The 72,089-nt window shown below is 35.4% G+C and overlaps 1 long non-coding RNA gene across 1 annotated transcript; it reads left to right on the top strand.

Annotated features, from left to right (window-relative positions):
- LOC110392610 lies at positions 36,627 to 41,459 on the top strand. Its single transcript, XR_002434508.1, has 3 exons — positions 36,627 to 36,788; positions 37,297 to 37,442; positions 39,511 to 41,459. It is a non-coding gene; the product is annotated as an uncharacterized LOC110392610 (long non-coding RNA).

Below are 72,089 nucleotides of genomic sequence, written 5' to 3'. Positions count from 1 at the left end.
ATTTCCATTCATATCTAGTAATTGGCCTCACTGCACCCTTTGGTGTGTGTCATACACATTTTATTTTTCTAGCTGCTTTTGCAATTCTTTATTTAGTGCATTCCTTGTATTCTCATTTCATTTTTTATTTATTTTACCAGACACATTGGATTAGACCAATTCTCCTGTCTCTGTGGAAGTATGAAAAATATCTATTAATCTAAAAAGTCCTCTTCTAGCTCTCTCCTCCCAAAACCTGACTCTAAGAAATGTGTTTAATTTATTTCTTACATTTTACAGTATCTATTTTCCCAATTTGATGCAATTCAATAAAAATAATCAATGTCATAATGTGCTTAAAGACCAATGTAAGCAGTGCTTTTGTGGACATCAAATTCTGAAAAGATGCCAATTTTTTTAAATAGCAGAAATTCCATGTAAATAAAAGTAAATAAATTTGACATGAAGATCAAAAATTAGAAGAACTCCAAAATATAACTCAAAGTTGATTCAATTTTACTGTATTCACAATAACTAGCCCTTAAGTCTAAGAACAGAATTTAAATTGTTGAATTTCTGTAAGTCCTTCTTTGACAGAGCCATGTAATCTCTGAATTTTTCCAGAGGGATTGGTAGATGATGAGTGCTTCATAAATTCAGTCAATTAAGAAAGTCATATTGTGACCCTCTGGAAGTTAGGATCACTTCTACCCTTTTAAAGAGTTAATCTGCAAGCTAGACATACACAGCTTAAGAGTACAAAGCAACTATGTTTTGGTGCTGAACACCAAAAAACCTGGGACTAATGAGTTACTATGCTAAGGATTAACATGTTCATTCTCAATAAGAAATTTAATGAATCTCTGCTGGCCTGGCACGCATTGGTTGTATGAAAAAGTGTCAGCATCCAGCGTCACTGACCACAGGCAGACCCTCTGTACTGCTGAGTTATCTTTCAATTCCTTTTAATTTAGGGCTTCAAGCTATTCATGAGTTTTTTTTGTTTGTTTGTTTTATCTTTTTTATTTTTTCATTCATCAGCTAAATACCACATTCTTGGTGATATTATTGTTGTCTGAACTTTTATACATCTCAGCCTGCCAGGCTTTATCTCATGTATGTCCAGGTCATGTAGGTCTCAGGCAACTTTTTTCAAACAGATGTTGCTATGGATGAGGTGGATCATGATTACACAGGGATTTAAAATCTGATATCCACGCTAACAGCTACATTGTATTTTAGCTAATAATTTCATTTTAAATATTCTGAATTACCCAATATTTTGCCTTATTCGAAAACTGCAAATCCAGCAAAGAGGTGGTTGTTAGTGGGCCCAGGCTAGAACTCCTGTGAACAGATGCAACCATTTCCCAGAAGAGATGCCCACCTTCTAGAACAATTCTATGTACCTGAGCACTGCTCATGGATTTAATAGCTAATCAACATGAATTATGACTTTGTGATGGAAAGGTCTTGATTTTAGTTACTTCAATTAAAAGTAACTAAAATCTTGCAAGAGTTTAAGATTCAACAGCGGAAAAACCATAATCAGATAAAATTTTATTTTCATTTATAATACAATCTATTGTTGAATACTTATTATATTCTTTGCTTATGTGAACAATTATATAGTAAAAGTCTGAAAATAAAAAAAGGGAATCCTGGTCAAAGTCAGCCTGATTTTTCATAGTATATGGAAAACAATAGTAAATATACCCCTCTTCATTAGGTCCCAGATCTAAATCATGAAACATTATTATTAAATCTTTTTAATTCTTTTCATACATGTTCCCTCCAAAATAATTAACAAGTAGTATGCTCATTTAATTTGGAGTGAATATTGTAGTATTTACATGCACTTTATATACGTAAAACCTTAACTACACCGTGCTTTGGTGAGCTTGAGTGTCATTTGACTGTGGGGTAACTGTTTAGCAAGTCTGCGTCTACTAAGAGGTGTAAAGAGCATGGAGATAAATTCCTTGAACAGCGTTCACTTCCTTTGAGATTACTCCAGACAAAAACAATGCCACTAAGCCCATTGTATCTTAGGAAACTTTCCTCTATATTCTTCTTTTCCAAGGAAGGATTGTGCTAATCTGTGAAGAGGGAATCCTTTTCCTTTAAAGGAAAAAATCCTCTACATTCTAATAAACCTTCCCAGTCCTGACTTCAATATTCTCAAAGAAAAATACTGTGTATTTTATATTCAAAATACATAATTTTTTAAAGAGTCTTGTTTCTGATACTTAGGATTAGGTAGAAGAGAGAGATATGAACTTGATTCCCACAGACTTGTGTCTCAAATATGAAAAATCTAAAAAGGGGGATTAAGTCTGCATTTTTTTTTAACAGAAAATCGTTATTTTACAGTATAACAATTTGTGCGAAACAATACAATAGATTATTACTAGCTTGCCTGTACTTTTTCTAATTTTTTATCTCCCTTTGGACATCATTACTCAAATGGCCTGGGAAGCAGTCTTGAAGTCACAATAATGACTTAACCCCTTTTTTGTCAGATACTGAATCTTTGCAAATGAGTATCAAAAAGACAACCGGAGCTTTTTGAATGTCTTTTGGGCTCTAATTGTAATTTAGTGTGCTTTTTCAGTCTCGTCAGATTCGTTTAAAATATTGTTCTTGTTGGAAATTGAATCTTCAACAGATGAAATCTCCCACTGAAAGTAACTGGGTAACATGTATGACCGAAGAAATAAGGAGTAACTTTTGCTGTATTTCTACTATAGGTCATAGAATCATAGAATCATAAAACGGCTTGGTTTGTAAGGGACCTCAAGGATCATCAAGTTCCAATACCCCTGCCACAGCGGTTGCCAGCCGCTAGATCAAGTACTAGATCAGATTGTCCAGGGCCCCATCCAACCTGGCCTTAAACATCGCCAAAGACAGGGCAGCCACAACCTTTTTGGGCAACATGTTCCAGTACCTTCATACATCATTTTTCCAAGAAATGAAATAAGATGAAGGAAAAGCTTCCTTTGTGCTATTACTGTGCTTAGAAATGACTGTGCAGGTGCTGCAGAGAAATAAATGAGAAGCAAATAGATAACTCATGTTTTCAGGTTTTTTTTTTAATTGCTTTTATTTATTATTTTTTTTAAATTCAGTATGTAATGGATCTTCTACCTAATCACTTTTATATGCACCAACCATACTTTTTCATTGCAGGCAGCTGTTTGTGCACAAGACTGGGAACAAAACAGCCACTCAACTCTGGTCATAGAATCATAGAATCGTAGAATCATCGAGGTTGGAAAAGACATCCAAGATCATCCAGTCCAACCGTCCCCCTACCACCAATAGTTCCAACTAATCCATGTCCCTCCGTACAACATCTAAATGTTTACTGAACACCTCCAGGGATGGTGACTCCACCACCTCCTTGGGCAGCCTGTTCGAGCACCTGGACTCTCTTGGAAAATAAGTATTTCCTAATGTCCAACCTGAATCCCCCGCTTGTGCAACTTGAGGCCATTCCCTCTAGTCCTATCACTAGCTTCATGGGAGAGAGGCTGACTCCCACCTCACCACAACCTTCTTTCAGGTGGTTGTAGAGAGCAATGTCTGAAAGCTCCTGAGAGCTTTCTCCTCTCGAGACTAAATAATCCTAATTCCCTCAGCTGCTCTTCATATGGCCTGTGCTCCAGATCCCTCACCAAATTTGTAGCCCTTCTCTGAATGCAGTCTGCAAATCTTTTCTTCTGCTGCTTTTGGGTTATCTAGGATCTGGTTCTGTGTGAAAACAGTGTAGTGATTCCTGATTATTTCAGCATTAAAAAGGAATTTGCTATATAAGTTATAGAATCTCTGTTCACACAGATATCAAATCCTATGTTTTCTAATGCAGATGACTGCCTTTCTTTAAGGGAGAGTGAGAGAGCTCACCAGGGACTCTTTGCAATAGGCACCTAGGGTTACGTTCTATGCCAGCCCCACTTTTACACCTCCTGCTGCTGGAGGTATAATTCCAATCATGCAGAAATGCATCCTAACAGTATTTTCTCTCTGATCACTTTCTTTCTTTTTGTACACTTTTGAAATCTCATTTAGAAAGAGCAAAGAGTTGGAGAAAGAGAGCTCCCTGACCCACATTTACTCTGCCTCAAATCTCCTCCTTTTTTTTGTCTTTTAGGGTAATACTACTGTCATCTGTAGCAGAAGAGAGAAAGGGAATTGAATGATAGAACACCATCTGGTCCAGTGGGTCACTGAAGATCTTTAAAAAAAACCCTGCTGTTATTTTGTGCATATGTTGGTTCAGCGCTGTCTAACATGACACATAAGGCACTAATTAACTGGTTTTGTCTCACTTTCCCAAACTGTCCTTAAATTAGTTTCATGCTATTGTGACAAGTATGAAAAAAGACTACATATATCATGAATGTAAGAGATTCTTATTCACTTACAGAGGAAATGATAGTGAAATGTGAATATTCCTCTGCCTGAAATATCCTTTCTTTTACATGCAAACTCTATAATGAACCATCCCATATGTCTTATCAACCATGTGACAACTAAAAAAATCTGTGTGCAGCTAGCATATCCTGCTGTTATTAGGAGACTTCTTTGTGTATCTCCATCAGCCTAGCAATTCCTATCTGAATGCAAATTTTCTTTAGTATGTACTGTCATTTTGCCTCCTACTTACACAGTATTACAGAAACAAGAAAATGAGCAGTGGAATGAACATTCTGCATTGAAATAGGATTCCCCACTCTCGCGCCCAGCAATAGCCTGCTGGATCCCAGGCAGGCGGTTTCGCCTGAGGAGATATTAGCAAGTGTTTGTGAGTTTGTGGATCTGTGATACCAGAGTAGGCTCTTCCTGTCTTTCCTTCTAGGAAGTGAGTAGGGAAGGAAGCTAGAGAAATACTGAAAGTTAAAATAATGTGTGTATTTTGCAATTTATATGTTTGATTTTTTGTTTAACCTGGGCCTGTTTCCCAAGCAAGTCTGTCATGCTCCAGTAAGCAGTTGAGCTAGCACAACTGAATGCCCTCTCTGAGATTGTTTCTTCTGAATTACAGCCTGTACCCTGCTGAGACCAACTGGGAAGAGACTTGGTAGTGAATCCTAGCTGATTCTCTGCCTAGGTTCAGCCACAATCATTAGCCAAAATCGAAGGGAGGCTAGTGGGGTGCAGACTGTCCTTAGTGGAACAGGCTCTTATGCACTTCTACAGAAAAAAAGTGACATTATATAAGGGGCCTTCACTCGTTTATCCATGACTATTATCTGGTCATTTGTTGCAGACTCTGAAGGAAAGTTTTGTGCATCTTAGGCACTGTACTGATAGCCAGAAAGCTAAAGTGTAAGCTATCAGATCTATCAGATCAAAAACTTTCAGAAGTGGAAAGTGACTCAGCAGAAAGTAAATATTTAAGAGATTCAGTATTTCACTAAATGTAAAAGAACTATTTATTTTGACCAATTCTCATTGTTGTTATCTAGGTTTAGAGTTACAGAATTGGAAGCATAGTGAAAAGTGTAGTAGAGAAAGAAGCAAACAAACCTAAATGGAAAACTTCTATATTCAGTATGCTCTGCTAAGCAAAACCAGGCTTTACTGATGGGCAACTGTCTTAGGTGTGACACTAATAAAGGCAAGGGAGCTGACAAATTTTGGAGAAGGTGAAAGGAAATGAAATTCTGTGAGTTAAACCAGCTGGTGGTCCATTCTTGATGTGATGGTGTGGTACTGGCCTTCAACAGAGTCCTCTGAGAACAAAGAGTACTGGTAAAAACTAGCATGAAAATACCTCCCAAGCTAACATGAAATATATAATTCTGAAAGAAAATTTAGGAAATCCTGATTAGTTAAAAGAAAAAAAAAAAAGCAAAACCTAAGCTCTGCAATCTTACATTAATAAATCTAATGGGTCCCATATTTCATATATTAGCAACGCATTTGACAATACTTCTCGTATTGTAGCAGGATGACACATAAACTTGGAGAACTGTACTAACAACTGTATCTTTTACATCAGTGTATTTGTTCAAATAAGTAGACAACTTACTGGAGGAAATGAGTCTTGTCTAGACTTCTTATGTACTTATCTGCTAGAACCATAATATTTTGCATTGAAGAAACAGTGTCTGTATTCTGAGGGGCTTAGATTGATTGCAAATCTTGTATTACTATCAGGTTGTAAAGTGTACTCAGATGTGTCTTGCTTCTCCCACTCAGAATGCAGATGCCAAGAAAATATGATGGTCATTTTCACCTTAAACAAGGATAAAAAGAGCCATAGCCACGAGATATTTAGAACACAGTATATCTGTTATTTGAAGCTCAAGTTATAAGCTCTATATATCAATCTTTGCTACTAGTTTTTATATGAAGCAAAGCTCAACTTTGTTTAAATAATTAGAAGAGTCTCTATCTGTTTAACGGAGAAGACCATTCACAGGCAGTCCTTTTGTAACTTTTAAATTATTTACCTGTTGGGCATCAAAAGAAAATATGTTTAAGGAAAGTCTTTTCCAGTTGTCATAAATTTGACAATTTAAGTCAAATTATAGAAAAGTATTTATTAATTCGAGTAAGCAAAAACACAAGCAAAGAACAGCGCTGGGCACCCTGGGAGTCGCAGAGTCACGACTCCTCAAGAAGGCGCAACCTGCCACCAGCCGCTCCTTATCTTTATAGTCTCTCAGTTCTGGTTGTTGAGGCTTCCGGGGTGCTTGTTTGGCGTCTGCAGTTGTACTTTCCCGTTGCTAGATGTCATCGCAATCTTTCTCTTACTGGGTTGGTTTGCTTTATTTAGGATGGAGAGGCGAAGTGGCGAGACAGAATGTTCGAGTTATCACAAGGACAGTTACTAGACCTAGATGTTTATATTCCCTCCAGGGGGTTCAGGATGTGTATATTTCCCCCCTTCGTCAGGCTAGCAGTACTTTCCTTCACAATGGACAAACAGTCTCACATTCACACTTTATCACAATTACTACAATGAACAAACATAAACATTCCCACATTTTTATCACACAGTGACAGGACTCCTAAAGTAGTATAAAAAGCCATGTAAACTTTCAACAGCTAGTATTCCACTGATTACTAGAATGAGAAGTAAGTCAGGGAAAGAAGAAAGAACAAAATCTTGAAACTTTTTAAAAGAGGTGTAAATTGACTCAGTCTCCAGCAGAAATTACTGTTGATTCACAGCTTCATAGTGACTTTGTCTTTTGTTATTCCTAGAATTCGAAACTCTTATGTCATACTGTTTTATATGACAAAATGTAAACACACACCTTTGTATCTGTGCGATTTAGACAACACTGAGATAATCATGTTTATGTGCCTTATAGGGTTCTTAATATAAACAGAAAATAATTCAGTCTTTTTCTCAGAGACGTGACCACAGAAATGTATGACTATTTGATAATTTTACCTGTAGAATAGGTGAGATGAGCTGTTAGTACCTTTCAGATTAATGCAGAGTAATTATCTAAAGGTATCTACACTGTTGTTTTTAATAACTTGCCCGGAATAGATGACAAGATTTCATGAAAAGACTTGATAATAACAAACTGAAAAAAAAAAAAAATGTTCCTAGCTGCTTTACTAACACAGTAACTATTTAAATTAAAATGTTGTGAAAGAGAGCTGATGAATTGTTTGTAAAAGGTACATCAGCTCTTCTGTAAGAGAAAGATAAAATTGCTACTTCTTAGAATAGAAATTGAATTGAAATATATATATATTTTTAATGTCTTGCTCTGCTGTACTCTGATGATTAAACTTCCTAAAATTGTATGTTCTGTTTCCCATTTACCCATTTACTTTGTAGATTTTGTTATTCATTGTAATTTTCAACGTAATTCATAAAGAACAAAGAGGTTTAAGATTAAAAAGTCTATCATGAAATCACGTTATCAGCTGATAGGGAATTCAGTACTCACTTGATTCCAGAGATGATCTAACCTATGCTGAAGCCTATGGAATTGCTACCTCTGGCTTCAGGAATGTTTTGGATGACATTCTGAATTTAAAATGCGGAGATACTCCCATCCTAATGACTGCCATATGTGGGAAGAATTAGAAAGAAAAGCAAAGTGGGATTTCTACATCAAAAAACAAACAAACAAACAGAATCTCCTCTTAAAATCTGTTTTAGATTGCTGAATTGCAAAGAAATATTATATCTAATAAGTTTATATCGGTACAGCTCATTTTGGGAATGTTAGCATTCAGCCATTGGTTTCATTCAGAAGGGTATTTCTCAGAGTTTTTAATGGTTTTTAATCTTGAAAATATAGTCAATTTTATTTTAATTTAAAATTTATTTGAATTTAATGTTTCAGGGAAAATATCAGATGGAAAATATACAGTGTCCTAAAGCTTGCCCTGTCTTAGAAATTGTCTATTTAGCAATGCAATGTTAGGCATAAGATTTGTAGCTCCATGGTGAATGTTAAGAAAATTCATCTGCTGTGCAGGTTTGAGATTGTTTCCTGTTTTAGAGAAAAAAAACCAACAAAGTAACTAAAAGTATTTCTGCTATTCATATGAAAGAAAGTGAGTACCAAACTATGAGAGCTGAAATATTCCTCTCACTGCATTTAAAGACTTCCTGAATATTCCCATGACAAATTCCTTATTGTACTTGGGTGATGTAAAGAGCAAGAGAACTGCTGGACAGTTCTGTTTTCAGCTTGTCAATCAAGCTAATAAATCAGTAATTGTGACTTTATATAGAACCTTTTAAAACATTTGGCTGATGCACATTGTTAAAAGATTATACAATCATCTATGAAAACATGGCATATGCGTGGAGATAACATCAATTCAAAGTCCAACCAACTTGTCTCAGAAGGACCTGGACAATCCTCCAATTATGCTACATGTTCAGCTGCAGCAATTTCTTCTCTAATAAAGCCTCCCTTCCATTAGCGAGGTTCAGAGAAACTAGTATGTGTCAGTTGTACCAGTGTATTCTTTAGTGTACTCTCTATGGATACTGCCAGCCATTTATTTAGGAATCTTCTTTTTCATTCTTTGTTTTTTTTTTTTGTTTGTTTTTTTTTGTTTTTTTTTTTTTTTAATGAGTGGAAAGCATTGTGTTTGGCTTGCTGAAAGGGAATTTGGCACATTAAAAATATTTATTAAGATCATCACTTAGAAATACATTGCAGAAATTTGCAATTCGCAGAGTCTATAGCAAGTGCTAGAGTAAAACAGGCAAACATTTATAGATTCCAATTCAAAGAAATAGATGAAACTAATGGAAGGAAATAAATGCAAAATATTCATTTGATTTCACCTTCATAGTAATAATCAATCATACAGCATTTGTAATTCATAGAGCTTTAAAGTGCTTTACAAAGAAAGAATTCACTGTTAACTTTACAAGAGAGTAGAACAGGGAGATTAATTGTCAGAAATTTGCTCTAAATTACACATGCAGTTGAAAGCAAAGCTATGAACAGAGCTAAGATGTCCTGAGCAGCAATCCTCTGGCCAAGCTAATATTAACACACTATATTATCTACCTGAAGGCATCAGCTGATAAATCTTTACAATGGCGGAATAGTAAGTGGGAGCCCGGATGGGAGTAGTCTTTATCACTTTTATCACTTTTATTGCTTTTATCACTTTTATCACTTTAAGGCTGTTTTCCTCTAGGGTGAGACTCATCAAAATACAAAGTCTTGGATAAATCCTGAGAAATCTGAGAAAAACAGAGGCACTAAAGTACCACCACTACAACAATTTGCAGTTGTGATAGAAGCACTTCCAATGCTAACAGTATTGTAAGACTGGCATTATTTATTATTATTAATTATTATTACGAAATTATTATTATTCTTTTTACAGGTTTCATATTCAGGAACTTCTATTACTTTTACATATTTCCTTCAGTTTGCTAATCTCTTGCATGTCAGCTGACCACAATCCTGTTAAAAAAAAAAAAAAGGAAAACAAGGGAAGAGAGTGAAGATAGACTACAGTGATAGAAGCAACTATGGGAAAAGGTTGGGACAGCTGCAATAAGACAAATTGCTCACTTTTAAAATTATATAAGGTTTTATAAAGCCTCAAGTAGCACATAAAGCCTCTCATGCAAAAAATGACATATTTGGTGCAAAACACTGTTCTTATTTCTTTCCATTTTCAAACTTTTAAAATTTTAAGACTTTAATTATGTTAATCATAGAATCAATGAATTTCTTGGGTTGGAAGTGACCCTTAAGGGTCATCTAGTCCAATTCCCCTGCAATGAACAGGAACACCAGATCATATTGCTAGATCATATTGCTCAGAGCCTGGTCCAGCCTGACCTTGAATGTTTCCAGGAAGGGGGCATCCACCATGTCTCTGGGCAACCTGTCTGCCATCTTCTTTCTCATAGAACCCTTTTAGATACTGAAAGGCTGTGCTCAGGTCTCCCTGGAGCCTTCTCTTCTCCAGGCTGAACAGCCCCAGCTCTCTCAGCCTGTCCTAGCAGGGGAGGTGTTCCATCCCTTGAATCATTTTTGTGGCCCTCCTCTGGATGCACTCTAACAGGTCCATGTCTGTCCTATACTGAGGACTCCACATCTGTACGCTACTCCAGATAAGGTCTTACCAGTACAGAGTATTAGTGGGACAGGATCACCTATTGGCTATTGGCACACTGCTGGCTCATGTTCAGCTTACCATGGTACCCCCAGGGCTATGCTCTGTCCATACATCACCCAGCCTGTACTGATAGTGGGGGTTGCAACGACTCACGTGTAAGACCTTGAACTTGGATTTGTTGAACCTTCAGTATCTGAAGGGGCCCCACAGGAAAGTTGGAGAGGGACTTTTTATAAGGGCATGTAGCAACAGGATGAGGGGAAATGGCTTTAAACTGGAAGAGGGTAGATTTAGGCTAGATATTAGGAAAAAATTCTTTACTGTGAGGGTGGTGGGACACTGCAACAGGTTGCCCAGGGAGGTGATCAAGGCCAGGGGGGCTTTGAGCAATTTGTTCCAGTGGGAGGTGTCCCTCCCATATTGGGGAGTTGGAATAGATGATCCTAAAGGTCCCTTCCAACTCAAACCATTATATGATTCTGTGATTCATGAGGTTCTTCAGGACCCATTGCTTGAGCCTCTCTAGATCTCTCTGGATGGCATCCTGTCCCTTGGGCATGTTAACCTCACCACACAGCTTGGTGTCATCTGCAAACTTACTGTGGGTCCACTTGATTCTACTGTGAATATGGGTATGATCTTGCAACCAGTTCCTCATCCATCCCCATCCCTGTGGGGGACTGTGTCAAAGGCCTTACTGAAGTCACAGTAGACAGCATCTGTCTCTCTTCCCTTGTCCATTGACACAGGCCATCACAGAAAGCCACTAGGTTGGTTAGGTAGGACTTGCCCTTGTTGAAAAGATTCTGGTTGTTCCATATCACTTCCTCTTCCATATGTCTTTGCACAGCTTCCAGGAGGATCTGCTCCATGGTCTTCCCCAGCATAGAGGTGATGGAGAAATATAATTAAAACATACACTTCTGATTCTGTGATGCAAGATCTTGCATATTCATTTGGGGCTATGTTTTAGTTTTGAATTTAGTTTCTTATTCTCAGAAATGGTAGGTATCAGGAACAGAAAATGTCTTGGTGAAATGAATATGCCTTGTGGGCAAGGAATAAACTTCAAATATGCATTTATATTCTTGAAGGAAGGTACTAGGATGTCTATTTCTCTACTGCTATTAAACACCGTATTTGTTACATTTTCTACCACATTAAAAGAAGTTTTAACCTCTCCAACTGCTACTGCATATATATATATATATATATATAGGTATAGGGCAGATATAATAACTGGAGTTTATTGAACAAAACATAAAATCAAAAATAGAGACTTCTTCCTATTCTGAGTTAAAATAGAAATTGATAACAATGGTATAAAACATAATGATCCAAAACGAAAAAAAAAAAATGGTCTCATTTAAAACTACATTACAATAAATGTCCATACTTAGCTTGCTGCTCATCTAATAAAGCAAAACCATTAAACCACGGGTGTCCAACCTTTTGGCTTGCCTGGGACACATTGAGTGAAGAGGAATTGTCTTGGGCTACATATAAAGTACATAGGTCACTCCAAAAGTAATGTATCCTATTTATTTCCATGGAAACTACAACAGACACAAAGAGCACAATAGCATTATTTGATAGAACAAATTCTCAGCTACAGAACACTATTTTTCAACATAGTCACCACCATTAGTGATGCATTTTTGCCAGCAAAGAAGGAGAGTTTGCATGATGTGCTTGTAAATATCTGCACCAGAGGAAGTGACCCATTGTTACTGTTGCCACTGCTGAAATGCACCGCCCACTGCCTCACTCTTTGGTCTCCACAAATATTCAACACGCATCAATGAATGCCAATGGGTGCCATTTTTTTCTGCATGGAGTAAATCAGTGACACAGCTTTGCTTCTTAGACACTTCCATGTCAGACACCATTTTGTCAGACTGTCCCTCTGCTGCCATCTGTCACATGGCAACAAGATGTGTGCCAGTCACACACACGCGTTTGTCTGTTGTGAGTGTCTGGGGCTGAGCAGCCAAGCTGCCTGGCAAGGCAGAGCCGCTGCCATGATGGCGCGGTGTAGTGGGTGGCTGCAGGACTTGCTGTATGAGGTTGGACATGCCTGCACAAACAGAAGACATCTGTAAAACAAACAAACAAACAAACAAATGTTCAGTTGGCTTTTTTAGCTTCCCTTAAAGGGATAAAACAGCACTTTAAATTAAGCACAGGAACAGAAAACTCAACTGAACATTTAATAAACATCAATTCAGTCATTTGAATCAGATATACACTTGTCTTGATGGTTAAAATCAGACTTTTTTCTTTCTCCAAACTTTTGAGTAAACAGAGTAAAAAAATCTAAACTTTTTCTTCCAATGACTGCCTCTCTTAGTGCTTGCTAATAATGAAAGAATTGCAAAATTCAAAATCTGTTTGTGAAACATTTCTCATAAAACATGAGTTAAAAGGAATGAGTAACAATCACTGAATTATTTAGATTCCTCTATATGATTAAGCTGAACTAATAGTTCTGTGGATCTGCATCTGAATTCATAGTATCAGAAATGTTCCTTTGGCTGCTAAATAATCTATAACTTCTCAAAATTCTCTTAGAACACCTTTCAAGACTAAGATTCAGATCTCACTGTTTGCTTTCAAAGGAGTCTATTAGGAAACAGTGGAAATTACTCTTACAGGAGCATTTTAGCTAAGAATCCTTTTGGTTGTTTCTTTTTGCTTTGCTTCTGCTCTTTTTCTTTTTACCCCTTAATTTCCTTCTGTAAGTTGTAACCTAATGAGCGCAAAACCAAATGAGCCTTGGATCATGTTGTTCCATCTTACAACAATCATATTAAACCTATTTTGTAGCTTGAAGTAAACAGAAAGTTCAATGTGCAGTTATTGAAAAGATTAAGTCTAAGACAATTAAAGCAGAACCCCGCAGATTCAGCATTTCCCATTGGGCACATTAAATACCACTTTGTTAATGCATAAATTGTTTCCCTAGCTGCTGGCATAATTAAATTCTTCCCCGTTGTCCCTTATAACTCATAAAAGTTCACTGGGAATGAGCACACACGAAAATGTACACTCTAAATGGAAATATGAGACACCTGCATTTTAAGCCAGCTCATGTGCAATCCAAGACAATTGCAGACTGAGTTACTGGCAGCAGCTAAACATGAAGCATAAGCGTGCTTTTGTATATCTGTGTGTGAGAGAAATAAATTATGTTTAACTATTATTTTAAAAGAGCACATCCATGGAGCCCAAGGCTTACAGAAAGTAGCAGTAGAGTATTTTCTTTAAGCTACTCTGTTTTCCTGAAGATATTCAGGAGTAAGCAGCTGGTAGTCACTTAACCGAGGATTAACAGTGAATTTTCAAAGACCTGTAATTTATTTATTTGTTTCTAGAACAGAGTAGGTATGGAATACAGCTTGTTTACAAACTCAATATTTTCATTGCTGTGTTGAAGAAAAGGTAGTAGTGTTTACCTTCAAGGATTTTTTTTTTCAAACTGATTCCTTATTATTATCTTTTATTTTAAATTCAGCAGTCTTCTGGCAATGCTCTGAAAAATGTCCTAACTTAGGTTTAGGAGATAGAGTGTGGGTGAAATTCCCACAGTGATACACAGGGGTAGTCAGTGGCTTGGGTGTATCTTCTTATTATTTGCATTCAAAGGAAGTAATGTAATAAGATAAGATTCAGTTTCATTTATCTAACTAGCACTCATTTACCTGTCAGCTTTCAGGAAAACACAGGTATTTGGCAGTTTAACAAAAATCTTGCAGTTTTGTTGCTCCATCTAGTAAACTGATGATAGCAGCTGATAAGATAGGGTCTCTTGCCTCTATAAATTGCCAAGATCTGGAGTATACCTCCTGAGCTTGAAGACAGGAAGTCTTAAAAAATCATGTTAATAATATTATTAGCTCATTGGAGGACCTGAACACTTTCTCAGATCTTTACTAAGTTACAAGGATATAATATAGTCTATGTAGTTGCCTAAAATTCCATTTAATTTGTAGTTCCAGAAATAATAATGATGTGGGAAAGACAACAACTGAAAGGAAGATATAAAGTTAAAGAATACAGAAGCTGAAGGTAAAAGGACACAGATGAGGATATGCATAGGTACATCACTCTTGTGTTCACATGTTGAAAAGCATGGCTGGGTCTCAGTCCTATCATTTCTTCAGATTTTCTGAGAGATATTACGATCACTTTTTAGTTTTATGTTCTCCTTTTCACTACAGGGATACTGGCAGATTATTAGAAACTAATTGAAGCACACAGGCAAACTATATTTGAATAAAACTGTTAGAAAAGTATGGGAGAAAAGTACACATGGGAGAATAGATGTCTATATATGAAAGGACAGAAGGACATTTTAGAGAAAATACAACTGGTTACATGGCTTAAGTATAATAGTTGAGAAATGAGAAGCAATAGAAGACATAGCTACTGAAATAGCTAATTATTTATGCAAGAAATCAATCAATCAGTGATTAAGGAAAGAATCAATAGAACAATGGATGAAGTAAAAAATGAGGAAATCAAAGACTAAGATATACAATGAAACTGAAGATTCACAGTATGTAAATCACAAACTACATTAGGTAATGAATTAGTCACATAGTAGATTAATTAGGTGAAGAATCAATAGATTAATCTATTCATTAAGCAATTAGCCAGCTACAGCTATGCAATTAAATAAACAGTAAATGTTGAGTGTCAAAAAAAGATATGTAAAGGAGTTCAGACAGTTAGAAGCAGACTAAAGAGTGAGTTAAAATGGCAAACATTGTCAAAACCAGTGAGGAAAGGAAGGTCAGTGTAAAAGATGTGTGGCAATGGTGGGAAGCATGGATAGGATGTCAGCTTTAGTGAACATGCACATGAATTCTTTTCTCTTGGAAAGAGTTGATGCTCAGATTGCTGACATTAACAGGCTATGTTTAGAAATAGGAAGTCACATCTTTATTTCTAGGACATTTGTCTGTATTTAAAGAAATTTCCAAGTTTCCAAGTTCTTTTTTCCAGAGAGCCAGTTACCTGGGAGGGAGTTTACTTAATAACACATGGTATTGCCAAGAGTAAGAACATGACATCATCAAAAGGACCTTGCCATGATGTGACAAGAAATAATTTGACTACTGCAATATAAACGTTCTGTATTATTGCACTGTTAATGTGGAATAAATTTCCAAAGTTGTCTTCAAACTCTACGTATCTCTAAAAAGTTCAATGTTCTGCTTTGTATTACAAGAAAGTATAGAAAACCTGATGAGATTTGCCCTTTCCTGGACTCTTTGTGCTCCACTGTGCTGAAGAGAGCCAAAATTCTTTTTTTTTTCTTTTTCTTTTTTGATACTTTAATAGCACTGAGAAACAAAAGGTCTAGTAAGCAGATTGATAATCTCTGTATGGATAGTAATAGTTTTAGAAGGCAAAGTAGAATAATTCTTGTCTGTCTTTCAGGCTCGCTGAGTTAATTCTTAATGTCAAGTAAAGTTGTGTGTTTAAAAAAATAAAGAATCTGTCACTTTCTTCAGAAAAGCCTCAGTAGCAAATTATCAGAACTTTCTCAGCTAAAGACATTTGTATTGTGTCATAGTAAATTTGACAGTACTGGTAGGTCTCCTAAGAGCAGTGAAAGTTCCTCAGTGTTCTTAAGGACTAAATGTTAATAAGGATCTCACTAAACTGTTAATAGGATTCCTATGAAGTTCTTCATAGGAGTTAATGAGTTAATGGCACAATCCCATGGATCTTCTCAGCTTTGAGTAAATCTGAAACAGAACTTCTCACATAATATTAGTCTACTCATTTCCTTCTCGAAGAGGAATGTTGTAATCCATAGCTAGCTAAGTTGTGCAGATGAGGGTATTTGTACATAATCTCTGTACCTTTTTTTTCTAGGATGTCAAGATCTCTTACCCAAACCTTGTTTTTTGAAGTGGGATGTAGGAAGTAGCATAAGGATTTTTTTGGAAACAGTAAGAAAATAAGTAGATGTTAAATTATGTAGCCACCAAAATTTAAATATAAAATTTCATGTGATTATCTAGACAGTTCTATTATCTGGTTTAATTGTTTAAAAGATAAAATAGTAATCAACACAATCTCAGTTGAAAGAATGCTTTGTACACTAGAGTTCTAGAAAGATGACTGTAAGATATTTCAACTTTATATTAATTAAAGCATAGCTACATAAGATATACAAATAAATGCTTTATATACTAGCAGTGACTACATTTGGCAATAAGTAATCTAATTATCTGCTTCACAAGTAACAAATTAAATGTTTGGTAGTTTTTTGTCCATGTTGCTTTTGACTGAATAAAAGCAATATATTCCTTTGAATGAGCTAAAAAAGTGCATTTCCTCCCAACCCTTCCCTTTTTGTTGTTGTGCACTTATCTGAAAGTGAGGATGAATGCCATTTCCCTATTTATAAGATAAAAACATTTTATAAATTAGCTCACAGACGAAGAACTTATTGGGAAAAGATACTGAGAATTTTCATAGGTAACAGTAAAAATACTAATTGGTAAAATCACTTTACCACTTTACCATTAGTAAAATCACTATTGATATTATTATCCAATGTCAGCTTCTTATAAACTGAACTGTGGTAGGTGGGGTACTGTTAAGGGCAAGAAGTGGTAACAGCTCTGGTGACTCATCACATATCACTCTAGAGCCTAGGTTACCCAAAAGAGATTTAATTTAAGAGAAAGCAATATCAAAAACTAGACATTCAGTCAGTGAAACTATATTCAGTTCTGATCTTTGAGTACAGAGGGGAGTTATGAATAATTAGTATTTTCCCCATTACTCATAAAAATTTAACTATTTTTTTGTTGGCAGATAAGGTGTCAACATTGCATAAAAGAGTAGTTATAGAGTTTAGTAAAAAAAAAAAAAAAGAAATATTACTTTGCAAAGACAATCTCTACTTCTATCATCACTTTCACCTTTCTTCTGGAGGAAGATTTCTGAAAAATTTAAGGATAGGCATCTGGAGAGTCCTTTCATTTTGCTTTAGATCTAGGTATGAGATAAAAATTAATTTGCTCTTGCTGATTGAAGATTTTTCATTATATAGTAGGATGCCAGATAACAATGCTGATTCTCTTACATCTCTCAACAGCTTTTTAGAGTTCATTAACCAAGAGCTTTTGTTGAGACAGCTTTCATCGTTGAAAGGAGTGAACTGATGCTAGCTTGCATGTCTTTGCTTTTTCTTCTCTGTGGAGATGAAGTTGGCAATGACATTGAATTCCTCTTTCACACTCGAGAATTTCATAGCTCCTTTTTTTTTTTTTTTCTTTGGTGCCTGCTATGGGTGAAAGGAAGGACAAGCATTTGTCCCAGTTTCAGCTGGGACAGAGTCGATTTTTCCCATGGTGTTTGGTAAGATGCTATGTTTTGGCCTTAAGAGAAAAACAATGTTGATAACACACTGATATTTTAGTTTTTGCTGAGCAGTGCTGTGCAGAGACAAAGACATTTCAGCTGTAGCCATCTTACTGAGAAGTGCTAAGGGAAATGTTGAAAGTGAAAACAACTTCCAGGTGATCCATGTTAGAGTCATCCTGTTTAGTCCTTGCATCTTCATGCATTTTCAAAGGCAGCATTTATTTCTGTTCTTTGTTTGTAATCTTTATCACCTCAACTCGTTTTATCTTGTACAACTGTTGGGAGATCTTGACTATAGGATTCCAAACTTGTCTTTGGTTTTATAAAACTCATTTTGTCTCTAACCACTTTTCAAAGCCAGTTTGAAATGCTCTTTTTCTATATTGTGCAGATGCTGATCATTTTGCAGACTTTCTAATATGGGCAGGAATCAGATCTGCATTCTGTAAATTGCCCTGACTTCCTTGTAAGTTGCCCTGAACTAGGGGCATGATCTCTGGTATGGTCTTTGATTATCGTTGTTTTACACATTTAGTTTCCAGCTGCCATGCAGATGTCTTAGCATTCTCTCTAGAGAATTCTTGCTGAGGACAGTTTACCCTGGAACTTGCATATTTTATCTCAGTCATTTCCTACTTTATACCTGTCTTCAGTTGACCCAACTGTAATGAAAGTATACAGGACTAGTGATTCAGGAAAGAAAAAAGAAAAAAATGCTCAGATCCCTAGGACTTCAGACATAGACTTCTTTGGGTTTAGCTCTGGTTTGCACTTTTGGTTTTGGTTTCTTTGTTTTGTTTGTGGTTTTGTTTTTTTTTTCCTTCTCCACTGCTGTGATCTGGGGATATTGTTTGATTGACAGTCTGAATTGCAGCTGGGTTTTCATTTTCACACTAGGAAAGGATAAAAAAAAAAAAGGAAAAAGTAAGCAAATATGGTTCTGTCACCCTAAAATCTTAGTGCATGTCATCTGAGCTTGAAATTCCAAAGATTATTTTACTAAATAACTTTGGGAAAGAAGAGTGTATTCCAGATACAAACACTGAAAAAAGCAATTTCTCTGTTATCTTAAAGGTAAAAAGAAGAGAGGACTGTTGAGAGCAGCTTATAAATATAGTTAGTTTGTTGTGATAGGAGTATACTAGATAAAGAGAAAAGGCAGCAGAAGATACCATGTCAAATCAGTATGTCAGGAAATGAGATAGCATGAGAACATCTTTGCAGAAACCTGAACACAGCCTCAAATGGAACACTATCTGAGGGTCGTATGTCAGCCCTAATTTCTCATGGCATTCACAGAAATCAGTGGGAGATTACATATATTCCATCACTGAAGCAGAAATGGGATATGCATCATTCAGTGTTTTCTCTGCCTTCTAGTACAGAAAAGATTGAACTGTGAGACTGTTAACTATTTAACCTCCAGCACTCCACTGAGTTAAATGAACAGAATTTAGCTGAAATCTCATGTTTGTTAGAATCTGGTCATGATATAAAATGGAATCCGTTATAATTTCATTAATGTTAGTGGTATTCTCTTAGGCCTATTATTGAATTTTTTTAATCTTTCTGTTATGAAAACAAAAGGTAAGTTTGTCAATTCATTCACTATTCCATCCTTTTTTGTCTGCGTGAGCATGGCAGGAGGACAAAGTTTTGATTATGCATATGTTTGGTACCAGAAGTAATGCACAATAATTTTATCCTATTACATTTCTAAAGTATATTTCTAATTGTTCAAACATTGTCAGTCTTTTTCTTCTATTTTTTTAAGAAATACATTGATGAATCTTGAAATAATTTTATGCTAGAACACAGCATCAAATCACAAATATGTTCAGTCACAAATAGATTCCAAGTGAACTTGAATAATTAACTAACATTGCTATAAATCTGTATGAATTGGTTTTAGCCATAGAGTTTTAAAAGCTATCTGTACATGTAGGTTCTTTGGGAATATGACCACATACTTATTTGTAACATGTGAACATATTTCCATAGTTACTTCTTTGCCTTTATTTCTATATTCAGTGAAAGATGATGAATTCTAAGAGACCATTTTTTAAACTAAGTCTTTGAAAATTGTTAAGAATCACAGACTGCTCCATAAAGTGAGTTAGCCTTGGTTAGTATCAACAAGAGCTGGGAGATGCAGTATGTAAACTAGCTTATGAAAGTATTTGAGTTTGTTGCAGGGCTCTCCCTTGGCAATACTTTTTTTTTTTTTTTTTTTCATTAAGAGCATTCCACTGGAAGAGATACTAGGTGTTGATGCAATATTGCCTGCTTCTCCCATTCCAATGCATATTGAGGGAATGCAAAGACCAAACGCAGAATGTTTCACATACTCTTTTTCCTCCTGTCAAATCTATTTTTCCTCTAAACCTAGTAAATACAAAGGAAAACAATGCAGAAATTTAATGTGAAATGTTGCAGAAAACTTTACACGTTCACAAAGTGAGAGGAATGCAGGGAGCCTATTTTCAGGGTTATTATCAGGTAAATGCCCTGTCACTATAAAATTCCATTTTCCATGGAAAAATGGTTTTCCAAAAATGATGTTTACTAGGCAGTTTTGTTTCAAAGATTGCATGGTCTGAAGAAGTTGTTCCTTTCTGGAATCAGCCAAGCAGAGGGCAGCAGCAAACATTCATTTTACATTTCTGAAGCTAGTTTTCATGGTTATTTTCTAGTCAGCTCAGCTCCTTGTGGGAAAAAAACAAAACAAAAAAAAAAAAAACACCTATCTCATGCATGTACTCATCATTTGCAGTCAACGACATACATCTACATAGCATTTGTGTTACATAAATTACTGTCATTCAAGAATCTATCCCCATTTAACAGCCCTGTGGCGTGGAAGTCTATTTTGATGAGTTTTCTGTCCATTTTCTAGTAAAGAAAACATATGTCTTCAATCATTTCACATCAAATGGTCAAGGAACAAATTCAAACTCAGTGAATTCAGTATCATCTTATGTAGTGCAGAGAGAATTTCAGAAAGTTGTAAGAAAATAAAGTGTTTTGAAGAACTGCATTGTTACATCATTGCAGATTTCGTTAATTTTGTTTGTTTGTATTCTTGTATGGGAAACACATAAATTTTAGAATAGAAATGAAACTTATATCATTGTAAGAGGGCATCCCTGCTTACATCATTCCTATTTAAAGGATATTAAAATCAAATAGGAAAATGTTTGAAGATATAAATATTTCTTATCCTTTGCAGTATTCATATTTCCGTTAAAGGTAGGAACGTGTTACAAGTGCTATAATATAAAGTTGTGGTTAGTTCCCATTTGAAATACCATAAATGTTTTTGTTATTTACCACAGCAAAAATAAATTGAAAATGAAATACTAGAGGTCCTTTTGTTTCAAAAAACAAGTTTAGAATGATTGGCAGGAATGGAGAGGAGTCAAAACTAGCTGATCTACTTTTTTTAACAGCAACAACAAAAAGGCTAAATGGGATATCACTGATCTATATGAATATGTAATTATGGTAAATGTTTGAACTGAAGAAAGTGTGTAGACACTACAACAAATAAGCATAAATTTGCAGAGAAATTTAATCTGGAAATTAAAAGATGTTTCTAGTCACCATTGAAATGAGGGAAATTCAAAGAAGCTGCAGGAATGAAAAACCTAGTTGATTTTAAGATGGAGCTCCGTATATTTTGCAGGTGATTATATGATTTATTCATATATTATAAGTGGAGTGCTCAGTTGAGAGACCCAAGATATTTCTTATTCATATGAGGGTTATTAATGACGCAATAGCTAGACAATTGTTTTTCGAAAAAATCCTACAAATGCATTACCTGAGTCCACTCAATATTGAGGTGAGCAAGAATGGTGTGAAACTGAAATGAAACAGTGACACTGGATAAAAATATTAATGAATTTTATAGCAAGTGTTATCTTTAATGTGTTTCATTTTGAAGCAGTTCTTCCAGCTTTTTAGAATATGTAAAAGTTTAAGTTAGAGAGACACTTTCAAAATCTATTTAGGCTTGCTTATTAATTTGCATTTCAAATCTGCTTCATTTTTTTCCCATGCATAACACTTTTAGGTTCAGGGGTTCAAAAAAATTCTGAATATTACACAGTTTTATTCTACAATATGGCAAAGTAACCATTTTCCAAAACTTATTTCCTATAACCTGTTATGTAGTAACATTGAGATTGATTTAATCTGCTTTTATAAGCTGAACTACAGAGACAAGCTAATTACAAGGAAATTTACAGATATCTTTGACCTGAAATGTAATGCATCATTAATAATAACCCTTTTTCCCTAAAAAAAAAAAAAAAAAAAAAAAAAAAAAAAAAAAAAAAAAAAAGTAAAATGAGCATATTGCATACAATTTAACATTCCTTTTCAGGGCCAATAGTATACCTTGCATCTTTGATTCAAGCTTCCTTGTTTTCTTTTAAACTCATTGACCAGGAAAAAAAAAAAAAAGAATGAAGAAGCTAAAAAGATAATTTTCTTTAAATTTGAAAACAAGTTAACTAAGTGCTCTTAGCAGGGAGCTTCATAACCAAAACTTTCATTACTGAAGAAGGATCTTACATATTCATGATATTAGGGTAAGTAAATAAGCCAACGCTATAAAAAGTACTTTAGAGTGGTGGTTTATGGTCAATAATATGCATTCCAGGAATTATTTACTGCTGTAAACATCTATCATACACAATTTCTTCCCCCCCCCCCCCTTTTTTTTTTTTTTTATTATTTTCACATACTCTGTATCAAAAGGAAAATTCACTTATCAGGAATGACTTAACACTAGAACGTCAATTTTATGTTTATCTGATTCTCTGTAGAAAAATAGATTTCAGGATGAAAAATGAATACTTCATTTTAAATGTTTTTTCCACATTTTAAAACTCTGAAATCACTTTGCTAGAGATTTGGAGATGTTATACTGAAGCTGTAATACACATGCCCCTGTTACAGAAAAACTAGAAATGCCAATAATGTTATGAAAATGTCAGTAATGGGAGGGCTGAATATACATCAATATTCTGTATTAACGTTAAGCAATTAATTTAATGACCTGAAAAATATTGTATAAAAACGTAACTGGACAAAGGGATATTCCATACCATATGACACCAAGAGGAAGGAGTTTTGAATGGGGTGGGAGTTCATCTCTCTCTTGTGCTGCTCAGGGGGCTAGCTGGGCATTGAGCACGGGGTGGTGAATGACTGCTTGTGCATCACTTGTTATAAACATTCATTTATATATATATATGTTATTATTATTCTCATTTTCTCTTAGTAGATACTTTTATCTCAACCCACGAGTTCTACTTCTTTTTTTTTTCCTTTTGATTCTTTCCCGCATCCCACTGGGAAAGGGGGAGTGAGTGAACAACTGTGTGGTGCTCAGCCACCTGCTGAGTTAAACCACAACAGAATCCCCTCTCTGTCAGTCAAAGTAGTGCGTGTAATTTAAGCCAAATCTTTGAACACTTAAAATTTAAAGAGCTGGGCTACTGACTCATCTGACAGAACTCATGGGATGTGATATTCAGGCTCCGTCTGAAGCCCTCTCAATTCTGTATCATCAGCTTTTTTTTCCTACTGGTTGCTGACTTCAGATTAGGGAGAAGGTATATATATGTCATGTCAACAAGTCTGTGACTGTATGTGGGAGGCATGTAGAAATACTTTGTAGACCTAAATGTGTTTGTGAAATTACATATATATCCTCTAGGCTTCACTTTCTTCTGAACATAGTTCAAATAGTAAACATTTAGGTAGTACTAACTATGCTTTATAGCATCTAAACACTGAAAAAAACTCTGTCTCAGTAATCACATTGATTAAGCATGGTTTAATTTGTTGCTATAGACTTTCCATTTTCTTGAATTTTTCTGAAATCTTAAATATATCATTTTTTTTTGTCTAAAAGGATTAATTGGCTAGGGAGATGTGGTTTATGTAACCCTCACATTTATAAGTACTTATGATATTATTATGATATTTTATGCTTGCTCATTTTTGGCAAAAAAAAAAAAAAAATATCTCTGAAAATAGTCACTGTGTTTTCAAAACTAAGATATTCCTTTATATACTCTTCATGCTTTAATTCCTTCCATTGCTTTGTCAGTGCAATTTTGGTCCTAAAGATAGTTTTCACTCTCAAAATATCTGCAAAGCTCACTTTATCTCAGAGATTGCTGAACTCCATAGGCAGTAGTTAATTTGCAGTTTCCAAATTTCAGTTTTCTAATGTCTTTTGTTAAAGAAGTGTATGTTTTCAATGATATGCATACAGCCAGATAAGGTCTTCTGTTGGTTTGAGTGTGCCTTTTTTCAGTGCTTCTGACGTCTCTTCTGCCTATTTGAACTTGCACATTCCTTCTTCTTTTCCTGAAGACTTGTCTGTAACTTGTCAAAATGTCAAATTTCAGTTCAATTTCTTGAAGATATTGAAGTAAAGATGTAGTAGTGTTTATGGTCCCATTTAACCATCCTTTCTACTTCACATAATCTGAGGAGTGTCTAGAGGAATTATATAAACTTGTAGTCTTTATGAAACAGGCCTCTTCGTCTACTACAAGGGCTGCTCTAAAAGTAATGCCTCCTATTTTATTACGTTGACCCCCAACATCAGATGTGGATGTTGGTGGTATGGCAGTAGAGGTTGAACCTTCCTGCCACTATTCCACTATATTTTGTTGCTGTGCAAGAGATGGCAGCAGAGGGGAAGTCTGACAAAATGGCATCTGACATGGAAGTGCAGATGAAGCGAAAGTGTTGAATTACCCATGCAAAAAAAATGACACCCACTGATATTCATCGATGTTTCCTGAATGTTTATGGAGATCAAAAAATGTGTTAGCACAGTGATGTAGTGGGTGGTGTGTTTCAGCAGTGGTGACAGCAACTGCAGGTCTCCTCTGCTGGTGCAGATTTTTATGAGCATGGCACACAGGCTCTTCTTTGCTGATGAAAATGCATAGCTAATGGTCATGACTATGCTGAAAAATAGTCTTTTGTACCTGAGAATTTTCTCTATCACACAGTATTATTGTGCTCTTTGTATCTGTTGTAGTTTCCATCAAAGTAAATAGGAGGTTTTGCTTTTGGAGCAATGCATGCATTTTTCTGAAAAAACTCTGAAGGAATGAAGATTTTATTTTCTGAAAGGGCTCTGTTGAAATTCTATAAATGGCAGATATTCCTTACATATATCTAATATTTTCATTGTGTATCTAAGTCAAGAACCATTTTGAGTCATGTTGAACCAGCTTAGCTAATTATAATTTGATCTTCTTTTAAATATTCAGGCAAAATTTTGAGTAAGATTGGCTTTACACATCAGAACGTTTGGTAGTATTTTCATTAAAGGAAGTTAAGGCAGATAATATTTCAGATCAAAGTGTCTTCAAAGCTTTGGGGCAATGTGCTATTACATCACAGGACTTTGATTTGAAAACTCAAGCCTACATCACTTTTTTTTAGCATTGCAGAAAAATGCATTTTATTCACTTTAAATAAATGTTTCAGGCTACTAAACCTGAAGTACTTTCACTTGGAATCACCATTCTACCTTGTTAATCCAATGGTAAAGCAGTATGTTTAGAGGGCTTTACATCCATGCTCTTTTGTTACTTTCAGTAAGGTCCAGTATCATACATTGATTCTGTTTTCATTTTCTAAATTGGTCAATTTTATTGCCATATCATCCACTCTAATAAAAAATAGCAAAACCTTCCACCGCGAAGTTTTCTGATTTGTGTCTCTCTAGTGATTTACTAACTTCAGCCATCTTAGAGATCAGGCTTTGTCAGTCAAGTTAATACTTATGAAGTGGAGCTTTTTTTGTGCTTCATTAAATAGATTCATTCTGTAACTACTGCAGGATATGCTTCTTCAGATTTGTTTGTATTTTTCCTCTTTGCATGTGTTTGACTGTCTCTTGAAAGGAGACTGCTGTATAGTGAGTAAAGACTGCTTTTGATCTTGGAAACCAGCTTTCAGACACTTCTACTTTGTGGTTTGCAAAGCTGTATTCCTCCAATGGAATTAAAATAAATGAATTTCTGAAAAAAAAAAGTCTAAATCAGGTCTACAGATACAAGACTTCAACATTCCTAAAAGAAAACATGAATGAACCAGATTTATTATCCAGGAGTCAAATCCAGTACAGGTCTATTTCTCTCAGTGTTCTCTGTAGATAAGACCTCTTTTGGACTCAACCTACACTATTAGGTGTAACAGCTTTTAAGTGCTGAACACAGTCGAGACCTTTGGTAAACACTTCTTCATAGACAAATTCTCTCTGCCTCTCAAACAATTTTATTAAACTAAATTAAGTGTTCTTGTTTGAAATGTTGAATACTTGTTTCTCTGAATTTGAAGTGGAATATCTAAGGTACATAGCAGTTACCTTTGACACAATGGTAATTTCCCTGAATTTCTGTGATGCTCTTTCCACTTTAATTTCACTTCATCTTAGTTTCTGTTAGGGAAATATATCTCGTTGTTATTTTCTTAATTAAAGACATAATACAGGTTCTAAAAAGGCTCACTCAAAGTAGACATTAACAGGATGTATTAATGTTTCAAGTACGCGTATAATGCAAATAATGTTAAATAGATATTTCCCATCTAAATCTTTGCCATTTTCTTTGGTATGCTCTAGAGTAACTCAAAGCAAAAGAGTGTTATTTCAATAATAGCTATGTACTTACAGAAAAATCCACTCACACAAAAAGTGCAAATCCTTGACAACTTCATCCCATGACATTGAGATTGACTAAACTGGCACAAGAGGTTACTTGAGAAAAATAACTGTTTGGTACCCCCAATGTTTTATTTTTTTTTTTTCATTACTCTAATTTTTATAATACTGTGTTGCTGGAGGTTGATGCAGACTTCTTTTTTTTTGTGTCTGTTCTTAGTGATTGCATCAAACTGATGTCTGCATTACCACTACATAATGTTCATATTGCAGAGGGTGGCTGCATAGCAAAAAATATCTCTGTCTCTACCTTCCTTAAAAGACACCAAATAACCAAACTGACCCAAGAGTACCACCAAAGAGGTGTCTCAATAAGCATGGTATTGGCATCACTTCAACTTTTGGACTGAGTAGTTATTTGGATTGATCTAATATTTTTCTCAAAAACTTTTATGTAAGAGGAAATTTAGTATTAGCCTCCTTTCTCACTCTTTCATACTGCCCCTTTAGCAAAGAAACAGCCTCTCTGAAAAACTTCCAGCTGCAAGGGATGTCATCTGAGCATTTATTGTAAGAGCTAAGCAATCTGGGACAGGTTCGTCACTTCCTCATTCAACTTTGTACAGTTATGCAATGACTATTTCCGTCAGGCATACAAAGTTTGTCCATTTTCGTTAATACAGATGTTTATACACAGTTTAGTGGAATTTGTAAAGCAAATTCCCTCACTCTCACAATAGCTGTTCTTCATTCAGCCATATTCTCCATACCTTTAATTATTTACAACCTGCCAGAATTTTTTCTTGGAGGATGGGAGCTTTAATAGAGCTCTATCCAGTTAATTAAACTCAATTAAGCATCATACTACATTAAGAAATTAAGAATATAAGAGAGCAAGATAAAACATACTTTCTATAAAATGTAGGTTAATAGTTTCACCTCTAAGCCAGATTGCTTCTATAAAAAATCTTTAGCATTATGCCTGTGAAGGGAAAAAAATATGTATATGCATTATAGCTGCAGCTTGTTATTATTAAAATAGTACATGACAATCAAGTTCAAGCTGTTGAAGCAGTCTTGTCCCTCCTGAAACACTAAGCTGATTTAGCAATAAGATCCACTGGATACTACAAACTGTGTGTTTCCCAAACCAGACCTTAACAGTCAAATTATAATGTTGGTTTAAGATATGCTCATCAATCATGAATCAATCACATAGACTATTTGACAGCAATATGAGCTTTGAATATAAAAGCAAAATTATTGTGAAATGAGAAAGTAATGATGAGAACATTTCTGTACATAGGTCTCAAATAATCTTCAGATAAGTAAAATATGATATTCTTTCAGAATTATCTGAGGATCTGTATGATGCTCTATTTTCAAAATTTTAACTTTAAAACTTACATAATGTAAGAGACAGTCTGACTAAACAGATTCCCCACACTAAGGCTTCTTCCGTACTGTCATTTGAAGCACTGGTCTAAGGAATTAAGTGACTTAAAATAAATATTTATCTATACAAAAAGTGACTTTTTTCTTGAGAACTGTCATGTTATTGCTGAAAGTGCAATGACATTGTAGCCACACTGCATGAGGGTGAAGTTCATTGGTAATTATTACCAAGGAAAAAGGCAATTAATTCCTCACAAAGATGTAATCCAATTAAATGTATTTTTAAACCAATAAAATATAGTAGTACGGATTGTCATAGATATAAAATATATATGACAAAATATATATTGGGATTTCATTTTGTTCCAGAAAATAACTGAAAAAGAACCAAATTTCCTTAAAATATTCCAGTGGCCTAAAGCAGATATCACTTTGCCCTGATGAGGTCACATCTACAGTACTTACTTAGTCTAGCTGCCCAGTTCAGGAAAAGCAGGGAGCTACTGGACAGAGTCCAGTGGAGGGCCACAAGGATGATTGAGGGCCTGAAGCATCTCATTTATGAGGTCTCTCATTTATGAGAGAGATCTGGGACTGTTCAGACTGGAGAAGAGAAAACTGAGTGGGGATTTCTTAACTGTTTATAAATATCTAATGGGTAGGAATCAAGTGGATGGGGTCAAGCTCTTTTCAGCAGTGCCTAGCAACAGAACACGGGGCAATGGACACAAACTGGAAAATAGGAAATTCCATCTAAACATGAGGAAGAATTTTACCGTGAGGGTGATGGAACATTGGAACAGGCTGCCCAGAGAGGTTCTGGAGTCTCCTCCTCTGAAGATATTCAAAACCCACCTGGATGGCTACCTGTGCAACCAGCTGTAGGGAATATGCTTAGCAGGAGATTGAACTCTATGGTCTCCAGAGTTTCCTTCCAACCCCTATGATTCTGCGATTGCTGATAAAGTCAGTAGGATTTTCTGGAGCCTAAGGAATTCATGCTTATGTATAGAATTTTCACAGATAACTAACCCCTTGTTAAAAAAAGAACTTAAAAATAGAGTATTGACTTTAAAACATAAAGTTTCACCTAAGTCATTTCAAAAAATTCTGCACTGCAGAGTTTCCTTAGTGTCTTTTAAAAAATACTATGGATTTTCAATATTATGTTGCCTCTTTAATACACACATTAAGAAGTCTAATATTTAGTTGCTCGATTGTGACAATCATTACGTGACAATGACCTGTTATGATGAGTACATTACATTGGACTCCTGAGTAGACCATGACAAGTGATCAAGTTAAATTAGTTTAAGTATTGATGATTGAAGCTTACCTATTTTACTTAATAAAATTTTAAGAGTATAATAAAAAAGATTAGGCATGTATGCAGTACATGTTGGAAGTGCCCTAAGTACAGTTTATGCATAAGTAGGTACTGTAACTTTACTCAGAGAAGTTTTAGTGGTCTTGTTTAAGTAATACATGCTTTTTTAACATTAATTTAACAACTTTCAACATAAGTATTTTTTGCTTATATTCTCTGCAGAAAAATTGTACTTCTGGGACAAATTGAAGCTGAATTGCTTTAGATAGAAACCTATCTCTTTAGAATTATAACTACTGCTTGGAGCCTATGTGGGTTTTGTAGTCTTTTTCATGGTCTGTTTTAAAATATGGATGTTCATAAAAACACTCCTGAGGTATGCATTGCCCCATTTGCTGCATTCCTATTGACTGAAAGATAGTTTTGATCCATTCTCTATGATTCTTGAAAGAGAAGGGAAAGAAGGAGGGAAAAAAGGTTTCTATTAGAGTGCAGAGGGCTATCCCAGATTCCTGTATTCAGTATGCATCAGAATGGAAACAGAGTAACATGTTATGTCACCTATGGTGTGATTTCTTCACCAACAGCTACAGGCTACATCAAATTAACTGTATGTCTACTATAAATAAGGGAATATACAACAAAATGGGATTTCATCATCACAGAAAGGGAGCCCAAAATCTGCTACTTCATTGGTGTGTATGCTACTCCTCAATAATATTAGGTCAGCAATTATTTTCTGTTGCTATCATCTCTCAACTTTTCTATATCACTGATCTCTTTCTGTAAATTCCTAAGTAACACACAAAACTAAATTCTTATGTCCATTCACAGCTTCCTAACGACCATCACAGACATTTAATCCTCACTTCATAACTATTATGGATGATCTTCAGAGCTGCTTCAATCATATTTGTTTTATTATTGAAATAGATTCTACTGAATGAGATAAAGACCACAGCAACCTCCTGCAGCTGCATTGGCCCAAGACTGTTCCTGCTTGGCCACTAGTGTCCAACCCAGTTCCCAAGGACCCAGGGTCTCTGCCTCAGCTGAAGGACATGTCTGCCACCGTCCCTTTGCAGGTTCAGCATGTAGCAAAACTGAACACGTACCTCAGGGACACACAGACACACATGGAAAGAGACGGGACACAGACATGACTGCTCACACAGGCTATCCCAGCCACATGTTGCCTTCAACAGCACTTACACACAGTACTCACATAGAACATGGCTGCAGACGAGTACTGTTCCTCCTCTGCAGCTGATTTGAGACATTATGGAGGGAAAGCAAAGGGACATTCCATGTCCCTCTCTTTTACATGCTTCTTTTGTTATCAGGGTTATTCTTTGTGCTTCATGCCACTTTAACACTGACTGGCAACTGAAATCTTACCTCACGTAAGCATCCACATAAGAGAAAAGAAACATCAGAATAAAGCAAGATGACTTCAACAATTTTTTATATAGGAGAGCAAATGTAACACTGCTAACAGTCGGACAGTATATACTTGGGATAAAAGAAGTATTTTTTTTAGGATGAGAGCATATCTTATAGTCAAATTGTTCAATGATAAATACTTTTGTTTCTGATGTAATAATGAGCAAGGTCATTGCAGGATTCATCAAATCACCATAAAAAAACAAACTGACATTTTCATCCCACTGCGGATAAAATATAATGGAGAAGATCAGTGTAGGAATTTGATGCCCTCAGATGTATAATTTTAGAAACAGGTTAATTTTATTTTTCTTTCAACCTCTTTAACTTCAATGTTTGTGTCTACTTAGGTATCCAATGGTAATACTTTCCTGCATCTTTTAGCTCTCATTTCACCTTATATTATTCCCTAATGGAAAGTATATTGTTTTTTATAGACCTATGTATAAGTAGGTATATATGAATTATTTTGTATATAAATGTGCATACATATATAGGGAGATAGTATATATGTATATGCATACTTTGTACTGATAAATTCCAGTATACAGGCTTGTGCTCAAATTCTGTCGACATAGCATTAAGAATATGGAACAAAAAAGTAAACAGGACCTTAAATGTTTATTTTTCATGGATGGATAAGACTGTATATAACCATTATAAGCGAAAATAGCTCTGAATGCAGGACTGGACGGTATGAACAAATACACAGTAATGCTCGTAACTTCTATGAAAAAGCTCTAGTGAATAAACTCATGTCCAGGCTCTCTCAGAAATGTATGAAGACCTGAGACATCCCACATATGCATAGAAGATTGGGATTCCCTATACAGAATGTGGAGAGAAGGCACTGACTACAGGAAGAATGATTTGAACCCTATGTAATTTTGTTGCATATTATTAACTTTCATTTCATTATCTCTAAATGGATTATGCCATAACTTGTGAGTACATTCGTATTATTTGGTAAATTCCTACTATAAATACAGATTCCCAATAAAATTTGAATGTCCTTTTCCCCTGAACAGTGGTGTTCAGAAGAAAACACTGCAAACTTATACACCATTGATTTTCTTAAAACAGACTGTTCCTTGGAATGAGACAACTGTCTTAATAAATTACAAATGCATATAGTTTAGTTAAATAAAATATTTCTGCTGTGCAGTAATCTGGCTGTAAACAGTACCCCATTCTTATAAATCAGTCCTAATATTCATGGCACTTTCATTAATGTGCTTATAATAAATATAGTAAGGGAGACACAAACGCATTAATTATACAGTAATACACATTACACTTAATAGCTTATGCCCTTGGAAATTCTTATCTAGCTCCTACAAAAGTCAATGGAAAGTCTGCAGTTGACTGCATGTGAAGAAAACCTGAACCAATATGTGAACAAATTAATTCAACATAAAAAGTTAAACTGCTGAGCTATTGCTCTTCACTGCCTTTTGTTTCAGTGTTATGACAGGTCAGTTCTCTTTGCAGGTGTGTTGTGGTTTACCCAGCAGGTGACTCAGCACTACACAGTCATACAATCATAGAATCATGGAATCCTTAGAGTTGGAAAGGACCTTTAAAGGTCATCTAGCCCAACTCCCCTGCAATGAACAGGGACATCTGCAGCTAGATCAGGTTGCTCAGTGCTCTGACCAGCCTGACCTCGAAAGTCTCCAGGGACAGGACAGCCACCACATCTTTGGGCAACTTGTTCGAGTGCCTCACCACCCTCACTGTAAAAGACTTTTTCCTTATATCCAACTTAAATCTACCCTCTCTAAGACTGAAACCACTTCCACTTGTCCTACTACCACAGACCCTGCTAAGAGTCTGTCCCCTTCTTTCTAGTAGCTCCCCTTTAAATACTGAAAGGCTGCTATCAGGTCACCTTGGAGCCTTTTCTTCTCCAGGCTGAACAGTCTCAGCTCTTTCAGCCTGTCCTCATAGGGGCGGTGTTCCATTCTCTGAATAACTTTTGTGGCCCTCCTCTGGATGCACTCCAACACGTTTATGCCTCTCCTGTACTGAGGACTCCACATCAGGATGCAGTACGCCAGGTGAGGCCACCCCAGTGCAGAGTAGAGGGTCAGGATCACCTCCTTTGATCTGCTGACCATGCTTCTTTGCTTCTTAGCATCCTGCAGCCCAGGATACAGTTGGCTTTCCGGGCTGCAAGGACACATTGCTGGCTCATGTCCAGCTTCCCATCCAACAGTACCCTTTTTTTCCGCAGGGCTGTGCTTAATTCTTTCATCCCCCAGCTTGTATTGGTAGAGGGGGCGCCTCAACCCAGGTGCAAGATCTTGCACTTGGCTTTGTTGAACCTCATGAGGTTCTCCTGGCCCCACTGCTCAAGTCTGTCTACGTCCCTCTGGATGACACCCTGTTCCTCTGGTGTGTCAACCACACCTCATAGCTTGTTGACATCCACAAACTTGCTGAGGGTGCATTCAACCCCAGTGTCCATGTCATGAAGATATTAAAGAGTATCAGGCCCAGAACTGAGCCCTGAGAGATACGATACATCACTGGCCTCCATCCAGATGTTGAGCCATTAACCATCATTCTCTGGGTTCAATCTTACAACCAGTTTTTCGTCCATTGAACAGTCCTCCCATCAAATTCATATCCTTCCAATTTGGAGAGAAGAATGTTGTGGGTTATCATGTCAAAGCCTTATTGAAGTTGAAATAGATGACATCAGTGGATCTTCCCTTGTTCATTTACGCAGTGACACCATAATAAAAGGGCACTAGGCTGGTCAAGCAGAGTTTCATAGGATCATAGAATCATGGAATAGTTTGGGTTGGAAGGGACCTTTAAGACCATCATTTCCAACTCTGTTATAGGTATGGACACATCCCACTAGCCTCAGTTACTCAAAATATCGTCCAGCCTGGTCTTGAACTCCTCCAGGGAAGAGGCATTCATAACCTCTCTGAGCCTCTTGTTCCAGTGTCTCACCATCCCTACAGTAAAGAATTTCTTTCTAATATCTAGTCTAAATCTACCCTCTTCATTTTTCACCCTTGGTGAAGCCATGCTGGTTCTCCTGTACCATCTGCCTGTCTTCCATATGCCTTTGCATAGCTTCCAGGAGGATCTGCTCTATAAGTTATTCACTCATTCCCTCCCTCCCACTGTGATGGGGGAGAGAATAAAAAAACAAACACAAAACAAGGTAGAACTCATGGGTTGAGATAGAACTATTTACTAAGATAGAGAAAATGAAAATAAAAATAGTTACGACAATATATCTGTATAAAGAGGTACATAACAAGTAATGCACAAAAATTGCTCACCACTCCCCAGCTGATGTCCAGATAGCCCCCCAGGCAGCCGAAGAGACAGATGAACTTCCACTGCTTTCAAATTTCCTTCTGTTTAATCTCTTTGGCCAGTTTAAGTCAGCTGTCCTGATTCTGTTCCCTCCCAGCTCCTTGGGCCCTTCGCTGCAAATCGCCTTGGCTCTGTACAACACTGCTTAGCAGCAATTATAAACACTGGTGTGTTATCAACATCAGTTTTCTCCTAGAACATAGCATCATACCAGGCACTCTGAAGAAAACAGTACCATCCCAGCTGAAACTTAAGACAAAGTGCTTAATAAACACCACGGCAATAGCACAATTTGTAAGCCAGATGTGACACCAATTGAAATACCCTTTTAAAAAATACATAAATAATAAGGTTTTTTTTTTTCAGTATGCATCAGAGATATAAAACAATAGCCAATGGAAAATATCTATATTAAATTACTTTAACCAAATTAAAAAAGTTATATTTGGTGTTTTCCAGTTCAAACAAAATTATTAGATCCATTTTAGCATGTTATGGCTGTTTTTTTCTGTTTTGTTTTGTTTTGTTTTGTTTTTTCCTTATATTTTATTTAATTTTCTGAAAGTTTACAAGTTTCTTTTTGCAAGCAATGGTATCTATAAGCACACACCTGTGTGTACATGTACACATTGTATAGCAGAATATACTCTGTTTTCACAAGGATATTGCATATTCTTTAGGTTTTATTTCTATACCATCCTACTTTTTGTAAGAACTGTTAAGAACATTTCTTAATAGGAATGTGCATAATTAGACAAGGTGGATTAAAAGTTATGGTAGTTAAGAGCTACTTAGACATTCAGTAAGTGCTGAGGTATTTTATGAAAATTGCATGGAAATTGCTGCCATTAGCATGTCTTCATCAAGCCCACTAATGGACATTTTAATCATATCTGCTTTTCTCTTTATAAAGGGTTATTGCGACCAGCAGCAATGTGAGAAGGAGAAAATTCAAAAAGAAAATGTGTTGCTTTTGAAAGGAAAGTGAGAGCTGATGGAAACTTGCATACAAGGCAACCAGAAGTTTTTCCCTGGAGGAAACCAGAGAATGAATAGGAACCAAAGACCTAAGTCAAAACCCTTGTCAACTCTGTATCTTTTTTTTTTTTTTTTTTTTTTAGCACATTTATGTTTCTCTTGCCCTCTGGAAGCAGACAGAGGATACTCTTAGTTTTAATGATATCTGCCTAAAGTAAGGCAACAGACAACATATATGATTCTTTTTCATACCTCAGTGACCTTGAATAAGATGATAGACTATATAAATACAATGTAAATTTATTCCAGTGTCTGACACCTACTAACTCAAGTTTACTGGAAGAACGGAGAATCATGTAAAAGAATGATCTTTGCTATCACAAGGCGACAAAGAAAAATATGTTGAAGGAAGAACACCTGAGGAATTTTGGTGTCGAGTATCAAATTACAACAACACCAATACAGCTGAAAGCTAACACAAAGAACGTGGATACTGTTATACAGTAACAGAAATAAAAATAGTTTGCACTGATTGTTCACATATGATTTCAAAGCATGTTGGAGAGCTTTTACTGCAGAAAGGAATATATTTGCTTATTTTTAAAACTGTGTACTTGTTTTATTAAGCACAAGCTCTGTCAGAAATGAACTTCTGTAGCAAAACAGTGCTAAGTCAATGTTAGAACATACTAGTAAACCTATCCTGCCCAATTATATAAGCAAACAAATAAAAACAATGTATTTAAGAGGGAAATCAATGTTATGTTTAGTGAGATAGTACAACAGAATAAAACATTTATGGGAACTGGAAATAACAACAACATAAAATGAAGCCTCTTAAAAAGAAGTTATATATCCATTTGTAATGGCTATACATTTTTTGTAACCCATGATCTGAGCTGTATCTTACAGGAAATACTGCAGCAGAAACCACCCTAACCATCAGAGGACAAGCCTTGCAAGAAGCCAGGCAAGTGCTCCAGTGGCCCAGCCTGATTTCATTGCCCAGTAATACAACACACTGCCTTTCCTCTCCTGAGTGTCCACCAGAGCAGGAAAAATAGAACCTAGGCCGTGGACTAAATAGACTTAATGGACTTTTTATGGACATTGTACACAGAGGGCCCAAGGAATGATATCTGTGTATCATCAAAGGAGAGAAGGAGGTGGTGGTTAATGAGAATGTCTTGAGCAGTGTGGGACCTGAGCATAACATAAATGGTATGGAATAAGATTGTACTGGGTTTGTCTGGGATGGCGTTAATTTTCTTCATAGCAGGCTGTTTAGTGCTTTGTTTTGGATTTGTGACTAAAACACACCAATGGCTGTTAACGTATGAATGTTACACCTGTTGTAGTGCAGTGTTTGCTCAGCATCAGGGCCTGCTGGGTTTCTCATGTTGTTCCACCAGCACCTGGGTGGTATGCAAGATATTGGGAGGGGACATAGGCAGAACAGCTGAGCCCAAATGACCAAAAGGATATGCCATACCATGTGACCTCGTGCTCAGTATCAAAAGCCTGGGGAAAGAAGGAGGAAGGGAAGATATTTGGGGTTATAGAATTTGTCTTCCCAAATAACTGCCACGTGATCTGAGGTCCCGCTTTCCAGCAAGTGGCTAAGCGTTTGCCTGCTGATAGGAAGCAGTGAGCAAATGTCTTATTTTCCTTTGCTTGCATGTGCAGCTTTCCTTTAATTAGTATAGCATCTTTACCTTGACTCATGAGTTTTTCCCCCTTTTACCTTTCTGATTCTCTCTCCTATCCCAATTCAGGTTGAGCAAGGAAGCAGTTGGGTGCTTAGCTGTGAGCCAGTGTCAACACACCACATCACTGCATATACATTTTGAACTCAATTTTTAATTGTGGAGCATTGCTTTTATAAATCCATCGTACAGCCAGAAGCTGTTCTACTTTGGTTTAATATTCATTTCCAGGAAATCTGCTCAGTGTTGAGGTTTTGTATGATTTGTTTTGTTTATTTGGTTTTTAATGTTTAAAGATGTGAAGTCTCTTCCAGATCTGCTACCTACTTTGGAAAGAAAATGGTCTCACTTGCCATAAACCTTATTGTTTTAATTATCTTTATTTTTTTTTCCTCACTTTCTGGAGTTATTAAACTGATACTGAGAGCAATTTTCCAATCTCTTAACAGGTGACCTGGGGTTATGATAGAAAATATGCTCAATTAGCACCTTTTATATGAACTGTACAAAGAGCCAGATGAATTTGAATGCTGACACCATAAATGTGCTGCTGCCTCAGTAGACAAACACCAGTCTAAATGAAGTAATGTCACGTGTGAGTATTGCAACTGTTTCTGAAAGAGCTTTTTGAATCTAAAATTGTCAGACAAGACAAACAACAGTCTCCTGCTTCATTAAAAGCATAAGAAAAAGTGGAAGAATGCAGATGGAGTTATTGTAGGGCTTACAGAGAAAAATAAATCAATACATGTGATGTTAATGTTAAATAATAATGTTAGATACCAGTAGTTACTACACATACAATGTGCATTTACCCACTACAGGTTTTGCCTTTCTACTAGTTGCTATAGGGCACTGTATATTGAATAGAAGACGGAGGTAAAAATTTGATATATTTTTATGATTACAGAATAACTGTGAGAGGACTAAAAGCATTAAATTTTTATTTCTAAATATTATTTATTTATTTATTTATATTGCATCACTCTTTAAGCAGACTTGAAACAAAATCCTTTTTAAAATAAATGTATACTGAAAGTGTGTGTCAAATGAATTTATCCACTCCAGAGATATTCTATTTTTTCTAGAAAAATTCCTCTCTCCTCCCCAAATATCCAGCTGTGTAAGTAGACTGATAATCTATGAATCTATTTCATTTGTTTCTCCACAGAATGGTAAAATTAAAAAGAAAAATAATTTTTTATAACATATGAATTTATGTAAAATATATTGATTTTGTTTTCTTGTTTTATTTCAGAAATTAGCTTATTGATGTTAGTCTAGGTTTAAGTCTTATGAATGGGAAGAAACAAATGCAGCAAAGGCAAACCTAAAGATTAAATTGCCATACTAAACTGCATCTTCCCCTCTACGTATATATCCATAACAGAGTGCATCATTTCAATACAATATACTCATGTTGTATAAATGCTGCTTGCAGAAAATGGAAATGTACAGCAATAAGTGTTTCCATTTATAAAATATCAGTGAATGTGTTTGTAATGTTATTGCATATTATTAGAGACTGAAAAAGAGGGAAAAAACCAAGGAAAAGATGTTCCCAGTTTAATCAGCTGTTCTTACTTCTCTGAACATATACACTTTTCTCTCACATGGTGAAGATTTTAACATGGAAACAGCAATCTAAATGGTGTTTCTATGTGATAATATCCGTTAGGCAGCAATGAAAACATAAGAATAAAGCAAGTGTATTTCAGTACTTCTCCAGAACACTCTGTTGTCCTCCAAAAATTTGTGATTTAATGGCATTGTCTTTGTATTTAGTCCCAAGTGGATTAATCAGTACAAATTTCTCTACCGATTTCTGAGTCAAGTAAAACCTTCGAATTTCCACAGCCTCCAACTCTTCAGAAATAACTCTATTTTTATTTTGACCTTCCTGCCTGTTTCATTTATATCTGAGCTTTTGCATAAGAAAAAATTCTTCATGACAAGAATTTAAGATCACCTAGGATTTAACAGCTCTCTCTCACACCTTTACTCTTAATTATCATTTCTTTCAAGATGAAAGAGCCCTCAGCTGTTCTGTTGTTTATTACACTGAAGAAAGACCATATCTTCAATTACATTTTTAGTCTTTTCTTGATTTTCTACTGTATCACTTTTGAGGCTGGAAGGATGAAAACTGCATACTGTCCTCCAAATATAAGTGGAAAATTGATTCATGTTATCATTCTAATCATAATCTCCATTTCGTTTTCTATTCATTTCTAATGTTTGCTGTGCTATTTGACTTCTGAGAGAAGACAATTCATTACAGTAGCAAGATGTAATAACTGTGATTGTGATCTAATGGGTCTGCAACACTGCAAGAGTGAAGTAGGGTGTTTTTAGTGTTTGTTTGTTTTTTTCTGTATGCATAATTTTGTGCCTACCTACATGGATTCCACCTGCAGTTTTACTCTATTGATATGCCAACATAATAAAGCCCTTCTGCCTTTTTTGTTGGATGTATGTTAGGTTTGCAAATTTGGACATTGTGCTGTTCATGTCCTTTCCAGATCCTTTATGAGTGTATTGAATAGCCCTGGGAAAAGCTATACTTTACTTTTTTTCCACCTTTCTCTTTATTCCAATTGTTTGTTCTGAAGTTTTTACCCACTATTTTTTCACTTTAGGACTTTTTTTTTATTATTTTCCAGGGTCACCTTCCTCTTAGTAGGTCCCTTTGGCAGTGGATGATGATAAATGCTTGCTGTAACCCACCTCAGCCACAATCCTCCCCAGACCAAGTTCCTCATTCACTTGCACCCTTCTGGCAGTTGGCTTCAAAGAGCATGCTTTGATGTTTTGTATGGCATCCCTACATTTGCAAAGCCTGTTTGTGCTTTTCGCAAGTCATACTTATCAAGGTGATTGTTGCTTTGGTTCTTGGCATCAACAATAAAATACTGGACATCTTACAAAATGCAGCTTGTTTAGAGATAGCAGTGATGAAAGCAAAAATACTTTCCTTGCAGAAAAATAGTAACTCATCTCAATAATAAAAGGAGATATGATAATGAGTTTTATCATTTGGTGTATACTCAGCAGAAATAGATAATTATTAATTTTATTGTATTAAGAACTGATTTACCTAATTATGAACGCTGAAGAAGGTTTTGATTGGCTATCATCAAGAATGACTAACTCCTACAGAAATAAAAAACTGCTTAAAGGATGATCAAGAGAAGGAACAGTATACATAATAAGAGATAAGTTTGAAAAATGCAGATTTTTTGCAGTAACACTGGGATGGATGTACATTGAAGTCAGCAGTAGATCTAAATTCTGTCTAACTGAATATGATTAGTACCTGTCTGAACAAATTTGTCTTTGGGTGGAGTTTATAATCAAATAAGACAACACTGATAGATTTGTAGATGAATTTGCTATTGTGTCTGTACATTTGAAAAGAATCCAATGTTCATGTTAAAAGTAAATTTGATCATCAAGGGAGATTTAGTTTGAGCAAAGTGAAATGGATACAAATTGAAAGGCATATTTTATATGAGACGTTCAATATGAACTAGTTTTGATTTTTGAAAGTTAATCAATTTCAATTTGATAAAGCATGAGATTTAAGTAATCTTTACGTTGTAAATGTTTATCATTTCTGAAGACTCTGCATTACTACACAGAAAGCAGTAATGATCAAAGGACTGTTGCGACTAGGAAGCTTCTACTAAAGATGAAATGAATCTTGTAGGTTCAGTCCTACCACTTTACATTCGCGAGATCACCATGTGACTAGTTTTTCAACAGAGTAAAGAAATATTGAAAACTTCTATCAGTATCTCTTCTCTAATGCCAGTAGTATTGTCAGAAAACAGCAGATGCTTATTTACATATTAACAAGCTATTCCAAAGCTAAGCAGCTAGTGTCAAATACGTAATTTGGGTTTTTGACTCCTCTCTTTACCCATAGATTTTGAATCCAAATATTTCCTTTACATAAACAGGAACAAAAAACTGCTGTTTCTCGAGTTAGATTCTTTTGTTCAAACAATGTAAAGTGAACCTTACTTCTATGAAATCAGGTTATAGTTACAGGTCAACGATTCTACAGAATTACTGTACTCAGAACAGCGCAAATTATTCCACTCCATTCTAATATTTAATGATATATGCAAGCAAAAAGGCCTGTTATCTATCGCTGGAGAATAGCCTGCTCTCAGAAAATGGACAAATACTAATGCTGGGAAAAAATCTGTTTAACAATTCAAATACTTCTACTAGCTTGTTGTCAGCGTGATATACTTTGTGTATTGTATTTCTACAGTTTTCTGCTCTCTAAGGCATTTTCATGCACTGAGTGCAACAGAAAAATGTGAATGTTTCATGAATGAAATATTTGAAGCAGTACGCTTAACCTTTTAATACTTAATATTCGTGCTATGACTAATTACTGTACAGTTTATGAATTTCACTTTTCTTAAACATTAGTTTAAAGCTGGGATTTACATTGTGAATTGCCTTCCCTCCAAACTTGTCTACGGTCCTACCTCCTGTGCTGTAATCTTACTCCCAGACTGGATATAGTTATGCTACAACCTCACCTTATACGATGCAAACCAACTGCAGGCTGCACTTACAAGTTGGTTATGTTTTGGTCATAGAATTTGAACTCAGGTTTAATATTAGAAGGCAGTGCGAACATACCGTGTTATAAAATTATGGGTTTTTTTCTTTTTTTTTTTCCTACTCCTGCCTTTTTTTTCATAATTCCATAATTCCATAATTATTTCATTTGAATGCACCTATATTTCTCATTTGAATTTTCTCATTTCTCATTGAAATTTTCTCATTTGAATGCACCTATAAGTAGAGCTTATAGTCTGTGTTCAGGAATTGCACGCATGTAGGATTTTTGACCTCACAGGCTAGGTGACATTCATTTTTGAACTATTATTTATTTTTCTCTTGTATAAAAAAAGGATATTTTAACAAAAAGAAACTGAGAACTTGATGTATAAAGTTATACTTAAAGTGCTTCTTTACATGGGTACAGAATTATGAAGGTGTCTTTAAGTAAACTGCACATATGTGCTCTTTTAACACTTTGTGTGGTAACACTTTTTAAGATATTAATATACATATTATTTTGTAGAAAATCAGGGGAAAATACAGCTCTATTTTGAAGTACATCATTTTATTAAATATGTGCAATTCATATTGGTGGAAGTATCTCAAGATTTCAAAGTTTTGCCCTTGATATTTTTGATTCATTATCTTCAACTGACAAAATGATAGCATTATGTTTTGTTTAGTTTAAAAGTTTACTTATGGAAAGTGAGATAATGAAAGTACCCGCATTCTGAGAAACCTCAAAGTAGTAAATAGGAAAGATGAAATTCAGAATCTAAAAAAATTCCCTTTGTATCATTCCCAAAGTGTTTCAGCATTAACTCAGTTCCCATGAATCACTCTAGCAGAATAAAGTATAAATAAAAGCTAAAGTATTTAGTACAGTATCGCTGAAATATTTTTACTTGGAGAGACAGTGTGAAAATGACAGTCTGATAATGATTTCTGTTGTTACGAAGTTAAAATAAGCTGATATGATTTTCTTAAAATTTAGACTGTGATTGAAATAGAAAAGTCATACATTTTTGTTTAAAATCAATACTCTTAAGAAGTATCACTGAAGTTTAATGCTAAAACAAAATGAGATGATTATATTTTCTAGGTTAAGAAAAGGTGAATAGTAATCCTCTTTTTTTTTTTTAAATTTATGGTAGACAGTTGTTAAGACTGAAAATCACACAATGAAGTTATTTTCTTGATTAGCCTCTCAAATCTGTTCTGGAAATACAGTTTTAAAAAAAAAAAAAAAAAAAAAAGGAAGTATCAAGTGGCTAAGACTGGCTATGTGAAACTCCGCTTCACAGGAATATGTAAATCCTAAGAGACTTCACAATTCCTTATGAAGTCAAATGTTATTTCCTAATTGAACCCGCAGTACACTCTGAGCAATTTTTATGCTGTAAAAATATCAAAATCAAAACTTCTAAATGCTGTATCACACAGGCATACACAGTTTATAATGTGAATCATCCCATTTCTTGGGAAAATAATGATTTCAATAAAGTCAGGGAAGGTAAGATAAAGACTGTGAATAAAAACATTCTATTAAACAAAATATCCTCTGTTTTAAATATTGAAAATTAAACTGTGTTAATTTCACATACATCATAAGCCATGATAAGTTTAAAAAATTGTAATGATTTCATATAGTTAATATTAGTGTTGAAGATTTGTACCATCTTTCAGTTTTTCATGTATTTTTATCTTCAGCAGAATAATTTTTATTTCCATTGCTTACAGATGAAATGCATACATTTTTAGAAGTGCTTTGTAAGACCTATTTGAAAGTTGTTAAGTGAAAAAAAACTTTGTATATATGCTACTTATTTATAAATTTAAAAATTGATTTTCATGTGTACATACCAAGTTCTAAAAATCTTTTAGATGCAAGTTTTCCATGTCAGTTTTCCATATGTTTTAAGAAATTGTTCAAGGATAAACAAAACCAGGAATTTATTGACTATTTATTGTGCTAGATGTTGTATTGCTCTTCAACCAGTGAATCAATTTTCTTCATTTCAAAGAAAGCACTGTTGTCACATTCTCTGTGTTCATGTTCCAGCCACTGATACTTCATGTATCAACAACTTTTCTCTACAGTTCTCCTCATTACAGAATTGAGAGCTATTGGTTCTAATGCTCATAGTTGCTAATGACAGAGCCAAAATAGTTGAATAAGTCTATCATTAATAAATAGGATGGAATTGGATGTTATTTTCTGGGGTAATGTAACAGAAGATCTGGGAAATGAGACTAAGAAGCCTTACTGAAAAGCAGTCTGCCGATAACAACAGTTTAATTTATTTATTGATGTTTTGCTTATAGACAGAAGTAAGATGCTTAGGAATTTCATATGGACTATAGAAGATGCAAATTGTCATATGTTGAAGTTGTCGTAAGCTTCCTGTTGCCATGATCAGATTGTTATCAGAACCAGAAATGGCTCTGATCATTTCTGGTCTACACTACACATCAGCAAAGATAATGCTTCATAAAGAGCATTGCTATGCTGAGTAAGCATGACTATAACAAATAAACTGTCAATCAAAAATGTGTCTTTCACAGAAGAAGTTGATTTATAAATATCCAAAAGCAATTTCCTCATACTAGTAATTTAAAAGTTATGATTGTGACTGTCTGGTTTAATTGCAGGCTTGTGTTTAACCTTGCTGGTGATTAGCATGTATAAAGGATTACATTTAGGTGAAAAATCTCACCTTTTGTATAAAATCAGAATCTTTTTAAAATAGTGTATAAAAAACTCTATGTATGCCGAGTGTCTAAAATCCTTCATGTGAAAAATGAAAATGAGGGAAATCAAAGCATAATCACCCTACGGATATGATAGCATTCGAGAATCTTAATTGTCCATATCCTTTTAGTATAAAGTTCATGTTAGAACACTTTGATAAAACACAATGCTGTTAAAATACTAACTCCTCATCTTGCAATTGTTTAATGATACAAAAGAACTCTTGCCATAGCAAAACCAAAGCATTAAATATGATAGAAAGGAATAATCATGCTGAGCAACATTTTATTTTGCATATGTAAATTCAACCCATACTAGGGTTATTTAAAAGGTTAGGGTACTTTGAAACCATTCATGCTTCAGAAACCACTGACAAAGGTGTAGTTCTTCTATGGAAACCCTTTCATCTATCCTGAAATCTTTTCCTGTAATGATGCTTTTTAGATCTACTGTGGAAATAGAGAAAGTTTTGTCTTTTTTACTTTCTGTCACATCCAGTACTGTTGTAAAATGGCAGTTGCAAATTCATATCATAAAGGCTACCATAACTTTATTTGACAATAATAGAAGAATTCTATTGATAACTTAATGAAATATCAGTTCGCATTCATCCTGCTTTACTCCAGCATTGAAACTTGTCCAAAGTCACCTAAATCAAAGACTTGTAAGAAGTTAGTTCTGTCACTAGTGTGTCTCTCAAGAAACAATCCATTAAAATAAAAATAACAACAACAAATATATATAAATACAAGTGCCAAGGGAAATTGAAAGAACTTTTTATTAATTCAAGTCAAGAAGTTTATATTTTTTATTTTTGCAAGGCCCAGCAGAGACAAAAACATGTTACTTTTCTAAAACTATGCTTCTCTTGGCAGACACAAAAGATGGTGTAATCCAAGAGAATATAATAGCATTCTCAAAACATTCCCCAACACTGTAGTCCAATGACTTCAGATTACCTTTAGTCAATAATAAGCAAAAGACAAATTTTAAATAACATTGAAAAGTTTAGAAACCTCTACATTCATATACACTAATGCATTCTGCTGAGGATGTGGTCACTGGTAAAAGTCTTCATACAGGAATATCAATTTAATTTGCATTTCATTCAATTTTAAATGCATCACAGATACTTGGTATACTGAGTATGCATTCTTCCATGGCATTCCATTCTATATTTTTATGAAATGACTTGATAGTACGATAAGTATATAAATTTCTGTGCACATGTTCAGGTAACAGATCAAAATACATGAATTACTGAATATGTATATCATTATTGTATTTTTAACAGACTATTATTGTCTGTTTTATGCGTGTGCATTAGGTAGCAAGAGAAAAAAGGAGGGGAAAATGAAGAAAATCATATTTCATGCACATGAAAATCCTAGTAGTCTTAACACACACTTCTATCACTAGCTAAAAAATTCAGACAAATCTTTCTCAGCTGTTAAACTGGCTATATATGCCTAAAAAAGGTGAGACATCATAAGACAGAAAAGGACACCATCACCATTTACTGTTGGTGAGAGAGTGCATGAATCTTTCATATCAACATTTTGCTGTGATGAACTCCTTGCTGAGATGTCAAATCTTTTGTCATAGACTAGTACAGGGAGACAACAGCAACCTGCCTACAGAAGACTGAGCAGCTCTAGTAGATTCACTCTCACAATTTTAGTGAGATAAAGATTTAAAAGTTTCTATAGAGCAAGTTGGAGGAATATATAAGTTCTCTGCCATGTGCAAGGAGATAAGTGACGGTGTGGAAATATTTTTGCAACAAAGAAGTGTGTGTCTGCTGCTGATATATACATGTAAATACAGCAGCAGAGTAAGATTTTCATAACTGGAGAGGTCAGTGTTCCCCTTTCTTTACTAGAGGTGATGCACGTTTAGGGCAGGGAAGCCAGGCTAGGGAGTAGACAGAAATCCTCTATGCAGCATGAGATCTCTATAGCACTAATGAAACTATCTGTTATGTATATGTATAGAAATACACATACATATATATATATAAATTTTAAATAAATGTTCTGGGTAAAACAATCCCATCTTATATACCACTATGAAAAATGTAAGGTAACATGATTTCTTGTTCATGGAAGTATGGGCCACCTGGAAATGTCTGACACAAATTCAGTATTTTTTCATACATTATGTATCATGGACTGATTTGCCGCAAAATACTTGTAATCACCTATTTGTCCAGTTTACACAATACTGGTAACCATTAGATTCAAAATGCACAGTGAAAGATAATTATATTTTTTCATTTGTCTTAACACATACACCTATATAAAATTTTAAAATAAATGTTCTGGGTAAAACAACATCACATACTACTATGAGAAAGGAAGGCTAACATGATTTGCTGTTCATGACATGTCAGGACATGTCATAACACATGACAAAATATCGTGACATATCACATGTCATGACACTTCACACCACATCATGTCATATCATGACATGTCATGACATGTCACAACTTATCACATGACATCATGATGGTTGGATTTGATGATCTTTGTGGGTTGTTTCCACCCTTAACAATTCCATGTAAGTATGAGCCACCTGGAAGTGTCTGAAATGAATTTATTATTTTGGCATGCATCAAAATAAATCATCCAGTTGAAGTTTTAAATTAAGCAGAAGACTGTATATTTTAATTTGGTATGTTTATATTGTTTAATTATAAATGTGGAACTTATTGGCCAGTGTACTGCAGATGACTGAAATTTGAATCATTTATTGAAGAAGTAGGAGACTTTCTAGGCAAAATGTTTATGAAAGACAGTTAAAAACATAGATGTGGATATAAATTCTTGTACAGGAAAAGTCCATGCTGAAATTGCTAGAAACTCAGAACAAACAAAATACTGTTATATATTCCCTGTACTCTGATATACTTCTAGTTCCTGACCCTGTCAGAGGCAGGGTGCACAGCTGGCCAGCCCATTTGTGTGTTCTAATTCACCTTGAAAATATTATATTTGTATTTGCCACAAATCAGAGTCTTATTGTAGGTTAAACATTTGTGTACCAGAAAAGAAAATAAGATCTAACAGTGAGCTTGACCTAATGCTCTCAGTGTAATGAAAATCAGTATGCAAGTACTGTAAGTATCTCAGATGAAATCAGTAAAACTACAGTGAAATAGAAGTCATAGAGGGCACAATGGTGCAGAATTATTACATTCGCTTTTGGACATTTGTTTCTTGGTTTTGTTATTGAGTTTATTTTTGCTGTTGTTTGGTTGCTTGCATACTTTGCAGTGTGGTTTGTATTTCTTCTTCTATCTCTACCTCATTTCTGGTCTGTATGCAAAAGTTTTGTTTTACAATATTTAAAACTTACTTGCAGAATAAGATACCTACTTTTCACTGAAATGCACATTTGATTTGTTATGCTCAATTTCAAAATGCTGTCTTCTAACACAAGATCTTTACAACGTATCATGTTTGCACTCTTAAATCCTGGTAAAATTTCTTGTCTAAAAATGCTGTCCACATTGAAACATGTTTCTGGAATATTTCATGAATGAACTGGTCTTGAAAAGTGGAGTGTTGTACATTTCATTAGAAAGGGTTTTTCCCCAAGAAAGTAAAAAAGAATAGGTAATCCAAATGAAAGGTTCCCATTATTTTAGGCTTGATTTAACAAACTTATCTCTAACTTGCAGTCCTCAGGTATCTCTGGTTATAATTTTCTGAGTTAAGAACTAGATTTTGTATTTATACTATGTTACATACTATGTAATTAACATAACTTAGAAATACTTTAGATAGTTTTATATAGAGATGTAAAATTAATGCTGATTGGGCTCCTATGCCAGCTATTCATCTTCAAATCTCAAATATTTTTATATTCTGGTAATTAGCAAACAGGCACTGAGTTAAGTCTCAAAAATGGAAATGAAACATTCACTTAAAAACATGCACAGGCTAATGTGAAATGGGAAAGATGCCACAGAATAAAAGTTTTGCTAAACAATGTCTTCTTTTTCTGTGAAAGCTAATCGATACACAGTGAAACCAGAATGTTGAGATCCAACTCTATGGGTATTTTCCATATTGGTCATAAAAACTCTTGCCAAAATGTTTTTGATTAATCATATTGAAACCTTTTAAAACACTGAAGCACTGGTGTTGCTATAGCATGTCACTGTGTGATTTAGCTCTTTAGATGTGAATTTAAAATAAATAAATAAATAATAAATGGATACCTGCTGTAGCGCTCAATAACCAGTGGTGACCAAGACAATGAAGGAGACTGTTATGCTAAAACTAAAAGGATGGACACATTAGATATTGCACTTGGTAAAAAAATAAAATAAAATAAAATAAAATAAAATAAAATAAAATAAAATAAAATAAAAGGTAAAATGCCCTGTCTCAGAAACTGGCAGTATTTTTACAGTATATTAAAATGGTGGTGGAGATGGGCAATGAAGCCTTTTCAGTTATCAGATCTCTTCCAAAGCTCTTTGAAAAGCATTCTGAGAAAATAGCACTAAGTGAAAAGCAGTATTTTAGAAGACAGTTTTTGGTGGAATAAACCTTCATCACATTGGAAATGTTACATTCCTCTTTTCTTCTTGCAGCACAATTTAGAAAAATAATAAAAGAGGAAAGTAGAATGAGTCTCTGTGATCATACTCTAAGACAATTCTAGGTAAAAAAATAAATAGATAAAGAACCTGTGAACTGTATTTTGAAGAAAAAAAGAACTATTACTGCATACTACTGATTGCTAGAACTGTGCAGGCAAAAAGTGCTGAAATACCCACCCTCAATATTATTTTGATCAAGTAAGAAAAAGGCAGAACAACTCATATAGTGTTTGGACAATAGCTGACATAGCACTATGTGAAACAGTTCTATTGGATGAAAACTGCAGTTACTTCATTTGGGAAAGAATTTTCTGACTTTTTAACACTACAGCAGAGATCATGTGGGCATGGTATTAATCAAATTAGGGTGGGAACTGCAAGACAGAAGCAGAACTACAAGGTTTCCTGTACACTTACAGTGAAGTGCTAATGGAGTTTTATCTGACCCTACCAACTACTCAAGCCGTGTGTGCCCTAGTACAGCTCATAACAAAGATCATTTCATGTGATTTATTTAAACCATTGCCCATTTAAGAACATTTCCTAGCATGCTTCCTAGCCTACACTTAAGAGAAAGGAACCCTACGGAAGACCTAGTGTGTAGATAAGATTTACTTGAGATGTCCTTTGTATTGCCCACACCCTACAGCAATCTGTATTATATCAGCCTTAACTGATTACTCAATTTTAACTAGCAGTACAAGCTAAAACAATTTTGTTGTCACTCATAGCAGTGTAAAGGAGAAAGGAAGTTACAAGTATCCTGCGAAAATGCAGCCTAGCTGAGAATCATCTCAGATTGAGACACTTGTGGAACAGCTAGGTATGGCCTTTAGTGATTTTTTTCATCAAAAGAAGAAAAGAAAGAGAGTTTTTTTTTTTTTTTTTTTTTTTTGCAGAGGAATTCCCTCTGAATTTTTTTCAGAAAATTTTTCTCTTTGAAAAATTAAAATGACTCACTTCAGCAGTGCTTTCTGAAGGTGTTTGCTAATTCCCCCAGGCTTCCTCCCTTAGAATGATTAGCACAAATGGGTGAGTACTTCCTTTGTGTTTGAGGGCTCTGGTATTGTTTCCTTTTTCTTCTATTACCAGCATGCCTTTTTATTTCAACGCATTCAAATTATTTCTTCCTCCCTCTGTAATCTAACCTCTGCCTATTCTTTTTCCACTCCAATTAATTTTGAATAAATCAAGTCTGTGTAATTTTCCTTATGGAAAAGCTTGAATCCCTTAGAATCTATTAAAAATATCAGTGATCTCTTGTCAGGATACAATACTCTCCTTCATCTATCAAGAGCTAAGGCTAGTTAAACCACTAACTTTTCACGGGATAGGACTCAATTTTTTTGCAAAAGTTGAATGTTTCCTGTTGATATTTTTTTCACAGATGAGCTCTTTAGATATTTTAAGTTAATGTTTATTAACAATTATTATTATTATTATTTTTTGTACTATCATAGCAGATATAACTAGTTAAGCTTAAATGAGAAACTTTATGGAAAATTGAGAAAACTAAGCTAAGCAAATCTTTTGAAACTTATACTGTCTATATCAATAGGTAACAAAATAGCAAACATTTCCTTCTGTTACCAGTTCTAATATTTTTCTAGTACCAACACAAAGTTAGAGGAAAGGAAATGGTGTAACTCATGTTCCCAGCTTGCTGCAAAACAAGGAGCCTTTTTTTCCTCATCTTTTTCAACATTATTATTTTATTTTCAGTAAGTGGTCAATTAAAATCTCCACTTGTTACTTTACAAAGCCATGATTGTCACTGTACAAACATATGCAGATGGTAATTGCAGTTTCATTTGCTGGCTGTACATCAATAAAAGTTAAGACTGTTCCACTGAGATAGCACAAAGCTTTTTAGTAAGTCAGCATTTTTTCTTGTGCCTCCAAAAAAAAAAAACCAAAACAAAACAAAAAAAACTATTACAATCTGAAAGTATGTCAGCATATTTTATTGTTTGCCTAGATAAATTTGTTACAAGTTTCTCACATATAACAGTTTTAATATACAAATAAGTCTCAGCTACTAAAGAAAGCTATTTTATATAACTTTTTGTATCAAACATGAGAACTTAAATATAAACACAATATGTAAATAACTAGTATATTAATAATTCAAATTGAAAATTATTGATTTATTTATTTTAAACTGAACTATTGAATTATTAATGAGAATAGTAAGAATTTTATTCAAAACAATCAGAAGAGGCCTTTTCATAAAGTCAGATTGTATTATCACTGCCTGTTGTGGAGGACAAAAACATAATTGTTTTCAAAAAGGCAAATTCACAAAAGACGCAATGGTTGCTATTAAAAGCAATGATCTAAATGCTACCTAATGAGTAGCTGGCAGAAGCTGGAACGATGCACTGAAGGGTTACTTTATAATTGAGGTCTTTTCAAAACACCTGCTAGTGCCAGCTGTCAGGAAGAAGTTAGAGAGCAAGATAGATATTGTGGTTATGCCCACGTTATTTTGTAAACTGGTGTAGTAGAAATAGTTTAGCAAACTGAAGTAGCTGGTGATGGTGTGCCTAAATGTATACTGTGAATATTATGGGGGTTATATGTCTGCATAGATGTAGTCTTCTCTCATATGTGAAATACCTGTCAGTATTTGAGGTTCAACCTGTCTAAAGCAAAGTTGTCCCACAGTCATCTGCTCTTATGACTGTGGGTTCTTTGAAGGCTACCTATGAAAATGCCAGACTGTCCTTTTGCCGTCTGACACTGATAACTTTAGTAGTGACACAAGGTCTTACAAGCTTGATTTCAGTTTCTACTTCAGTTTCTACCTCATTTTTTTCCTCACTCTTTTCCTTCTCATTTCTGATTGACATGATACCAGCAGACCAAATTGGTTGCCTTTGAATTTGGTCATTGGTGAAAATAAAGACATGGTAAGGAGAAATGGTGGGTTTGATCCTGCAGCCGCAGCAGTCACTTCGGGATGACATCCCAAAGGCTGTTCCTCCAGCTCAACTGAAATTTCTAGGCCTGATAGACAGATTTGGACTGATAGCCCAGCATTGCCTCTGTGATGCTGCACAACTAACAGGCTGCAAAATTTTTGCATGTAAAATGATAAAATAAAGATCCTGTGTTGTTGGCTGATATCCTAACATTGTGTTAATGTCAAATTTTGAGAGGATAAATGCTCAAGAGAATGACCTCTGTATGTTATAGCCTCATACCTCTAGATTCTTCCTAAAAATGGGTTATTGGTATGGTGCGAGAAGCTCACTCAGCTCAAAGCTGTGATTAAAGTTACCAGGGCTATTATCCAAATTCTCTTCTTTTGCATAGGGCAAGTGGAAGACAGAGATTAAAAATACACATGCTTTGTATTCTGAATTTTTAAACTATGTAAGGGTGGTTGTCAGGTATCCCATAACCTTCTGGTGCTTTTGCCAGGACGCTACAGGTTTGTAAACTGTTAAGTATCACTCACATGACACTCAAACCTCTGGATACCAAGGAGATGTAACCCACCTGATTGAGCCTCTCCATAAATATTCATCATATCCATATTTTCCATATTTCTGCCCTTAGACTCACAGCAAGTACTGGGATGGAAAGGTTTACGTGTTAAAGTGGAAAACAATTCAACTATTGTTATTCTTCCCTTACAAACAGAATCCTTATCTTCTAACCAACACTTTTGTATGGGTTTGCAGAAGCAACAACTTCTTGAACCTTGTTTCTGAAATCCCTTTATTTGTAATGAAAGTTGTCCTGAATAAACAAAATATTTCTTACTTCATATTTTAATTTTTGTCTATACAGATTTTCCCTTGGGCTTTGGAATTAAACATTCATTTTTCCTCCCCTCAGTATTGTCTCAAGAAAAATGTCAGATTTTAAGAATAGATAAAAATCACTGAGCTTTCATAATTAGTATTTATTCAATTAAATCTGACATAAAAATCGAGAATTACTTAGCTAATCTAGAGAAACAGTGTTCAGATACCATCTTCTAGTATCCTTAAAACAGACATTGACAGATATGTATTGTTTGCACATAAGTGAATACTCTTTTTTTATTCTTCTGGCTGTTTCATCTTAATTGGCAATTCAAATAGTTCTAATATCTTCTTATGATTCTAATATTGTTATCCTGTGTTATAGAAAATATCCATTGACCTTCATAGAAATAAGGCCTGCTTTACAATTTTAGTTTTCCCATCTCTTTCAACTACAGTGAAACTCCTTGTATCTGAGGGAAATTCATGAAGTAGGTCTAGCATGTTCAAACTAAGGAAGATTTTGTTTTAAAGGAATCACAATTAGGAATAGAAGTTAATTTAAAATTATTTCCTTTCAGATATCTAGAGAGAAATTTATTCCTGTGCAGAGCACCAGCACAAGACTTATGCACCACTTAGATGAAGTTGAAGCAACATGTGAGACATACAGGCATCTTGAGGTATGGAGAAGAATGAAGAATTGCATTCTTATGGGATTAGTGTTTCAATAATAAATCTGTTTTAAAATACTGTGCAAACACTTAATCTACCTAGATCCTGAGTTGGACAAGACTGGCTTCCTCTGAAAGTATGATAAAAATTTTAAATACATTTAACTTGATTTTTACTTTACTATGTCATCTTGATAATAGAAATACTACCCGAATTCCTGGAAACTGATTAGTGTGAAAAAAAAAATCTTTGTAAAACCCTATACATTTTGTTATCAATGTATATAATAGGCAGACTTAGCATACATTTCTATGGATGCGAAGGTTATAAAGTCTTGCTTTCTGTGAGTGTAACAGCCTGTTTCTATCATCAAAAGCCTTAATGAAGAAGAAACAGAAGTCTTAAAGACAACAACATTTTTGGAACTAAGATGAATTAAACAGATCTGTAGGGGGAAAAACCCTGTAAGAGATTAGTTTTCAACTCATAAGACCTGAAATGATAAACATGGTAGAAAATCTTCCAAATACTCAGCCACAGGTGAAGCTTTATTAAAGTCTGAGACCCTTTCAATTATCATCAAGGATGAGATATAGAAATGTAGTAATAATTAACTCTGATGGGCCTTTTTGTTCTTTCATTAGCATAAATACAATGAATTGGGAGGGGGAATTTAGTAATTGAGCAGGTAATTCTTCAGCATGTTTTGGCAAAGCTAGAGTCAGGTTAACTAATTGAAATGGACATTTTCTCTTTCAGGGATAAGAATATAAATTCTTACTTGCATAATGACTTCAGCCTTTCCTAAAATTTCATAGGAAATAGTCATATTGTTGCTTTTTTATTTTCCTTTTTATTGCTTTTTTTTCTGACTTGGAGATTGTCAATTAAAAAAAAGAAAAAAAAAAGCCCCCAAAGAGCTGATTATTTTATAAGCGCTTATTATACCTGTGAGCATGAATGTGCTACTAGTGATCTTACTAACCAAGTTTATTTTCTACTGGCATTGTTTCCCACTTGGAAATACATAGACGGTATATACCATTTGTTCTACAGCGTGAGGTGCTTATTTTAGCCAGATGCATCTATTAATAATTGATGGCGCGGTGATCTACAGCTATTCAAACTGATATTCCCTAATGTGGATATATATGTTTGTAGGTAGAATCTCATTACTGTCCTCTAGATTCTCTGCAAATGGGTCTTTCATGACACGAAAGTCAAGGCAAGGCCTTAATGTTTTTGGATAGAGAAGAACTGTAATTTGCTATGTGATTGCATATCAGGGCATGTATATAGTTCTGCAGCCAAATAACACTTTGTGCTTGTTTGAATTGTAATCCAGTAAGACTCTTTCTAAATAAGTTTTTTTCTACATAACTTATTTGATTTGTTGATTATTTCATGTATCCAGACTATATTTTCCAATTCACCAAGGTCATTTTGATCTTCAATCCTGTCTTCTAATGTAATAAAAATATTTCCTCACTTGTTATTTCCTGAAATTACGTAAAAATTATATAGCTATACTGTCTTACAGACCATTATGATTTGGGAAAGGAAATGACAATGGATGTAGGACAAACCACAATAGAATCTTTTTTGATAACATCCTCAATTTTATAGTGAATTGTCAATGATGGTTATCTGAATGTGGTATAAATTCACTTAGAATTGTCTAACCTGATACATTTCTAACAAATCTGTACTATTTTCTTTTATGATTACAAACACAAATTGTTCCAAAATATTTCTGAATTGAAGTTATTCCCCAAAAGATGATTTCCTTCTTTTCAACTGATTATTAGTGTGCATGATAAGTTCCCATTTCTTATCTTTCCATACCTTTCTGCGTTGTCCTCAGTGTTTCTAAGATTTCATCAGCTGTTTCTGTCACTACTAGGTGCCACTAGGTCCAGCCATATCTTTGATACATTTAACTTGTCTGCATACTATCTAAGCTTCTCCTTTCTAACTGTCTGCTGTCACTGCTGCTAATTGTGTGACATCACTTGACATTTATTCTGAATATTGATGTAGAAAGCATCAGAACTTTGGCTTTTTTGCATTATCTGTTATTTTCCATTGAAATGATAGATGTATGAATCTTTTCCTTGGTCTTTCTCTTATTTCCAGTATTTTGACAGTGTTTTTCTATGCTAGCTGCATACCATTGTAAACACTGGATTTTATTACTCTGCCTTTAAGCATATGCTGCTATAAGTTTTCATTTAACTTTTGATTATCCAGTTAAAAATAGTGAATAATTAATTCTGATAAATTGTTCCATATACTGTTCTGATGCCTACTTGTCCTGATAGATGTCAAAGCATTTTAAATCCTCCCTTACCACCAAATCCTTTTCTCCATATGATTTATATACTTATGAACAGCCTCATCTACCTGAACTTTCTTAGTGTAGAGTAGATCATAGATCATCACAGTAATAAGGTGTTATTTTTCCCTTTCAGTCACAACTGAGAAACAAAGTTGATAGTTCCACCAGTGGGAGGTATTTTAATTCACAAGGTAACTTTTCCTATACAACCCCACCATCATTTCAAAATAATTTATGGGTCTCTGTATAAATATTCCAGTTGAAATGATTCAGTCAGTTTTTTTTCTTATAACAGATAATTTATATTAATGGTCTCCTATTAACATTTCAGGATATCCCTATTTTTTTTTCAACAATAAGCATTAGTAGGTCGTTTCATATACTGTGAGGTGTTCCATCTTCTTTTTCATCTTTGTGTTCTCACTTTTACCTGATCTTTGTTGAAGGTATTGTTTACATATCTGAGGACCTGAGGATCTTTGTTATTTTTAAAGGAAAACCTTTAAAGGACAACTGTTATTTTACTTGTTTATTTACTTCATCCAAAAGGCTATCCATTTGTCTTTATGATGTTTCTGTATAGTCTCTAAGTAGAAGAACAGGGATAACACTAAACCTCCTTCCAGCTTCTCCAAATAATGTAACTCTAGGGCCTGAGTTGCAATTGCATATGTGTAGGAATAATGTGTTTGTAACTGTGTAGAATAAAATAAACAAAAGGAGAGAATTTATGCTTTAAGGATACTTTCTGTGTTACTCCAAGAGTAACCTATGCCAAAATAACGTTTGTTTTTAGAACCTGGATTACAAGTGAATTTTTCACTGTTTGAGAACTGATCTGTTCCCTGAGATAAAATGGAGAGAAAAAAGTGTTGAAATGTGAACTACAACTTGTTATAATATTAACAATTTAAGAGTCCAAATATAAAATGTTGAAAGAGAGTGCTTTGACATTTCTAAAGTGCTTCTATTTTTAAGGTTTTTATAACTAGAATCTCACCTAAACTGATAGATTTTCAGGTTCACTTTGAAGAAAAATGTGAAATTTTCTGTTGAAAAATCTATATAAAATACTTTATATCCTGTGTAGCCATTAAGAGTCCTAACATCTAAATTGTGAGGAAAAATTATGAAGGTAATTATATATTTAATATTAGCTTTGGAGAAAAGAAAAGAAAAGAAAAGAAAAGAAAAGAAAAGAAAAGAAAAGAAAAGAAAAGAAAAGAAAAGAAAAGAAAAGAAAAGAAAAGAAAAGNAAAAGAAAAGAAAAGAAAAGAAAAGAAAAGAAAAGAAAAGAAAAGAAAAGAAAAGAAAAGAAAAGAAAAGAAAAGAAAAGAAAAGAAAAGAAGATCTTCAGAACCTGAATGCCTTGCCAAGCCTCCTTGACAGGACTTTTTAGTGAGACTATACATTGGACAGAAACTGCACGCTGGCAAGCATGGTTATGCATTTATTACATTAGAAGGGAGACAAGGAAGAACATACGGATGTTGTCAAGAAGGAGAGACTAAGTCTGCTATGCTGGCAGTTTATCCATGTGGGACTGAATAGGCATCAATGCAGCTCTTGTATTCAGAACATGAGATGCTGAGCTTGGAGTACTTCTGTCTGTGATCGAAGCTCCTGACAAGAAAAGGAGTGCAAAGAGCCCTTCTTAGCTCTGCCTAGAGTCTCTGAGAGCACTAGGAGCCTTGAGTTAGCTCAACATATTGGTGATATTCTGGTGTTATTCTGTTTATCTTTTAAAGTCTGTTGGTTTTTTTTCAGTATAAAATCTCATGTACGTCTGCACAGATCATGGACAATAATATGCAGGAGCTCATAAGCTGATTGAAGAAAGATGAGATCTGGATTTGGCCTAGTATGAGCATACAGCTCAAAGCTTTAGGGTTGATGACAATGTTGCTGATAGTACAAAACCACTCCAGTGTGAAGATGAAGGGAGAGTGTTGGAAACAGGACAAAGAGGTTTCAATTTTTGTAAAAACAGAAGTGGGTGCCCATGAAACAGCTTACACAGTTGGACAGGGAAGATTTAGTCAAGACTTGAATTAGCTTAAGATCATTTGATTTTTTATTTTATTTTTTTCAGATAATGTCCTTGGAGATGAGAACATGAAAGCTATTGTTGATTTCAAGTAGTTGGGAAAGCTGTGCCTATAGGGGGGAAAAAGCATCATCAGTAGCTCTAACTGAGGTTGTGTGATCATACCAGTGATGAAGCACTACCTTCTGGATGGTAGAGATTGTAGGTTTGAGCCCAAATACCATGAGTTAGGTGAGGGAGAGAGCAACTATGTAGTAAAGATAATGCCTGTAATTTTTCTCCCTATACTTTATCCCTCTGCTAAGAAATTCAGCAGAGACCATTAGGTCACTCTTTCCACCAGTCTCTAACATGTGTATTGTTGCCACAGAATTTGTTAGGGATGACTTTTGCTCCTTAGTGCTAGTCTACAGTACTTTTAAAATTCATTTCTGGTCATCATACTGTTCATGAAACCTGTCATATAGCCATCTTTCAGAGGGCAGACTGGAAATTTGTGCCAGAGTACAGCTGAGGCAAAAATGTTAATAGGGCCTTCATGCCTGCAGGCAAAACTCATGAATATCTGTATCCTGAGACATAAATGCAGGATGTACTCAGCGAATTACAGAAGACTATGCCCTTAAGTGTAGCCAGCTGGTTCAAGCTCCTTGGTTCAGTGAACCTGAGACTGAAATCAGGTACATACATGGCATACAATTTAAAATTGGACCATATGTCTGTTTCCATGTTCCTCATCATCCCATATATTTTGATTTTGCCTTTTCTAAGCCTTTTTCCAGCAACTGTTTCTTTGTTTTTTGGCACATATTTATATTTAATCCAATTCCGTGTTGAAATGGTGTCCTGAAAGACACTTTAAGTGAGAAATCCTATTCAGTAAGTCACTTAAGTAGTTGTTTATTTTAAATGCATTTCCACAAATTTTAGTGGGAAATAATAACTGATCTACAGTAGTATTTGCACTTTCTTTAATGTTCATACAATTGAGACCCAGATAATATTTTTTCTTGGTATTCTATCCTTTCTTCTTTCTTTAATTTTCCTGCTCACTCTTGCTCTCACTACTTTTTCCATATTTTGCTTTACTAATATATATTCACACATTTTTGTTTCCCTCATAACTCCTTTTTACAGTGCTGTGATGGAAAGTAATTCATTGGATTTGTATGAAGAATCTATGCAAACAATGAAAGGTGAAATTGAAGAAAACAGAAAATATCTCAGAGATTACTTAAAACATAAAACCAAGAAAATCAAGTCCTCTAGACACAGAGGGACAGTTTTGAAAAGTGCCCTATTCAAAAAGTATTACTGAACTCTGCAGAGTGTAACAATTATTACACTAAAATCTAAAATGATTTTAAAAGAAGTCCAATTCTTTGAAGAAACTTTTACTTACGCATAATCATTACTCCTGCTTTTGTCATGAGGAATGTTATTATAATTTCTAATAAAATAGTTGGCTTCACTCTTCAATAATACCCATTATTGGTTTGTCTCACAAACACAGTCCATCTTTTCCTGAAGCAGTTTGTTTTTGGATGGAACAGTGGCAACTCTTATGCTTTACAGCCAATGGGATTACAGCAGAATCTTTTGTATTAGATGAGTAGATGTGTGTGTTATGTGGCATGTGTGAATGTCATACAACAGAAATTAAGAAAACAATAGCACATGAAAAATAAAGATCCAAGTAGGCTATTCAATATCAAAATAACAAAAGCAAGACAATCATTTTTTTTTGTTAGGCATTGGAGAGCATGGCCATTATCTTCTAGATAACTTAGCCTAGGATCCTTTTGCACCGAACCATATTTATGTCACTGACAGCTGGGGCTGGCCATGAAGGGCAATGGCATGCTGGCATGGAGCACATTGTGTCCCCTGTGCTACAAGCCACAATGAAACTGGACTCTGGAAGATTTTACCAGGAGTTTATGAAGTTTGGTTGAGGATGGACTCTACTGATCCAAAGGTAAGATCTTCATTGGCATGGAGATCCTCCCTTCTCAACAAATACTTTCCAGAAATGTCTTCCTCTGATATGGTTAGATTATAAAAAAATAACAAGGAGGAGAGAGTTAGGGAGTAAAGGAGTGGAGCTGAACCTGGGGAAGAATGAGGGATGTGTTTTTTCTAACTGTGCAAATGTCTCCTTTTTTCATTTGTTTCTTTTTCCCAATACTTGATAGCTACATTAATTGGAGATTAATTTACTCAAGTTGATACTGTTTTTCCTATGACAGTAATCACTAAGTGTTCTTTCTGTTTTTATCTGGACCCATAATTTTTCTCACTATTTTCTTTCTATTTTCTCCCCCATTACAGGGAGAGAATATGCGAGTGAGGGGCTATGTGGGTGCTTCGCTGTTAGATGGGCAAACGCACCACATTATGCAGTGAAATTTTAACACTCCTAAAAATGCCATACAAAATGATGACATAACTGATTATTAAACTGAGCACCTGCATTTTCATTTCCTGTTATGAAAAATTCATTTTTCTTTTTTCCTTCTTCATTTTTTTCTTAAATATGTTTCTTAATTGAATGTAAGAAGTATTACCTGGAAAATGAAAGTCTGCTCTGAATTTCTTAGCAAGTATTTTCTGCTCTTATGTTGTGAACATTTTTTTCTAAGATACTGTCTGTCTAGATTCACAGGAACATTTAGAGGAAATAAAGAATGATTTTCTACCAATGAAATATTTATTGTCACCAAACACCTTTGCTTTGGTTGTGTCTGTGTCTTGATTATGTGGAAGATGATTTAAGGTACACTTTTGTGCTGTAAGTAATTATAAATATTAAAGAAGATGAGAGTACAATTTATAAGGGTCACACAGTGCTGGCAGAAACAATTGCCAACTTCTTGTGTGGTATTCTTTTTTTTTTTTCAAGCTGTCTCATTAAGGTTATTCTACCTTCTAATGCTCTCCTCTTGTTTAAAATAAATGGTGGTGAATCTATGTATCCAAAATCACAGCACTTGCATATACTTCCAGTAATTGAAAGTTCACACTACAGGTCAAAAGTGGTAATTTACCAGGATTTTATAAAATTGTCTTGAATCTTTCTTTGCATTGAACTGGGAATTGTGTTTGGGAGAACATTTTATCAAGTTACAATGAAATACAGGATCGTAGATTGATTCAACAGCTTTGAAATTCCGTGATATAAGGGACATTGCTCAAATATGGGTGCATTTGTATTGCACACAATTGAGTTATTGCATTGTCATGGGAGCCATAGGAAATCTGGAGTTATTTCCCTTTTGTAAAGTAGTTTTACAAACAATTTGCAAATATTTCTCAAGTTTGAACTTAAGAATTCATGGGTGATACTGCAAAGGTCAAGGCCAGGGATGGTCTTCAAACAGAATCACAACTAATACATGAGTTTAAGATTATTTCAGTGGTCTTTGTTTCCTATCCACCCATATATTTACTTGGCTTGTCATGCAAATAAGTAATCCTTGTATAGTCATTTGAAGTGGAGTGATTCCAGAAATTGATTACATTAACTGCCCTCAGTTTTTCCATTTTTTCTATGATACCTGTTAAGACTTTCTGTTAATGTTTCTTAATTCTATTAGGAATAAGCCACAAATGTTTTGCATAATCATTGATCATAAGGAAAAAAGAAAAAAAAGAACTCTCTTCCTGAAAAGAGTGTCAAGAGAAATTATCACGAAGAAGAAAATAAACCTCCCATTGTTTATGAGACCTAGGTTCAAAGCAGGAATCAGAAATGTAGAATATCTCATTAAAATAGAAATGTCAAGCCTGAGACGAGTTCTGAAGGACAGAAAAAGGTAAAGATCCCTCCTAAATATCATGGCACAGCTAGTTCATTAAGTTGGGACTAGAATTGTTAACTAAGTTGTCAACCGGTGCTGAGAAAGAATTACACTGAAACATCACTTTGATTTACTCTGTGGGTGCAAAGATTTAAATACCATCTTTTTGTACCTAATGAGAATTAGATATTGAACAAAATGTCTCAAAATGTCACTCAGTAGAGCATGTGCTGTTGAGAAATATTTCAGGAGGCAAATAGAATCATTTTTTCTAATGGTACAGAGAAGAACCATTTAGATGGTCTTTAAGGAGATATAATTAAAAAATGTGGTAAAACAATAATTGAGGAATAATCAACCTCTCTCGTCATAAGGGAAGATTCAAAATACAGGAGTCTAGTTTGAGAATTAGGAACACATTATCTGTCACTGTATTTCTTTGCAACCAGTCTTTCTGCATTTTAGATTATACACATACACATATATAAGAGAAACAGCGGCAGAGCTGATTAGATAAATTATTTTTGTGCTATGATATTTGTGATTTCAAAATATATTTTCCTGCCATTAATTGCAATGAGAAATTAATCATTTTTAATAAAAGTGAACTGTGGGAGGAAAACTGCTTTGAGGTTACTGAAATATTGTGTTTTACTACATTTTAACTGTTTTGGTTTTCCTTGATTATTGTGTAAAAAAAGATAAATAAAATAAAAGCCTGTTAATCCACTGAATATCAAAGTTTAAAGTAATAAAACCCCTAATATTTTGAAAAAATTTTCCCCTTCAAATGAAATTCCATCAAATTCAGCAAAATTTTAACAAATAAAAAATGTTAGAAAAGTATTTGTCACTGTTTTAACAAACCAGTCACAAGCCCACTGGCAATACTTCTCTCCTTCATAACAAAACTACGAGATCAGATTGAGAAATGTTCACATATTAGGGTAACAGAGTCATACAATCAAAGAAGACTGGTGGGTGATTAAAAATAAAGAAACTGAAAAAAAAAAGAGTTTGGGAAGGATCAAAAAGCAGAAAAGAAATGCATCTGGAAGAAGAAACATGATATAGAAAGAGTCAAGAGAAAGTAACTGGAAAAAATCTAGGAGAAAAGGCCTAATGTCTTCTCCTTTATAACATGGATGCCTGCAGTTTGAGGAACTGTTTTTTCCTCAGTACATGATCAAAGTAGCCAGCTGGGCTTAGCTAAGGAAGTAAAATATCTGATGAAATGAAGGAAGTTGCCCTCCTGTAGCAGGCAGGATCAGATTGGAAATTTATAACATCTAGGCAGGAAGATGACTCTGGAGATCATCGAGTCCACCCACCCTGCTCAGAGCAAGGTTAGCCAGGGAAGGTTGCTTAGGACTGTGCCAAAGTGGGCTTTGAATATCCCCAGGGATATACAATCTGCAAATGGCCTGGAAACCCTGTTCCAGGGTTTAAGTTTACATGAAATTTCCTGTACTTCAGTTTGTGTCCATTGTCACTCGCATCAGTGGATACCATGAAGAAGAGTCTGACTTGTTCTTTTTACTCCTTGCTTAATTAAATTAGTAATATTCCCTTGAGACTTTTCTGGTTCAGTTTGAGTAGTACCAGCTCTCTCAGCATCTCCCAGTCATTAATCACCTTTAGGATCCTTTGCTGTACTTGCTATAGTACACCTCTGTCTTTCTTGTACTGCATACCATCTGTGTCTCACCAGTGCTAAGCAGAGAGGAGGGATTGCCTCCACTGACCTGCTGACTACACTCTGCTTAATGCAACCCACAATGCTGTTGGACTTCTTTGCCGGAAGGGTGCATTGCTGGATCATGGGTAACTTGGGGTCCACCAAGATGCCCAGATACTTCACTTAAAAGCTGCTTTCCAGGCAGTCAGTTTCCAGTGTGTACTGGTACACAGAGCTGTTCTTCCCCAGGTGCAGGACTTTGCCTTCCCCTTTGCTGAATATTATGAGATTTCTGTTGGCCCATTTCTCCAACTTGTCAAGGTCCTTCTGAAGGATAGAACAACCATCTCACCTGTTTACCACTTATCTCAGTTTTGTATTGTCTTCAGACTTGCTGTGGGTACATTCTGACTCATCACACAGGTCTTCAATGAAGATGTTAAATTGTATTGGAATTGATTCCTGGGATATGCCTCTGCAAATGGATATCCATCTGGACTTCATACCACTGATAACACTGTATAAAGCCTGAGTGTTAAAAAGATTTTAGTTCATCTCACTGTTCACTTATCTTATCCATACTTCCTCTGTTTGTTTATGAGGATATGGAAGACAGTATCAAAAGCCTCACTGACGTCAAGATTAATAACATCCACTGTCTCTACCTTGTCCACTAAGCTAATTGTTTCATCGTGGATATCAGGTTAGTTAGCATGACTTTCACTTCATAAATCTATGCTGACTATACTCAGTCCTCTTGTTACAAGCTGAGAGAGATGGGGCTGCTCAGTCTGCAGAAGAGAAGGCTCTGGGGAGACATGAGAGAGGCCTTTCAGAATGTAAAGGGGAGCTGTAAGAAAGGGACAGATTCTTTAGCAGGGGCTGTTGTGATAGGACAAAAGGAATGCAAATGATGTCATCTACCTGGAATTCTGCAAGGCCTTTGACATGGTCTCCCACTGCATCCTTATCTCAAAAATGGAGAGATATGTATTTGAAGAGTGGTCTATACAGTGGTTAAGGAATTGGTTGGAAGGTCATAGGCAGAAGGTTGTGATCAATAGCTACATGCCCAGGTGGAGGCCAGTAACAAGTAGTGTCCCCCAGGGGTCTGTCTTGGGACCAGTACTCTTTAACATCTTTATCAGTGACATAGATGATGGGATTGAGTGCCCCCTCAGCAAGTTTGCTGATGACCCCAAACAGAGCAGTGCAGTTGATACAGCAGAAGGAAGGGATGCCATCTGGAGGGACCTTGATAAACTCAAAAGGTGGGCCCTTGTGAACCTAATGAAGTTCAACAAAGCAAAGTGCAAGGTTTTGCACTTGGGTCGAGGTAATCCCAGATATGTATACAAACAAGGAGAAGAATTCCTTGAGAGTAACCCTGCTGAGAAGGAGTAGGGGTCCTGGTTGATGAAAACTTAACATGAGACAGCAGTGTGCACTTGCAGCCCAGACAGCCAATGGCATCCTGAGTTCCGTCTGAAGACAGATGGCCAGAAGGGCAAAGGAGGTGATTGTCCCCGCCCATTCTGCCCTCGTGAGGCCCCAGCTGGAGCACTGAGTCCATGTCTGGGGCCCCTAACACAGGAAAAATGCGGAACTTTTGCAGAGGGCCCAGAGAAGGACAATGAAGATGATCCAAGGGCTGGAGCACCTCTCCTATGAAGACAGGCTGAAGAAACCAGGCTTGTTCAGTCTGGAAAAGAGAAGGCTGCTGAGAGACCTCATTGTGGCCTTCCAGTATTTGAAGGGAGTTTATAAACAGGAGGGAAATCAACTTTTTACAAGGGTCGATAGAGATAGGACAAGGGGGAATGGTATTAAACTAAAGGAGGGGAGATTTAGGTTAGATGTCAGGGGAAATTTTTTTACTGAGAGCATGGTGAGGTGCTGGAACAGTTTTCCCAGGGAGGCTGTGGATTCCCTGTCCCTGGAGGTGTTTAAGGCCAGGTTGGATGTGGCCCTGTGCAGTCTGATCTAATATTTGATCTAATGATTGGCAGCCCTGCCTCTGGCAGGGGGACTGGAACTTGATGATCCTTGAGGTCCCTTTCCAGTCCACGTTGTTATATGATTCTATGGTATGAAGGGGAAATTGTTTCTAATTAAAAGAAGGGAGCTTTATTCTGGATATAAAGAAGATTTTTTTACAATAATGGTGATTAGGCACTGGAATAAGTTGCCCAGAGAGGTGATAGATGCCCCATGCTGGAGACATTCAATATCAGGCTGGCTGAGGATCTGAGCAACCTAATCTAACTGTAGGTGTCCCTGTTTGTTGCAGGGATGACCCTTAAGGGTCCATTCTAACTCAAAAGATTCTATGATTGTATGATTTTTTGTCCTTTGTACGTTTGAAAATGATCCTTCATAGACTACATCAAGAAGCTGTCATTAATGCATTCCTATTAACTCCTAGTTTGCTTATCCTCTGCTGTATTCCCCTCTGCTGTATTCCCCTCCCAGGAGAATTCAGGGCTGCTCAAGCTCCATGGTAGGCCTATGGATATGAGACTTCTTTCAGTTGCTTGAAGAAGGCCTTATCAGCATTTTCTTTTTGATCAGGCAGTCTGAAGTAGACACCCAGCAGAATCTTGTTTATATTGGTCTGCCCTCTACTCCTCAGTCATCTGAATCAGCTTTCTCATCGTCCCCAGAACTTCCTGCATTTCTACTGCTCTGGCATAAAGAGCAATTTCCCGTCATTCCTAAAATACCTGTATCCTTCCACTGGCAACACTGTAATCATGGGAGCTACCTGTGATGCCAATGAGATGGCATATGTAATAAAAAAAATATCACCAAAATTTTCTAATTTACAAGTATAACTTTATGCACAGAGTAAAACAAGCCAGCTGCATGCAATTTCTCATGAATGACTAGAGTAATGGAGTTTTATTGTATATTTTTAATACTATAAAACAGTATTAAATAGTTAAAGAACAGTAGAAAGCATGCTTTTCCAAATGCAGAAATGGAGTGTGTTTAGTATGATATATACAGCATTTGTTTTGAGGTGTTTTACAGCATCATAATTTTAAATAAACATATTTCATATCTACTTATGCAAATGAGAGTAGTCAGGCCCAGCATTTGTGAAAAGCTTCCAGAAATGAGTTGAAAACAGATCTAGCGGCCTGTACAATAAGATGAGGGACTGATTAGACATGAACAAAGTTTGTATGCAAAAATCATAACTTCACACTACCTCATGGTTAAACATATTCTAACACTAAAGCATTTTTGTATCATGATCCTTTTTTGTTATTAAGTACCTCCATTTCACTCTTCCCTCTGACAAAGGGTGAGAATGATTTCCTCAACATGTTTGCTTCAATAAGTAATTAGATCTTGTTAAAAGAATGTGAATGTTTTCTCTTAGTTTACCTCTGTATATTGCCCTGTCTTACACACCCACCTGATTTCTGCTGTGACTGATAAGTGAAAAGTACAGATGTGCAAGTAATACATAACCACAGAGAATTCTTATTCTGGATGAATAATTCATAAGTTTAACTAAAATGTTTTCTTATTATCCAGAAGTGATTAAAAATGAATAGCCATTAGGAAGTTTTGCAGTTTCCATATAAGATACGTATAGTATTTATTGTGGTTGTTTACAACTCATGATTGTTCCTGTTTCTTTTCATTGCCATATACTGGAATATACCAATATTATGCACAACAGAGCAATAATGAAATATTTTATTTCAATAAAAAAATAAAAATTAACAGCAGCCTTCAACATTTTTAAACAAACTAATGATAGAATCATAAAATGTCATGATCTGGAAAGGACCCAAAAGGATCATCAAGTCCAAATCCCGGCTCCACACAGAACCATCCAAAATTCAAACTCTATATCTGAGAGCATTGTCCAAATGCTTCTTGAACTCTGGCAACTTGGGGCTGTGACCACTGCCCTGGGCAGCCTGTTCCATGCCAACTGCCTGCTGGTGAAGAACCTTTCCCTAACCTTCAACCTACCCCTCCCCTGACACAGCTCCATGCCTTTTCCTCGGGCCCTGTCACTGCTACCAGATAGCAGAGCTCAGCACTGCCCCTCCGCTCCCTATGAGGAGCTGCAGCCGCCATGAGGCCTCCCCTCAGCTCCTCTGCTCTGGGCCAGACCCACCAAGGGAACTCAGCCACTCCTCATGCACCTTATCCTCTAGACTATTCGCCATCTTAAAAGCCATCCTTTAGATGCTCTCTAATAGTTTCATGTCCGTCTCACCTTGTGGTGCCAAAAGCTATACACAGCGCTCAAAGTGAGGTTGTGCAAAGCAGAGTGGGGCAACCCCTTCTCTCACCCGGCTGGCAGTGCTGGGCCTGGTGCACCCCAGAGTACGGTTGGCCTTTTGGGATGCCAGGGCACACTGCTGACTCAGATTCAGCTTGTTGCCAGCTAAAACCCATATCCCTTTCCAAACAGCTGCTCTCCAGCCTCTCATCTCCCGCCTTTACATATACGAAGGGTTTCTGCTATGCAGGCACAGAATCCAGCACTCACTCTTCTTAAACTTAATGTAGTTGGTGACTGGTCAGCTTTGTGATCTGTCTCTACCCTCAGAGAAGTCAATAACTCCTCCTAATTTAATAATGTCTTCAAACTTACTTAATATGTATTCCAAGTCCTGCATCTAGATCACTTACAAAAACACCGAAGAGAACTGGCCCTAAAATGAGACCCTGTGGAACCCCACTAGTGACTTGCCAACAGTCTGATGTAGAAGAATGTCCAACCGCCATCTTCCAATGATTAAGCCCATTTTATAAATTCTGACTAATAACAGCAGAAGAAAATGCATTGTAATTCCTTTCCTCATTCCTCTCCACTTTGTGTTTTTAATTAGTATAAACATACTCCATGATTTAGCAGTGGAATTAAGAAGGTTTTTTTTTTTTTTTAATTTTATTTTTATTAAATAGAATGACAAGAAACAGTATACTTGTATAATTAATGGATCTTTACCAGCTGATATGTTATTTTTCTGTTCCTACATTAAGGACTTTATCCAGTAACTGTTGTAATAGGCGGTTGCGAGGATACGAGATGTAACGAGAAAGGCCCCCCTCCCCGAAGGAATAGGGACAAGTTGACCAAAGAATGTACCCGTGATGCAGGGAAAATGGCAAACTAAGATGATCCGATAAGCTACCTTTTGATATGTCAGTAGATGGAAAATACTGCTTCATGCTTCACTGCTACATGCCTCAGCAAAAATATCCAATCAGCATTAAGGGAGTAAGCTTTAGATGGCAATAGTGGATAACAAGTATTATAAAAGTAGTGCTATACCTTTGAATAAAAAAAAAGGCTTTTCTTGCTGCTATTGTGTGTGTGTCTGTGTGTGTGTGTGAATGTGCTTTCAAGTGGTGCCGAAACCCGGGAATGTGTATGAGTGTGTTTTCAAGTGGTGCCGAAACCCGGGAACGTGTATGTGTGTTTTCAAGTGGTGCCGAAACCCGGGAACGTGTATGAATGTGTTTTCAAGTGGTGCCGAAACCCGGGAACGTGTATGTGTGTTTTCAAGTAACAATATTGAAAATATGTTACACTACAAGTGTGCAATTAACTGACTTCTCCCAAATCTAATTGGGTAAAATATTATATAAAATTATTTTCCATATCTTGGAAAATGTGTACTGAGATGAGTACAAATTAGTGTTTCCCCCCCCAGAGTATTTTTTGAGACATTAAAAATATGTATTCTGTATTTGAAAGAAGTAAAGATTTTCTGTTGGTGAAAGAAACAGGTAAACCCTTGAATAATCTAAAGCTGTTTTAAACATCAATCCTTTTGTTGTTCTTTTCCAAAATCTTGAGTGATTGCTGCACTAGCTCCTCAAAATTAAAGTGTCCGCTACTACTGAACACTGAAGTATTGTCATTTAAAGGTCACCTTAACAAATATTTTTCTCTTTGACTTCAGGAAAGACTTTGAGTAAAACAGTTGTTTTTCCATTGTCTTCATCAATTCTCATCACAATGCTTCAGATTTCTAAGAATTCTATAAAGAAAAGCAGTATGTTTAAGACAAGTAAGATATACCTGAAATCAGTATGGATTTGCATCTAATTTTTTCTCAGGATGTTCACAGAAAGTTTACAGATGTGATGTTTAAATATTGTTGATCTCCAGTAGTATGCTTTTATATCACCTGATAAGAAATGTTATTTCAGTCTATTAGCTCTCTGGCTTTCAGAATGCATACCACTTTGGGACACATTTTAATATTCTTTTCTTCTCACCAAGCCTGGAGGAACATATAAAATAAGAGTAAGTAGGCTGAAAGATTTTCTACAAGTAAGAAAACTAGCTGTTAAAATGTAAACAGAAACAGAAACTCAGAAGATAAAAAGATTATTTTTTCAATGCTGAAGAACACAGCACTAAATCTGAACTCTTGATGCTGTGAGAGAAGAGCATGAGTGATGCTTCCGTAGAAATAAGTTTTTGGAAATGCTCTCAACAAGAACAACGCAGTTCAAATAAGCATGGAGGAACAGAAGGGGCACTCCTTAGTGCTTATGTAAATGTAACCTTTGGTAAAAGAAGTAATATGTTTTTGTAGATTATGGACAATATAATCACTAGCACCCTATAACTGCAATTTTCTACCCTTGCAGTTCTTGTCTGCTTCTGAGGTGGACTTAGCTCAGTAGCTTTCATCTGGTGAAACATTTGGGCTGCTGCATGTACTGCACAAAGAGGTTCAGTGCCTCTGTTTACAAAGTTGGGCTGTAGGACAGCATTGCTGTGTCAAATGTGGGAAGAGTGAGCAGCTGGTGAGAACCTGGAAGGAAGGATGAGGCAGTGGTAGAAGGGTGAATGAAAGGATAGACAATAGAATGGAGAAAATAGAACAGTGATTGTTAAAATCCTGGAAACCATTGGGTAAGCTAGAATAATGGAGTGTCCAGGATCAGTGAGTCTGTTGATTAATGAGACAATTAGTTAAATATGTTGAAGCAGGTCCTGAGAAAAGCCATGAAGATGATCAGAGGGCTGGCATACCTCTCCTATGAAGAAAGACTGAGGGAGCTGGCCTTATGCACCTTGGAGAAGAGAAGGCTCTGGGGAGACCTCATTGTGGCCTCCAAGTGTTTAAAAGGAGCTTATAATCAGAAGGGAGACAGAATTTTTATACAGAAACCCAAGACATTCTATGAAATGAGTGATCTAGAGGGCGTGAAAGTTCATCTGCCTTTTCAACCAGTACATCTAGAATTAATCCAGAAGAAAAAAGGCAAAACAGGAGCCTAGTACGGCTCTGCATATTAAAAGTAACAAACATCATTTAAAAAAAAAGCAAACACACAGAAAATAAAAAAAAAAAAAGAAAAAAAGCAGTGTAATTACAGCAAAAACTTTTATTTTTATTATTAGATAATTCTTAGATAAGTCCACTATTACCCAAAACTGTGATGGCAGTTGTGTTGAGATTACAGAAAAAAATTCTGTGGGACCCAACTTTATCTTGAGTCATAGTGAGGTTCTTTTCAACCTATTGTCTGTATTCATGGCTGTCATACTGAAAGTTTTGAAGTCCCACTTCAAAACTCTCTTCTTTTGGAAAACATTTGAATCTGCCCTATCTATTTATTTATTTCCCTCTGCCTAGCATAATTTCTAACTGCCATAAACTGTCAGTCTGTCTTCCTCAGCTTTTTTTTCACTCTGCATGAATTTCCTCATGAAGAGACAAAAATGAGGATACCTCCCTGTCTCTGTTGGTGATAAGGGATGCCAAATTCCATCCACTACTTCTAAACTTGATTAATAATTTATATAAGTTAGTAGAATATCTACAAGATTGGTAAGCAATATTGAACTTAACATACCCTTAATCATGTCCATTAGGCCATTATTCTTAGCAGGGCAATCTGTTCAATAAAGGGAAACAACAGCACTGTCTTTTCTTATTGAGCTAGTTTTTCATTTCCTATAACCTTCACATACATATATATACACACCCTACAGTATATTCTGGTTGACATGAAACTAGTGTTTTCATATTTCTATTTTGTCTAGAAGCACGCATAACTTTTTTTTTAATCTAAGCCAGAGTTTTGAGATTGTTCAGATAAAGGGGAAGATGTGCATTTTGCACAGTCATATTCCTAGTTCCAGAAAGCTGAACAAATCAGTGTCCTTCTTGAAAGAGATTTTCAACAGTGAAAGTCAAAACTTACTGATATCATAATTTTGATAATTTTCTGAACATTTTTTTTTTTTTAATGACTGTTGCTCAGCGTTAATCTTTCAGTACCTGGAAGCCATTGGTTCCTCTTTGGCCCTTCATCTCTTATCTACTTACAGTAAATAATATAATGTTGCAATAAAAGTGCTGAAAATTGTTTTAATGAATTTTCAGATGTTATAAGCTATCCATGAACAGATCTGCCTTAGCTGTAATTACCTGGCTGATAAATATATGTTAGGACCTAGATTCCTTATGCTTATTTTCTGTTTAATGCAGAGAGATCTTGTGAGGTATCAAATCAGTCCATATGATTCAATTCTTATATTTATTTAATTGATGAATCAAAAACCAATATACCTAAGCCTTAGATCATGTACCAGGTGAAGACCCACAAAATTCAGCAGCTGTGCATAAAGTTTCAGTGCTAAAGTAATTAGTATTCAGTTCTGCAGTTTTGAACTTTTCCATGCAACTTTAACAATTGCTATACCCCTGGAATGCAAGATACTGATTTCATGAATGCATTTTTACAAGCTTTCAGAATGGAAATTATATTCTGATCAAGCAGTAAAAAACAAGTAGGACAAGAGTATGCACATTTCTTCTACTCTTCCCCTCTCCTCTACCTCTGAGTTCTTTGCATTGCTAGCAAAATAACCAAGCAATATGTTTCAGTGTCAATCATTTGAGAAAGAAATTACTTTTCCTTACATCTTTTCAAGACCTTTCAGTATGTGTGCCCAGCTGCTTTACATCACTATGTGTATGTTCAAAATATG

This window comes from Numida meleagris, chromosome 1, assembly GCF_002078875.1.
Source record: "Numida meleagris isolate 19003 breed g44 Domestic line chromosome 1, NumMel1.0, whole genome shotgun sequence".
NCBI classification, from domain to species: Eukaryota; Metazoa; Chordata; class Aves; order Galliformes; family Numididae; genus Numida; species Numida meleagris.
This window is presented reverse-complemented; position numbering and strand designations above follow the sequence as displayed.